General features: G+C 29.9%; 9 protein-coding genes and 2 non-coding genes across 16 annotated transcripts; 3 read left to right on the plus strand and 8 right to left on the minus strand.

Moving 5' to 3' along the window:
- Nucleotides 1–925: 925 nt before the first annotated feature.
- MIR172E (microRNA MIR172e) lies at nt 926–1017 on the minus strand. Its single transcript, NR_120743.1, has one exon. It is a non-coding gene; the product is annotated as a microRNA MIR172e (primary transcript).
- An 11774-nt stretch (nt 1018–12791) lies between these two features.
- LOC103498140 (protein FIZZY-RELATED 3) lies at nt 12792–15468 on the plus strand. The gene is made up of 10 exons (XM_008460641.3): nt 12792–13482; nt 13565–13687; nt 13778–13882; nt 13979–14158; nt 14244–14306; nt 14389–14583; nt 14671–14772; nt 14866–14928; nt 15021–15089; nt 15208–15468. Exons 1-10 carry the CDS (start codon nt 13009–13011, stop codon nt 15259–15261), a joined length of 1428 nt encoding a protein of 475 aa, XP_008458863.1. The 5' UTR covers nt 12792–13008; the 3' UTR covers nt 15262–15468.
- On the minus strand, nt 15386–17479 carry LOC103498139 (uncharacterized). Of its 5 annotated transcripts, none has more exons than XM_051089478.1 (6): nt 17252–17470; nt 17095–17181; nt 16960–17022; nt 16761–16862; nt 16025–16286; nt 15386–15948 (listed from the first exon to the last, which is right to left on the minus strand). In XM_051089478.1, the coding sequence occupies exons 1-6, from the start codon at nt 17327–17329 to the stop codon at nt 15938–15940; spliced, it is 603 nt and encodes a 200-aa protein (XP_050945435.1). In that variant the 5' UTR covers nt 17330–17470; the 3' UTR covers nt 15386–15937. The 5 variants fall into 5 exon arrangements, with proteins under 5 accessions (XP_050945435.1, XP_050945434.1, XP_008458862.1 ...); XM_051089477.1 differs by having other exon boundaries at nt 15386–15955; nt 17095–17172; nt 17252–17469; XM_008460640.3 differs by having other exon boundaries at nt 15386–15955; nt 17252–17465.
- A 7828-nt stretch (nt 17480–25307) lies between these two features.
- LOC103498141 (expansin-A4) lies at nt 25308–26557 on the plus strand. The gene is made up of 3 exons (XM_008460643.3): nt 25308–25537; nt 25651–25969; nt 26061–26557. The coding sequence occupies exons 1-3, from the start codon at nt 25369–25371 to the stop codon at nt 26362–26364; spliced, it is 792 nt and encodes a 263-aa protein (XP_008458865.1). The 5' UTR covers nt 25308–25368; the 3' UTR covers nt 26365–26557.
- A 1637-nt stretch (nt 26558–28194) lies between these two features.
- Nucleotides 28195–31879, plus strand: LOC103498146 (transcription initiation factor TFIID subunit 7). Of its 2 annotated transcripts, none has more exons than XM_008460649.3 (7): nt 28195–28406; nt 28535–28626; nt 29380–29519; nt 29990–30123; nt 30215–30334; nt 31096–31165; nt 31515–31879. In XM_008460649.3, exons 3-7 carry the CDS (start codon nt 29405–29407, stop codon nt 31679–31681), a joined length of 606 nt encoding a protein of 201 aa, XP_008458871.1. In that variant the 5' UTR covers nt 28195–28406; nt 28535–28626; nt 29380–29404; the 3' UTR covers nt 31682–31879. The 2 variants fall into 2 exon arrangements, with proteins under 2 accessions (XP_008458871.1, XP_008458872.1); XM_008460650.3 differs by having other exon boundaries at nt 28197–28406; nt 28483–28626.
- A 56-nt stretch (nt 31880–31935) lies between these two features.
- Nucleotides 31936–35277, minus strand: LOC103498145 (uncharacterized). The gene is made up of 9 exons (XM_008460648.3): nt 34649–35277; nt 34434–34550; nt 33588–33903; nt 33093–33504; nt 32912–33011; nt 32770–32829; nt 32602–32691; nt 32398–32502; nt 31936–32307 (listed from the first exon to the last, which is right to left on the minus strand). Exons 1-9 carry the CDS (start codon nt 34721–34723, stop codon nt 31999–32001), a joined length of 1584 nt encoding a protein of 527 aa, XP_008458870.1. The 5' UTR covers nt 34724–35277; the 3' UTR covers nt 31936–31998.
- A 1758-nt stretch (nt 35278–37035) lies between these two features.
- Nucleotides 37036–37107, minus strand: TRNAK-UUU (transfer RNA lysine (anticodon UUU)). Its single transcript has one exon. It is a non-coding gene; the product is annotated as a tRNA-Lys (tRNA).
- A 1181-nt stretch (nt 37108–38288) lies between these two features.
- LOC103498144 (16 kDa phloem protein 1-like) lies at nt 38289–40499 on the minus strand. Its single transcript, XM_008460647.3, has 5 exons — nt 40210–40499; nt 39697–39762; nt 39079–39217; nt 38602–38737; nt 38289–38497 (listed from the first exon to the last, which is right to left on the minus strand). Exons 1-5 carry the CDS (start codon nt 40274–40276, stop codon nt 38444–38446), a joined length of 462 nt encoding a protein of 153 aa, XP_008458869.1. The 5' UTR covers nt 40277–40499; the 3' UTR covers nt 38289–38443.
- A 1906-nt stretch (nt 40500–42405) lies between these two features.
- Nucleotides 42406–44246, minus strand: LOC103498143 (16 kDa phloem protein 1-like). Its single transcript, XM_008460645.3, has 5 exons — nt 44090–44246; nt 43861–43926; nt 43277–43415; nt 42819–42954; nt 42406–42724 (listed from the first exon to the last, which is right to left on the minus strand). Exons 1-5 carry the CDS (start codon nt 44154–44156, stop codon nt 42671–42673), a joined length of 462 nt encoding a protein of 153 aa, XP_008458867.1. The 5' UTR covers nt 44157–44246; the 3' UTR covers nt 42406–42670.
- Nucleotides 44247–49670: 5424 nt separating this feature from the next.
- On the minus strand, nt 49671–52798 carry LOC103498142 (receptor-like cytoplasmic kinase 176). The gene is made up of 6 exons (XM_008460644.3): nt 52184–52798; nt 51379–51698; nt 51056–51191; nt 50785–50927; nt 50575–50698; nt 49671–50392 (listed from the first exon to the last, which is right to left on the minus strand). The coding sequence occupies exons 1-6, from the start codon at nt 52233–52235 to the stop codon at nt 49962–49964; spliced, it is 1206 nt and encodes a 401-aa protein (XP_008458866.1). The 5' UTR covers nt 52236–52798; the 3' UTR covers nt 49671–49961.
- A 7902-nt stretch (nt 52799–60700) lies between these two features.
- LOC103498147 (receptor-like cytoplasmic kinase 176) lies at nt 60701–62801 on the minus strand. The gene is made up of 6 exons (XM_008460652.3): nt 62509–62801; nt 62104–62390; nt 61867–62002; nt 61512–61648; nt 61253–61376; nt 60701–61097 (listed from the first exon to the last, which is right to left on the minus strand). The coding sequence occupies exons 1-6, from the start codon at nt 62561–62563 to the stop codon at nt 60793–60795; spliced, it is 1044 nt and encodes a 347-aa protein (XP_008458874.1). The 5' UTR covers nt 62564–62801; the 3' UTR covers nt 60701–60792.
- Nucleotides 62802–69793: the final 6992 nt, after the last annotated feature.

The following is a 69793-nucleotide window of genomic DNA, read 5'->3' on the forward strand; positions in this document are numbered from 1 at the left end:
AAGATATAAGATGAGAAAAAGAAGGTTAGGTTTTAACCCATTATAAAATACAGGCAAATGCTAAAAAGCTTGTTTATAACCAAATCGAACACACCAACTTAAAACAAATCTAAAGGTCTATGCTTGATTATTACGACGATCGCAAGAAGAGAAGGATAATTTACGTCAAGGTTTTCACGCCAGTTTGGTGGGATGATTTTCTCGCTATTCCATCAAATGTTTGAGATAGGTTATTGTGAATTCTGACAAAATATATCATAACCATCTAAATATCATATAAAAGATTAAACTAGGTAAGTAAAACAAATGAGCAAGAAATGTAGATAAAGAAATTGAAAAGGCATTTACATTCGAGACCTATCAATGATAAGTAAGATGGAAGAGGAAAAAAAGAAAAATAGTTAAAATTTCTTGAGATGGGTCTATATCTTCATCTCTTTACACATCTCTCTTACTTCCCTTCAGCAAAAACCTAGTCAAACCCTAAAATGCCCACAAAAAAAAATATACAATACAACATGGGAAGAAATAAGAAACATAATTAATTAATTTTATATATATATATATACATATATTCTCCATGAAATAAAGGGGAAAAAAAGCATAATCTCCACTCAACTGAAAAGCTAAGACATAAGTAATAATTATTTATACCTTTTTCTTTCAATGGGTACCAATTTGTTAAGACAAGTACAGACATTTCTGAGAGAAAGGGGCCTCTTCCCATCAAATAAAATGTAATAAACAAAAGTCACTGAAAATAGAATCATAGACATTACATAGTTTTACCCACTTGCATTAAGGATTTATATATACACATATAAATAAATAATAATTCAACATAAAATATATAAGAGATGATCTTAAGAAGGGCAGATGAATAAATAGTGAAGAATTGAAGGGTTGGAGGTGGAAAAAGAGCCATTAATTGCCACTGCAGCATCATCAAGATTCTCAAGGGGGTTTAGGGCAAACAAGAAAAAAAAAACTTGTGAATCTTGAAGATGCAGCAATAGCAAACAATGGCTGACCATTACATCGAAGACTTTGTTCTTCATATTCTTAACCAATAAAACAGGAGCATAAAAATTAATATTAAAAGAGATTAAAGGGAGAAATGAATTGGGAAGAAGAGGAGAAGATAAATGGGGTTAGGTTTAGAAAATATGTGTATATATAGAGTTTCCATGGAGGAGGAAATAGGGTTTTTGTTTTTATTTTTTCAAAAATCAATAATTAATAAAAGAAAAAAGAGAGAAATAATTAAAAGAAAAGAAAAAAAAGGAGAAATTGGTGTACCTACAACTACAACAGTTGGCCATCGTAATCCTAGGTACCAGATTTACCAAAACCTTTAATCCTTTTCTGACCTTTTCTTTATCTGTCACACATGTCAACATAATATAAAAGGTAATCTTTTGAGATTTCAAGAAATATATAATCATTATTTTTAGAAAAACAGATTAGGCAGTTTTAATATTTGATGATATGTTGTTAATTTCTGCATTTTAAATTGAATGGGTTGTGTTTGGGATGTTATTTGGTGATATATTTTATTATAATGTGGTTGACAATTTTTCGTTTGTTGGATGTAAAGATAACTCCTAATCGGGTGTGTGTCTTACGCTAGTTTAGAGACCATATGGAACGTTTGTTTATCAATGGGAGATTCTCTTCTTCCGTTTCCGATCTACTTAATGATGCTGCTACTAAAAACTTCCTACGTCTTATTAAGCAAGTTCTCGTGAGGGATTATTGATAGCGCTGAAAACGTGCTATTCAATCCCACTTAATTTGGTATCGTTCTATAATTTTACATTTCAAACGGTTGTTAAATAGTTTTTCTTGACAAAAGCTTCAATAACACAAAAAATGTGTCGTTGAAACTCTTAATGATGCATATTTTATGTCGTTAAAACTCAAATTTTTAATAGACGTAGAATGTGTGTTCATGATAAGTTGGAGCTAAAATGTGTTAAAACAAGGTCAAAATGCATTAGCTCGATGTCAAGGAATGCAAAAGAGGCCAAATAGGCCTCTGCCTTGTGTAAGGCACTTAGCTACCTTTGTCACGCACAGCTCACAGTGTCGCAACGCTTCAAAGTCCAAACGCGCTCATATATTCGTCAACGTTGCAACGTCGTCACGATTTTATAAATAATCTTTTCATAGTCTAGGTCAGATCATCTTAGATTCCAAGCTTTTGGGCGTTTTCCTCTCTATTTTCTGAGTTCCTCATTGCCCAGCATGTCAAGAATGGGCTTACTCTATTTTTAGTTTGGGATACAATGGTTTTCATTATATTTAATTGCATTTGGGAAGATTTGAACTAAATTATTGTATCATATCGGATATCAATCCTGTTTTGAATAGATTTTTTATTCATATTGTGGCACTTAAGGACATGTAATGTTTGCTTGCTATTTGTGTGCAAATTACTTGTGAATTGTGCACAAATTACATGTGAATTGTGCATGATGTTCATGAAACAATAAGTTAGATTACGTTAACCAAGGTCACGTTGCTCTAATCGACTTAGGATGATGAACCACCTGAATAGCTAGCTAAATACATGGAAGTTAATTATTCACTATATAACGTTCTTAATGCAATTGGTTTGATTTGAACTTGTATGCTTTTCATCTTGTTTAATTAGACTAATTTGATATTTAGGACGATTTAGTTAGCTTTTACAATTGAATTGGTTAAGTGTAGGCAATGAATTCTATTCAATAATAAGAATCTCATGAACAAATGCTATGATAGAGTTAACACGATCGACCTAGGCTAGGATCTTTTAATTAATTAATTTACTTTTTGTGCAATTTAAATTCTATTCATGCAAACAATTACAAACATCCCTCATCGGTTTCTCTCGGGTTGGAAATTATTTATTCGGGAAATTTGCGTACTCCCTATGTTTAACCCGGACTTTACCACTAAAATTGGCTTTCTTGATGTACACAAATCCATGTAGAATTATTTGATCTAAATTTAGGCGTCAGAATATACACAAGAGGTAGCATTTTTTCATGGTGAGCGAATTTAGCTGGAAAGAAATAGAATAATGTTTCAAGGCAGAAATTATATTATTGGTAGCATTAATTGTGGAGCACCAAAAATCCAACCTTTTTGGCAATCATGATGTATCTACCATAGTTCTTTTTTTAATTGGATGACTTTTCTTAATCTTTAATTATCATTATTTGTTTGTTTCGACTGTTTTCTTGCTCTCGGTATGTCTTTATTGAATCTGGATATACGATGATGATATTAAAGTTGTGTTAACCTAATTGAGATACCTTAGTGCACCTCTTTTTTTCAATTTAATTTAATAATCTTTTAAAAATAAATAACATAGATTCAATCTATACTCGACGATTACAAAGAGAAATGCATATTATAATTTGTTGTATCACAAAATTTGAATAAGATGAAATGGTGAAAGATTAGGATATTTCAACTTCAAATTTCAATCGCCCCTAGATACAAAAACAAAAGAAATTACAAGTAAAATTGTTATGAAAATGTTTTTGAAATAATAATAATAAAAAAAAATGAAAAGCAAAGTGATTTTGGTATTAAATTAAGTGAAAACTTGAATGAAATGATGATTGGTTTAATTAGAATAATAATTAGGGTTGTGGGAGAAAGAGGAGAAAAAGAAAAAAGAGAAAGGAATTGGATAATTGTGTGGATGAAGAGATTTGGGAGTGTCCTTTGGGGGGGGGGGGGGGGGGGGGGGGGGGGGGGACGGCTCTGAATTGACATGACCCTGACCCTAAGCATGACCCTCTCACCCCCACCCCCCCACATGTACCAATTACCCCCTACACCTTCAAACTAATTAACCCTTTATCCCTCTCTTTAATTTTTCTTTTTCTTCTTAAACTTAATTCTCTTACACTCTATCCTCCAACCATACATACTCTGAATACTACAATTTTAAGTTCACTGTTGTTCTTTTCTTTTTTCTTTTTTTCTTTAAATTAGAAATTTGAAAATACTTCAATTACATCGATACATTCTTTTGATATAGTACAGCTCCATAGGGTTATGAACGCTTTTGCAGTTAAAAGCTCTTTAACTACACTGGTCGTAAAGAAATCTCCATTCATGAATATACCACGTTGAGCTAATTATGATATGTACATTAATATTATTATTATATTTAATTTGAGTATCATATTCCGTTGAAAAAAATTAATGAAGTTTAATTTAATAATCTTAATAAGATACGTGAATTACTTATCTTATTGTCAAAGTGATTTTGAGATAAGTTGCAACTGATAATTATTTTATGTTTTATTTGACTCAAACTAGTTTACATCTATATTTACGAATTTTACTGCACACTACTAACAGAAGTAAATTATGTATAGTGTTATTCAAAGAATCCATTATTTGGGTTTGTAATCTTTTTAAGTTTTAACAACATTTAGGTGAAGTCAATATATTTTACTACACATATACATTTGATTTAACCTCTTCTCATTTTCAAATGTTTTGATTTTTCATCCAAAATTCTAGGTTCATTTAATAAAAATAAAATTAAAGCATATCTTTATTTTGTTTTGGATGAATATATGCTCATTTAACATGTTTTTATGTTGTCGCATCCTATTAAAAAAAGAAAAAAAAAGAAAAAAAAAAACAAACCTCCTTTGGTTTATTGCATGATTCTAAGTATTTGTCATATTATCCTAATTTCCTGGCCTATTCTCCAAAGTTATATAATTTGTAATTTTGAGAATTTTTACATTATAGTTCTAGATGTTTAATTCTAAGTCCTTCATCTCTTTTATTTGATCCTCTCCGACTTTGACGTTTTCTTACGCTCTTGTACTTTATTTTCATTATCAATGTAACCTTTGAACTGGGACATGATGAGGACATTAAAAACGTGTTAACTCTAATTGAAATATTTGGGTGCGCTTACTTATCCCTCGACCCTTTAATACTCTTTTTAAAAATAATTTATACATAATAAGACCGTTAAGTTTACGTATTTAATTTATATTAACACAAAGTAGAAGCCTTCAATATAAAAGCATTTGGGTTTTCACATATGGGAAGTTTGTTTGTGTTTCATATATAGGATATATATATATGTGTGTGTGTGTGTTGAGGTGTAAGAATCTCACGATAAAAATATTCAAGAGAAGTTACATTTTTCATAAGATAGATGAATTACTTTTCTTATTGTCAATTGATTTTAAGATGAAATTTCACACACACATATAGTATATGTGTTGATGGTTTTTTTTCTTTGGTCAGAACAACCTATAGAAGGAAGTGTCATCCCTTCATTTGATAAAGCCTATTTAGTAAACCACTAGTATTAATTAGGTTTAAACTCAATATTTTCATTTTGTAACTCTAGAATATGTTTCATATTTTTAAATCAAATTTCTATAGAATATATAATTCAACAATGAAATCGTGATGTGACATTTTAAAATTGGTAGATAGTTTCAATTTTTTTTTCTATTCAGAACCAATTTTGTAATATATATTTTTTCATATGAAATAATATTTTGGTAATTTTTTATGTGACAAATTGCTAAAAATATCTTCAAATATCTATTAATATCTATTATTATATTGTAATATTTTACTAACATTTATAAATACTTTGATTGATTTTGAACAATTCTTATTATTTTAATTAAAGTGAGATTTTGGTGGTAGCTTTCCAATTCTTTTAGTATTTGTCCTTTTAAAATTTTAAATGTGAAAAATATTCTAGCAGAAAGACAATACTTCTATCAATTTCCACAAAAGTAAAAGGAAAAATGTAAAAAAAATATATATTATATATATATATATTTGGACATTTAAAAGTAATTAAATTTAAATATACCAAAATGAACCAAAAAATATATAAAATGCAATAAAATATTACCGTCTATCTACGATAGATAGATATATATCATGATAGACACATGTAGCGGTTTATCTTCATCTATCGTGGTCTATAACATACGGATTGTGCATTTTTTTCTGTTTTTGTAAATATTTTTCAGATATCTTGTCAGTTAAAATAATTTTCATGATTAAATTTAAACATTTGATAGTACTTAGACCGTAATATCTTTTAATATATATTTTAGGCAAATATCAATTTACACCTGAACTATGGGTTGTATCAATTTAGACCCTAAACTAACAATTGTATATCTATAAAATTTTGAAGTTGTATCAATTTAAACCTCGAACTTACGTAAATATATCAATTTAAACCCTCAACTTTCACAAGTATATCAAAATAAAACATAATGAAGTCTTTAAATTGATACAATCATGTAAGTCCATAGTTTAAATTGACACACTTATAAAAGTTCAAGGTTTAACACAATCAATACAATTATTAGTTTAAAGTTTAAATTGATACAACTCCTAAATTTCATTGTTTAAATTGTTACAATTATTAGTTTATGGTCTAAATTGATACGGTTTCTATGGTTCAAGTGGGTACTAAATATCTATAACAATGGCTTAAATTAAAGATCTTATTTGACCACTATTGATTATATTTATTGTTTACCAAAAAAAATATATTATGACATAATCTTATTTCGAGAGGCATCGTATATGACATTTCAAGGAACATGATAACATACATTTCATGAGACAATTACAACCATAGATCAAACCTTAAAAGATATAACAATGAAAGTTGGAATCTTATAAAGAAGATTTTGATCTCATTTTAATATAATTTAATTAGAAAACCAAAGACGTTTGGTATAAATGAAAACATTCAATTGGACAGATTAAAGCTACGTTTAACTGTTAACCAAAATTGTAGATCAAGACACTGAGTCCTTCCACCCAAACACTCATCAATCTTAAAATAGCAAACCATAAACATTATATAATTACTTCAATTTAAGGTTATGTGTCAGCCATACATATATACATATATCTTTTCTATCTCACAAAGCTAAGGTTGTCAACTACACTTCAAATCAAACTGACAATAACACCAATACAACTTAAGTAATATTTTAAAAAGAAAAGAATCATGAAGGAATCTGAGTGAGATTGTGAACGTAATTAGGAGATGGAATCACCAAAAAAACCAACAATCAAAAGGGTGTGTGTAAGATGAAAAAGCATATATATATGTGTGTGTGTATGTAATTATTTAATAAAAGGAGAAAATACAAAATAAAAATTTAAGATGTCAACAAATTTATACATTATTCTTTTAACACCCAAATTTTAAAAGATTGAAAAGTGAAAATAAAAAAATAAATTTCATTAAAAAAAAAGTGATTATCTATACACTAATTCGTGGTCATTCGAATAACCATCTCTTCCTTAAGTTAGTTTATAATATTGTAAAGGAAACGAAGAAAAGCATACCACTTATTCCAACGATATGATCTGTGAGCAAAATAAATGTACGGGAGGAGTAGTTGTGTTTGGTTTGGAAAGAAATCGAGAAATCATGTCTCATCAAGGGAGAAAAAAGAGGGAAAAAGAAAGGGAAAAGGGTTTTGCTTTACTTAGAAGGAATGATGGGAAATGGTGAGATTTGAATCACACACACCAACTCCTCTATATGTGCAAATGTGGGACTCTCTAATTTGTTCCAATTCACTTAGCCATTTTTTGTCCTTTCTTTCTTCCTTTTTTCATCACTTTTTTTCATCAATTAGCTGGAGCAGTTGTTTTGGCTTTACCAAATTACCAATTTTGAGCCTTTTTATTATAATATATATTCTTTTCATATATCTCTCACTTTTTTTCATGACTCGATCGATGATAATATGGGGTTTGAGTGTGGAGAAGAAGTGATGCAACCATTGAGTAATAATATACATAAAGCAGCCATGCATCTATGATGCCATCTCAAAGTGATGATGTTATATATCCCCAAACATCCAACTCAATTTGAAGCTTTCTAGTTTCACTTTGGGTCTCATAACTTTTCATATGCTTTTTCATTTGATTTCTTTTTTCTAAATCAACATATAGTTCTTTCTCTTTCTTTTTCATTAATGTCACAATCTATGTTACATGATTTCGCTACATATTTTGTTACTTTTCTTCGATTAAAAAAAAAAAAAAAAGATTTCCATGTAAAATGACTTAAAGTGACTAAAATGAGTAATTAGGTATCCATGAATCGTAAGCTCTAGTCTTTTTTTCTTTTTATTGCTAGCTTTTATAAGCTCCAACTAGTGTTTTAATTGTTTTGTAGAAAATGAATGACAGAGGTGCACCTACATCGAAAGGTCGGTGTGCCTATATCCTACTATAACCACCTAATTTTATCTTGCAAGTTTTTTTATTATTCTTTAAAAAAATATATAGTAATTGGAATAATAACTAAGATTTTTATTTATTATTTTTTTAAAAAAGTAAAACTCTTGTAATAATATAAAATCTTATAATAATTAATAATTTTTTAAATTTTTTATTAAAAAAATAAAAATCATTAATGAAAATATCTAAAACGATCAAATCAATTTACAATTTGACTTATTTTTATTATTATAGGAAAAAAATAATTTATTTTATACAAAATCTTTTAATATATCATATTTGATTTATCATATTAGGAAAAATAAATAAATTTATTTTAGACAAAATCTTTCAATATCATATTTTTATTATTTTGGAAATAAAAATTAATAAAATCACCTAATATGTAATTTGATTTTATACTTATTATATTTTCCTATTGTGGTACAATCTAGGTCAATAAATAGGGACCTTTGGTCATTTGAAAAATGGTGAAAAAATTGGCTTATAGAGAATCTCTAGAATATGAGAGGAGAAAAAAATTGGCTTAGTGAGAATTCCTACAAAAAAAAAGAAAATTTTTTTAGAGACAATCTCTACAAACAAATTCTTTGAAACATATTCCTCGCAAAAGGTGGATTCTTAATTTTTTTCGATTTATTGTTTTTATTTTTTATTTTTATTTTTTGTCTTTTTTCTTTACCCTAAACAATCTAATCCCATAATAAAACAAAAACTTAATTTGAGGTTATATTAAGGATTTACTTCATTTATCCGCACCTCGTACAACAATCTATTAGGAGGATTTACTTTTATAACATTATTTTGTATTATTTAATTAAATTGATATCTTTTTCTTTACATTATTATTCTCCTGACTTTTTATCCTTAAAAACTCTGACGAGAGAATTAGAAATATATGGGAGTTCAATATTTCTAAATTCTTGAAGCGAGGAGACCGCTTCTTTAGGAGCCTGAGATTGATTTCCAATATTTTTTAAAAATAAAATCTTATGTTATTTGTCTAATTTTTTGTGTGGTATATTTGATTCAATTTATGGTGTATTACTCTTATTTGACCTTCATTAAAAATTTTCTGGAAGTTTTTAAAATATTTAACCTATTACAAGTAATTTTGAAATCTTTCTTAAATTTTCCTTTTTAAGCTCTTAAAAAAAATTGCTTTAAAGTTATGTTTTTTCTATGTTTTTTAAAAGTCAAAATTAAATATATATTTTATAAGGTTTTCGAATCAAACTTTTTTTTGTTGTAATAACCCATATCGATTTCGCTAGAAAATTCCTATTATGAAATTTAGAAATTTCTGAGAGTCCGTTATTTCTAGATTCTTGAGATTAGAGATACATATGTTTGGAATCCCGATATTTGATCCCAAGAAAAAATGAATTTAATCAATGTTTTAAAAAAAATATTTCTTGAGAAATTGTGATAATTTCTCGTTCTTTTAAAGTGAGGATTTTTTTCTGAAATGTACCCCACTTATTTTATAGGATCATTGTTTTCACCCAATATTGGAGTGATGGGCAATGAAATAAGAAATAAAAAAATCTTTTTCTTAAATGAATTTTATTCAAAACATTAAATTTTGTCATCATTTTTTAAATGGGTGTTACATGTTGCTAACATATTCTCCGTACACAAACGTTATCTCGAGTACATAGCGACAGCTACATCAAAAACAAGTTTTAAAAACTCTCTTTTTTCATGGCCGTTTTTAGAACTTGGCTTGAATTTTAAAAACGAGCTTAAACAGTAGAGATCCTGGTCTAAGAAACTCATCCTAATTGGTGTATTATTGTTTATTAGCTCCCTTTATTAAAAATAAAACCACAATATAAAAGGAAAGACAATGGTAAAGAGTATTACTTGTTAGAATAATAATTAATTGTGTTATATTTTATTAGATTGCGTTATATCAACTAACAAAACTAACAAATCTAATTGCTATATATTTTCAAATGTATCGAAGAAAGAATTTGAAATTGAAAAAAAAATGGGAATGATAATATTTTCATCCACTGTTGTGCCCACTCATGATAGAAATATTTATAGACATGCATGGTAGAAAAGGGGCATCCCACAAAGTACACCAACTTGGTTGAAACCGAAGGTTTATAAGATGAAAATAAAAAGTGAATTTTGGTATTTCGAAGGTGTCGAATCAAATTAATAAGTGATGTGATATTATGACGGCTAATTAATTCATTATATATTATATATTATATATTATATATTATATTGTATAGTTATGATGACAGATCATAAAAATGTGGTATAAAATTACAATAAACAATAAATGTTGATGTGGGGAAAGCTTGGAAGTTCGTGCAATAAGGCAAAGTTAAGTTAGGACCCTCGAGGGCTCAAATTATGGGATGGCCCCCTCTCTTCTTCAATCCTTCAAATGCTTCTCCTTAAGATCTTCCCCACTCCCATTACCATCAATTTTCCACCAACCAAAACCTTAAGGGTGCGTTTGGGGGAGGGAAAGAGTTATGGGGGAAAAAGATTATAATAATCCTAGGATTATGATAATCCTAGTGTTATGATAATATGTGTTTGGGGGAAAGAATATAAAAGGTAGTATTATAATAGTATGTGTTTGGGGGAGAGATTATGATAGTAGTGTTATAGTAATATGTGTTTAGGGTAAGGATTATGATTGTAGTAATTTAAAAAATAATAATAGAATTTAGATTGGGTTATTTAGGTAGGGTAATGTAGGGTTGTAAGAAAGTAAAAATAGGATAAGATAGAGTTATTTAGGGATCAGGATTATTTATCATATTCCTTGGGCCAAACACGGTTTGGCCCAATTTCCTAATCCTTTTCCCTCTAAAACCCCACCCCAAACACGCCCTAAATATTACAGTTCCCTCCTTCACAATCCTATCCTTCTTTACTTTCCCACGCACACACACTTCTTTCTATGCATACAAATTGTTTCCCATAGTTTAAAACTTTAACAGAATTTTGAGAAAGAGATAGTTGGATTGAAAACTATCAAAACAAAATAAGTTTTGTATTTTAAATTCAGCCGAAAAACGCATAATCTAAACATGAGTTTTTAACTAACTTGTATTACAACCAATCCCATTACAAACTCTCAAACACTCCATGAATGAACATAGTCATGAGAGCAGTGAATGACTCCTTTTTATTTGTGGATCTAAAATAGGTTAAAGATTCAACAAGTAGAAATTAATATTGATTGAAGAGGAAATTGACCTCACATAGTTTTGAACACACAAAACTTCTTGAATCATTGTGCTCTAATAACTATGTGTTATATCATAAAATGCTTACATGTGAAAGTAAATTTTATATAATATCATATAAAAGGAGTTTATGCCCAAAATAGACAAATATTATAGAAATTTAACTTGGTATTTATTTGATTTAATAGTAATGTTATTGTTCACTTTATATATAAAATCTTCATAAATTTTCTTTTGGTTTCACTCAAAAGACCTAATCATGGTGAATATGGAACTTTGTTTGTATTCTCAATGATCATCGTCAAGTACCACCTCAAATAGTCCTCATATCTGAATTACACTCGAGCATGTTACTTTCTTAGAGTATGTCAACTCACCGGAGGATGTCTCATGTTGCAAGTCATACCACTTATATTCATTATATATGACTAACTATGACTAGTTCACTAACGCTGATTAATGTCTTTAATTACCGTTACAATAGATGAATATTATTCACTTTAAGCATAAGCTTTATGGATTTGTTCTTGGTATCACGATCACCTAACTGGTTTCATACCAATAGATAATTGTCCTTACTATATACCTAACCATCTCTCTTCACAAGTTCATGTAGGACTTTAGTTGCATTTTCAATAAAGATTATCGAGGAATAAATTGTAAACTATTATCTCTTATATACCCACAATTATCGCTTATCAAGGAATAATTTAAATTCTAACTCTTGGAGTCGATAGACTCTATATTTTGAAATTTTTTTATTCTTGAATTTTGGGTCTAGTTTCTATTTAGTTTTTAGGTTTCAAAATGTTACACATTTGGTCTTTTAAGTTTTGAGTTTGATTTCAATTTAGTCTTTAGGTTTTAAAATGTTAGAATTTTACCATTGACGCTTGAATTTTGTTTTAAATTGGTTCATAGATTTAAATATTTACATTTTTAGCCTCAATTTTTTACTAAAAACTTATATTTTATCTCTAGTGTTAGTGTATATTAATAAATTTAAAATAACTAAAGGAATTAGAGTCAAAACTCAATGATGTATAAGCTTTTAAAACCTAAAGATACCCAAAACCGTAAGTTTATGAACAAATGGGCTTTGGAGCAAAGTTGTTGGGCCGGCCCAAATTAAAGGTACCGAGAGTCATTAGAAAAGGCCGACCAAGCCAGCTAAGCGAGAGCTTCGTTTATACAATTGACCGTTACAAAACTTTCCAAATAGACCAAATCTCCTTAAATATATATATATATATATATATATTTTTATCGAATTTTCAAAAAAGCCCCCCTTTTCTTTTCCTATTTCATCCCGCTCCCTCTCAATATAAATCCTACCAAAAAAATTCGACCGTTATATTCAAAAGAAAAACCTCCTTCTGTGCTTGAGAAGAGAAAAAAAACTAAACAGAGGAAACTCTTCATTGGTTTTCTCTGTTGCATTCAAATTATCAAGCACATAACCCATTTCCCCCCCTTTCTTTCTTACATCAAAGAATCAAGAAAGAAACCAAGAATGGATTCACCTCAAGCAAGAAAATCTGGGCTTAATCTCCCAGCTGGAATGGCCGAACGGTCGCTTCGGCTCGAGACGTTTTCGGGTTCTTTTCGAGCTATATCAAACTTGTCGTCTCCTTCGAAAACCTCAACTTGCAGCGACAGATTCATTCCGTGCAGATCGTCGTCCAGGCTGCACACATTCGGGCTGATTGAAAAAGCCTCCCCTGTGAAAGAAGGGGGAAATGAAGCTTATTCAAGGTTGTTGAAAACAGAGCTTTTTGGATCTGATTTTGGTTCTTTTTCACCTGCAGGTTCTCAAGGTCAAGGCTCTCCTATGAGCCCCAGCAAGAACATGCTCAGGTTCAAAACAGATCACTCTACTCCAAATTCACCTTATTCCCCCTCAATTTTCAGCCAAGATGCTGGTTATTCTTCGGAAATCTCAACCCCGCCGAAGCCGCCTCGAAAAGTCCCCAAGACACCTCATAAGGTTTCGATACTATACCCTTCTTCTTTCTAAACAATCTGTTGTCTGTGAAACTATTTAGCTGAGTTCTTGATTTCTGATGTAGGTTTTGGATGCGCCATCGCTTCAAGATGATTTCTACTTGAATCTTGTGGATTGGTCATCACAGAATGTGTTGGCTGTAGGACTTGGAACGTGTGTTTATTTATGGAGTGCATCAAATTGCAAAGTAATTTTTCACTTAACAGATCAACTCCGGTCCTGTACTTGCTTTTGTTAACCCCTTCACAACAAATGGGTGGTTTTATTCAATTTTCAGGTCACTAAGTTGTGTGATTTGGGACCTAATGACGGTGTATGTTCCGTCCAATGGACAAGAGAGGGTTCCTACATATCAATTGGTACAAACCTGGGTCAAGTTCAGGTAACATAACAGAAGATAAAGATTGAAGTTTTGAGATCAAGTTTCATTACCATAATTCATCTTTTTTTTTTTCTGTTATTTCAATGTTGTAACTAGATATGGGATGGGAGTCAATGCAAGAAAGTTAGAACCATGGGAGGGCATCAAACAAGAACTGGTGTTTTGGCATGGAATTCTAGGATATTAGCATCAGGAAGCCGGGACCGTAATATTCTTCAACACGATCTCCGGGTTGCTAGTGAGTTTGTGAACAAACTCGTAGGCCATAAATCTGAGGTGAGAACGTTCGAACTACTCTGTTGAGAAAGATATATCACAACATCATCAAAGGCTTATCAATTCTTTTAATGGACACCTGCAGGTTTGTGGGCTTAAATGGTCAAACGATGACAGAGAGCTCGCTTCTGGTGGAAATGACAATCAGGTAGATATATAGATAATCCATCCTATGCAAAAGGTTTCCTTCTTTGATCTGATCATTTAATATTATGGCTTCTTTTGAACAGCTTTTAGTATGGAACCAGCATTCACAGCAGCCAGTATTGAGACTAACTGAGCACACAGCAGCAGTTAAGGCCATTGCTTGGTCGCCGCACCAGAGCGGCCTTCTTGCATCTGGAGGTGGAACTGCTGATCGATGCATTCGCTTCTGGAATACTGCAAACGGCCACCAGTTGGAGAGTGTTGACACCGGAAGCCAGGTTTTATTCCCTTGTAAAGATGATGAGAATTTTGATTCCAACTTCTTATTATCAACCTTTTGATTAATTCTGTCAAATTTTGTTCAGGTTTGCAATCTTTCATGGAGTAAAAATGTAAATGAACTTGTGAGTACACATGGGTATTCACAGAATCAGATTATGGTGTGGAAGTATCCATCAATGGGGAAGGTTTGTTTTCCAAGACAATTCAAAATGTAACATATTTCACTTCACAGATACAAATTCTCAGGTTTAGAACTGTTGTTTTTTCTTTCTCAATAGGTTGCTACTCTAACTGGACACACAATGAGAGTGTTGTACTTGGCAATGTCTCCTGATGGTCAGGTATTTGAAAATGCTATATGCTACTTTTTTAAGGTTAACTGCTCCACAAGCAACTTCCTTTTTGAAAATCCTATGAATATGGCTTCTTGCAGACCATTGTAACAGGTGCGGGAGATGAAACTCTTAGGTTCTGGAACATCTTCCCATCAATGAAAACTCAGGTAAAATCAAGGACATGTGATTCTTTATATTAGATGAAAACAGACATTAACTTTCAAGAAAATTCAGATGATTACTTAATTGTCTAAAAGATTTTAATGTTGTTTCTGTTTTTTCCAGACACCAGTCAGAGATACCGGCCTGTGGTCATTAGGACGAACGCAAATTAGGTGACGAAGAGATCCTTTCAATAGCAAGCCTGTTTTTCATTCATTCATTCATTTTGTAAATGAGTAGCACTCTTTGGAATTCTCCCAAAGCAAGCATTTTAATATGTGTCGTGAGAAGTGTTCTTAACTTGTAGAAAGTTTCATTTTGTTTCTGAAATTTCATATGCAAATGATATCAACAAAAGAGACTGTCCTTTTAGTTCTTGGTTCACACAATGAAAGCCATTTCTATTGGTTGACTAAATTATGAACAAACAAGTTTAATAATATTATTTTGCACTGCGACTAGCCTAGAAAACTCTCAATAACTTGTGCAATAACTCAATCATCTAACACAACTAATGCAAGTCGCCACGCAACAAATCCCTCAAGTATTTTGCATTGCGTCTAGCTCTAGAAAAAACCCTCTCTCTACGTCTCTAGTGCAACCAAGGTCCAAAACAGACGAAACATTGCTTGGGAACTCCGCTCCGATCTGACCACCTTGATTTGAAATTTGGTTCTTCAAAGTACTCTGATTTGGCACTTATCTCATTCTAGTTGTATGCTGCAGTCAGCTCAAAATTTGAATATTTATGTTCTTGCCTGCAACTGCAAGCTTTGACATATCAGATAAATCTCTCTTGACGACGATCTTGTAGCCTTGGGCCTCAACCACGATGACTTTCTGAAGAGTGGTTTCAACATCCGACTGAATTCTGAGATAAAGGAAGATTGTGAAGGCAGGCAAAACCAAGTATAAAACAGCTGTGGAAATAAAATTCTACCTTGTGTGTCTTCACTCTCCAATAGTTTTAAAACAAGGTGGCCTCCTTTTCGTAACACGCCATCACAATCCGAAGCTGAAGTTGAATCATCGATGCTATCCTTGTCCTTTCCATGTATAACTTCTCCAACACCTAACGCAGCTTCTCCGAGTGCCAAATTAACTGCTTGCATACCCAATTCAACTGATAATGCCGCATCTCTAGTGGTGATTCCAGATACTATGGGGCACATGTCTGAGAGTATTACAGAAAATCCCTTCTCCTAAAAAACCAAGCAAAAAACAGGACTTAGACAGTGTAACTCACAAATTTATCTTCCCCAGTCAACGCAACTTCTCTTCATACTCCTCATTGTCCATGTTTATGTTTTTTGTTTTTTGTTTAACAACTTCCATTTCTGAAGTAAAGAGCAAATACCGTGTCCCCTAAACTAAACTATTGCACGAATCTTGCCCTTCCATCATATGCTCGTATGTATAGACTGGTCTTTTTTTCTTTTCTAACGACTTTAATTTTCTAAGGTAAAGAGCAAATATTGTATACCCTTAACCAAACCATTGCACAAATCTTGCACTTCCACCGAATGCTAGTGATTGAGTTATTAACTGATACTAGTATTTTAACATCATTCAACGTGAAGAGACCAAAAGAAAGAACATTCTTGATCAGGAATATTACCAATTTACCAATTGAGCTCTATATTCAAGAATAATACAACATTCAATGTTAATACTACCTTAGGGGATAGTGACTTCAATTTGCTTTTGGGAAGGTTCATAACATCAGCACAAACAGTTTGTACCCTTGAATCACAATGCACATGAGGAACCTTTACCTTCTGTTCTGCAAGACCAATATTTTCTATAACAAATTAAAACTTTCTGATAAATAAGATTCAGCCTAATTAAGTAACCCAGAAGAAGGTAAAGATTCACCTTGATATCAATACCCAAAACCGAGCCTCCATTTCTGGGAGGCCCCAGACTCTGGCAAGCTACCTAGAAGCAACAGAAATTTATATGTGAAACGAAAAGTTAGGGGAATGGAGGTGAAGGGTGGAGAAATGAGACCTGCAGCCAGGCACCGGGAGCGCAACCGAGGTCCAAGACGGAGGAGCCTGAAGTAATCAATTTGAATTGGTTCTGAATCTGAAGCAACTGAAGAAAAACAGGATTGGCGAGGGCTTGAAGGAGGAGGAAAAACAGAGAGGGGGAAGTAGGGTTATACCTTGAAGGCGGATCTTGCAACATAGCCAAGGCGTTGAGCCTCTCTGTAGAAGAAATCGGGTGCTCCTGCTCCACTCATTTCGTTCTTCCCCCAATTCTTCTTCTTCTTCTTCTTCTTCTTCTTCTTCTTCTTCTTCTTCTTCTTCTTCTTCTTCTTCCCCGGAGAATTGATTATATCTAAAACCCTTCTCTAGGGTTTCAAATCCAATTTCAGATTTTTTTTATTGTTATTGTTATTCTTTCTTTTTCATTATTTTACATTTTGTTTCATATAAATTTTTTGAAACTAATAACAATTTAATTCATAAGGTAAAAAATGTCAAAATTATATGTCAATTTTTATTATTTTTTCAGACTGTATTTTTATTAAAAATAATTAATTATCATTTATTTAAATTTTATTAAATATTAAACACTAATTATTATGTATTAAATCATCGATAATTAATTATTACGTATTAAAATTAATGAGTTAAATTGTTTCAAATCAAAGATGTGAATACTAAATAATTGCCTTTTTTAAAGGTTAGGAGCTAAGAGTGATTTTTAATAATATATGTTTTAGAAGGGAAAAATTACACCATATAGGTTAAATGAAAAATTATTAGATAAACATGGTTTTTCTCAAAATTATTTTTAATAAGAATAGGGGATTTGAATTACGAACATCTTGATTGTTAACATTTTCTATAATTAATTGGCTAAAATAAGAGTTACTATATATCACTATATCTATAAAAGTTATGATATTTTTCTATATTTACAACGTATCATCTTTAACAAATATTGTAATATTCATTGATGCTTAGGATGAAAAAATATATATATATATAGAATATGGAGGAGAATAGGGAAATTATTTTTTTTATACTTTAAGTTCTTTTGTCCGGTTTTCATTTGGTTGTTACGTTTTAAAATGTTACACTTTTAGTTATTAAGTTTTATGTTTGATTTTAGTTTAGTATCCATGATATTTAAAAATGTGTCACATTTTTATATTTGATGTTTGAATTCTATTTCAACTTCCATCTTCCCTAAATTTCAAGAATTACACTTTAAAAATCTTAAATTTTCACAAAGTAGATTAGTTAACTTAAAAAGTGTTATAATTGATTTTAAAACCATTGTGATATTAAAAATTATTTTTAAATTATAACTTGATAATGATTTAAAATGAATTGATATAGTTTATTATAACACAATTGTTGTTATTATTAATTAGAGAATATAAAAACAGTAAGAAGTATTTAGATGTCAATTAATGAACAAAAGAGATGCTACATGTTCCTACATTTTGTATGGTATCATTACAATGGTAGCACAAGGAATTGAAGCTTTGATTTACCAAGAAATGGTAAATCATTGGTCAACCTCGGCCCTCCAACTGTAATGGGGCTTTTTTGGATGACGAGGTGGGGGTTAGTGCCATTGTTTGTAATTTGTGTGGCCATTTTAGTCACTCTTTCTTTTACTTTTATTGCTTTTGTGGTTCTGTTTGAGGTCATTTAATTTGTAATGGATTATTATTTATGGAATTGATATTGAGTCAATCACTTTGGTTACTACTTACTTGTTTCTGCGGCTTCTGGAGCACTTTCCATGTGTGGATTCTTTCATTCAGTGGTTTCTTAAGTTTTTTTCTTTCTATTGTTTCCTTGTACTAAATATATATATATATATATATATATATATATATATATATATATATAATCAACTTACGTTTAAACGTAATTCTAAAATAATATTGTTAGTGTTGGAGTTGATATCCTAAATTTCGTGGTCTTGTAATTTGTAATTGTATATATTATACAAATATTTTATTTATCTAATAAAATAAAATAAAGTTACATTAACCCATAAAACCAATAAACTAACATCTAAGGTTATCTTTTGTAACCTAAATATGTATGTGGAAACATACAAGTGGATTATGTTTGGTGATAACTTAAATGGTATGTAGTAGATGGATAGGGTTGGATGTCTTATCTTGGTGACAGTACAAATACGGTCTGCTTTGTAGTTATTACAATTGTTCTAAAGTGCTACAGATGATTAAATCCTAATCATTCATGTTGAGATATTAGAGCGATGGTATTCTATACAAAGAAGCTTGTATAAGACCGAACCATGAAATGATAGTCTCGCTTGTTAACATCATTACTAGTTGAGACTACATTTCATGAGGATAGGTAGCTTGACCTAAATCCTGGGTAAGTTGTGAACTCTTGCCTATGAAAATGGTTCTTTGATTTGCTTGGATGAGAGTAGCATAGGTCGTCGACTCTATATGTCTACCATTTTAGGGATTCGTCTGATTGAGGAGTTGGAAACACAACTACATAAGAAGAAATTCACTCCTTCTCTATGGATATAGTAAGTAGAGAAATTGCTTTCTTAAGGGCTAATTTCAAGACTTGAACTATATGGCAACACACCCTCTTTTGACTCGAGAGGAGTTCAATTATAGTGGGAATATAACTTATTGTTCATTAGAGAAATCAGTAATACTTAAGAAGTTAGATGTAACTACAAGGACAAAACGGGTAATTTTTGGCCTAGCTATACTTACAAGCAATTTGTAAATGGTCATTGTTCTGTTGATTGGTTATATTTAATGGACACAAAAGTATATCTACAGTAAGAAGAGTACAATAAATTGTATATGATATTTGATACATTATAATATAAAACTTTTATGAGAGAAGTTAATATTTGAATATGATTCAAATAATAATAATAATATGAATAAGATTCATAAATAAATACTATAGATTAAAATTAATGTGGATTCGATTCATATTAGAACTATACATCATATGAGAGATCTAAACCATTAGTTATATTATATATTATATAATATAAAATTTATATTATATGAGATATAATATGGATTAAATTTATATTAATTTTATTTTATTTAATTAATATATTTTTAATCAATAAAATAACTTTCAAGAGAGTTATTCTACATGCAGAGAGAGAGGTTGAGATATATAGTATACAAAGAACAATCTCTCGGTTCTCTGTTGTATTTTGAACGATCTCTCAAAAAGTTTTCCCTTACCAAATCATAAACTCATAAATCTCTCAAGGTGAGAATCAACAGAGAATTATGAGGAAGAATTCATGGTGTTCTTGGAAAAATCAAGAAGTATTTTAGAGGTTCTACGAAAGTTAATTTTTCCTCCATTTTCTTCTTTAGGAAGCATGTTTAGGCTTCAATGTTGTTTCCTCTAAATTCTTTTTTGTGTTTCAAATTGAATTTCATTTGCACGACATTTATACGCTTCTACTATTGGATTCCATTCTTGCAAGTTAAAATTTTACAAAATTATGCATATCATCAATTTAATGTAGGTCAAAAATATATTGATAACCTTTGTTTGAAAGTTGTTAGTTAAGTTGACAAAGTTAAAATCATTAATTGCGTATTACTTTAGATAAATACAAAACCTACTTTAAATAAATACAAAACTTATGATGGCAATGTGGTACATTAGTATATATATACTCATCTCATCTAAAGTGTATGTACGTATATATATACTCATCTCATCTAAAGTGTATGTACATATATATGTATGTGTGTATAATTCGAAGAAGAGAGGACCAAGGAAAAAAAACTTTAATGCTCAAATCAATAAGAAAACTTATGGTACATAAAAAGTCATGAGTTTTTAGATACCTCATATAAAGCCATAATGTTGTTTTTAAAAGAATTTGATTTAAAGTTTATATTAGTCCAATTAGAATTGAGATATGAATTTTTCAATCTTAGATACTAGGTTGTCTCTCAAGTTAAATAGGTTAGGACATGCATTTAGCATTTTGTTGGTTTAAGTTTGTCACTCAAACCATTTTCTTTTCAAGGCTCATATAAACCATAATACGCTCCGATTTTCAAATAGAGAAGGTCGACTTTGTGCAACGATGAAGTCAATTGGGTAAGCCCAATTAGCCATTTTTCTTAACCATTTGATCCTCTTGGCTCAAATTTTAGTAGGCAAAGTTAAGATGCTACCATTTAATTCTATGTTTTTAAATTTGTAACCATTTATATCTTTGATATCAAAATTATCACACAAATAAAGTTTCGACTTTTATCTTTATTTCTAAAAGTGATCTAATAGTTTGTAGTTAATAAATACATTTAGTTTTTATTAATTCATCAATGCACACATAAATCAAGTCTCCCATTATAAAACTTAATAAAGTTTTCCCAACACGATGGTTATAAATTCGAAAGTGTTATATAAAAGAGAAAAGTCCAACAATTGCTTAGTTAAAGTACAAAGACCCCATTAATTCGTTTTTTTATTTCTTTAAAAAAATGAACATCCAAAAGAAAATAAATTATTTAAATGAAATAGTATCAAATTAATTAATTAATTAATTAGAGTTATGTGATGTGAAAATATAGTGGTAATGAAACAAAGTTTGGTATAATAATGATACCATGAAACACCATGCATGCTTTGAATAATGTAAATGGTAGTTAGGTCATTAATAGGACGGTTAGCCTTTGTGTCCTTCAAGCTTGAAGAAGCCACAAGGAAAGCAAGAAGGGCAAATGATTTAAATTTTAATACATAGTAGCTAAGCAAACTCCAAATCATATCCAAAATATATATATATATATATATATATATATATATATATATATATATATATATATATATATATAATCATCCTCATATATACATTTCCCTTCCTTCTAACTCTTTCTTTTGGGCATGAGTAAATGGGTAAACGAGTGTTTGTATGTTATTAAGATTTGTAATTAATATAGATAATAAATATATACAACTTGTAGTTGTATTACCATATACTTGATGAAGAAATTCATAGCTTAGAGTTTAGCAATATTAATTTATTTCACGGAATTCTGAAATAGTAATGCGTGAGGGTAATAAAGCATAGAAATATAATATTGAGGCTGAGGTTGAGGTGGCAAATATAATTCAAGAAATCACATGTGGAAGTCAAAGTTGGTGAATTGTCGTTGGGAAGAGAAATATAAATAATAAAAACAAAAAGGAGGTTGTGGTGACGTGGGGGATCTGAAAGATGTGGTTGGTGGATTCGATTAAACATGGTGGCCACGTCAGTGGTATAATGGTTAATGTAAAAGCGCACCGTCTTGAGCCGTCCCAACCGTTTCCAATTCAACTCCCCGTTATTCTTCATCTTCTCCCTTCTCCCTTCTCCCTTCTTCTTCTTCTTTCTTCTTCTTCTTCTTCTTCTTCTTCTTCTTCTTCTTCTTCTTCTTACAATTTATTGTTATTTTCTTCTTCTTCTTTTTTCAACAAAAGTTTCTGTGAATATATTTATTATTAGGGACTGCAATGATTGAACTTTTTGTTCATAATTTCCCTTACCTCTAAAATTAAATTCAGTTACTAAATATGAATGACCTGGCTTTGTCTATTCATTTTTAAATTCTAAATATTCTTTTAGAATTAAAAGTCTGGATTCAATTGTTTTATTTTTAGTTAGAACACATTAGGACTGTTTTCAAACTTAAATTAATTTTAAAAATTGTTTTAAGAATAGTTGTTTATAAATATAACAAAATTACTAGACATGTTTATTAAATATAAATAAATTTTTACATTTTATTTGTGATAGATTGTGATAGAACTAGATAAACATTCTACCGATATCTATCACTAAATGATAGATAGTTATCTAGCCTTATGTTACTTATAAAAAGTATAATTTTATTATATGTATAGATATTTTTTAGTAATTTTGTCATTTAAACCCTTTTTTTTTGTTCTAAAAATTGTCCTTGCTTTTAAATTTAGGCTAAGGATTTGTACATTGACATGGAATAGGTAAACCGTGGTAAAAAAGAAATCGTGTAACAAGCACAATTTTTAAAAACCAAAATCAAAGAATAAAGTTTGTATCGTGTTTATTAACTATTTTATTTTTTAAAAATTAAAATTTAAATCTCTTCAATTTATTACATCGCATACTTTTTAACAAAAATATTTGGATTCTTTTTCAAAATTATGTATCTTAGTTTTTTATATTGATTTGCATATTTTTTAGTTAAAACATTCGAATTCGTTATCAAATTATAAAAATTAAGTTTCAATTTATTTTTCTAGTTTTCAAATCTTTGCTTGGCCTTTAAAAACATGGGTAAGAAGTACAAGTGGAAACAATAAATTTAAAAATGGAAGGAGTGTTTATAGGCTTAATTTTTGAAGTAATTTTCAAAAATCTAAAAACTAAATGGTTACTTGAAGATACCCAAAATTTTATATAGTTTTGTAATTGAGGAATTTGCAAAAATAGCAAAAAAATTTATGATAATAAGATTCATGTCACTACATTTTTTAAATTACAAAAGTAACAAATTTCAAAGTGGATAACTCTCTGATAGTCCTTCAATATCCATTTGATAACTATCTGATATCCGGTTGATATCATTAATTACTTGTCATATTTACCATATTCGCAATATGTAAAAAAGAGATGTTATGTGCTATTTTTTTTTAAATATTTTTATAATCTAATGCAATTTCTCTTTGTATATAATTTTGCTCCGCTCATTTTTTTTGTTTTATATCATTTATTCCCATCAAAATTTTTGCAAGACATTTATTTCACCAAAGTTTGTTAAAATGGAGCCAAAAAATATGCATAAAGTATCTAATTATGTATTAAAACACATATACATTTTAAAAGTATTTTAACATAATTAAACCACTAAACATGAAAAATTAAAACTTATATAAAAAAAAAATTAAAACTATACAAACTAAATTGAAAGTAATATAAACGTTACTACGACAAAAATAAACTCAACTAAAAAAATCTAAACATAATTTTTTTATATAGACATTTTGTAAGTGTATTAAAGTTTGATAAATATTGTAAATTTACTTCAACCAAGGTTACAATTTCTAACTTTTCGTGTACTTTCATTCTAAAACTTGAGGGTAAACGTATTTTAATTTCATTGAGTTATAAAACATGCAACCAACAAAATAATAATAATGATTTCAAAAAGAAAACAATATCGTAGTTAAATTTTTATTGAGATTTATTGAAATGATAGGTTGATGTTTAATTGTTATTTATTTTCTTAAAACAATAGTTATGTTTAGGATTTTTCATATCGCAAATGCGTTGATATATCCTTATTTGTTTCACACGTTTTCATATTCTAAAATTCAGGATATTATTATCCACGAAACGTTAAAATCTACTAACATAATTTTTTAACAACCTCCAAATTGATGGAACTTTTATACTTAGAAAAATGAATAAAGCTCAATTAATTAATAACTTAATATCAATTCATCATTATTGTTCATTTTAATTAATTATTGAATATAAATATATCATTTATACTTAATAAATTTTTAACTAATACATATCTCACTAATATTTTATATTTTATGTTATCTTCGCTATATAAAACTATTTATTATAAATTTGTTTATATTTTAATTAAACTATATTTACTTAATTATTTTCTATTATTAAATATAATTATTTAATTCATAATATTCATCTAATTTATGGTTATATTATTTGTTCTCTTCCCTTTCGATAAATAATTATTTAGTTTTAGTTTTATATACAAATTGAATATCTATACCATGAAAATGATCCCTAATTAGTTTTGATTTTACTTTTAAAAAGTGTGAGGTTGGCTTGTGTAACTTTTATAATAGAAATCGTTCTAAATGACAAATTAAAAATGTATCCAAATATATTTTAAAAAACCATAAATTTATGTCATTCCACTAGCTAAATTTTTTGTTATATTTGTAAATAAGTTGGTTATTTTTAAATTAATTGCGAGAATTATAGAAAATTGGTTTTATTTTTTTTGAAGAAAAATTCAAAAAATAAAAAGTTGTAGTAAATTTGTAAATTCCACAACAATGATAATTAATCGCAATATTGCTTTAGTTGGAAAAAAAAAATGCTTCCCCATGAAGTTAAAAAGTTATTATTTTTAAAGAAACCCATCATTTCTTTTTCCTCTCCCACTTTCCCACCATATAAATACCCCTTCCCCTTCTTCGTCTTCCTCAATCCCACAACTTTCTACTTCTAACTAAAACTTTCCGCTCCCTCCTTTCTCCCTCTACAATGGCACCGACTATTTCCACAATCTTTCTCATATTATTCTCTAATTTCTTGCTAACAATGTCATTACCAATCGAAAACAGAGCACTCATCGGAGGTCTTTACGGCGCCGGACCATGGCAGAATGCCCATGCTACTTTCTACGGCGGAAATGACGCTGCCGGCACAATGGGTATTCACAAAATTCCAATCTCTTTCCAGAAAAAAAAAAAAAAAGCACTACAATTTCATTACCATCACTTCAGAACATTACCTACATTTTGGTGCTCTGTTTTTGCTCTGCAGGTGGTGCGTGTGGCTACGGCAACTTGTACAGCCAAGGGTATGGCGTGAACACAGCGGCGCTCAGCACAGCCCTGTTCAACGATGGATACAGCTGCGGAGCTTGTTTCGAGATCAAGTGTGTTAATGACCCGCAATGGTGCCACGCCGGTAACCCTTCTATTTTTGTGACGGCCACCAATTTTTGTCCTCCCAATTATGCTCTGCCTAATGACAATGGTGGATGGTGCAACCCTCCTCGCCCTCACTTCGACCTCTCCATGCCCATGTTTCTTAAGATTGCCCAATATCGTGCCGGTATCGTTCCTGTCTCCTTTCGCAGGTAAACAACGAAAACATGATTCTTAAACTTAGTTTCGTATGTTTAAGTGTAACACTATGGGTGATGTTTTTTGGTTTATTGATTTGATCAGAGTGGCATGCCGGAGGGAGGGAGGAATGAGGTTTACGATCAACGGATTCAAATATTTCAATTTGGTATTGATAACCAACGTGGCAGGGGCAGGGGATATTGCGAGTGTGAGTATCAAAGGGTCGAAGACAGGGTGGATGAGTATGACACGTAATTGGGGTCAAAACTGGCAGTCAAACACCGTTTTGGTGGGTCAGACACTTTCGTTTAGGGTTAAGAGCAGCGATGGTCGGATTTCAACTTCTTCCAATATTGTTCCTTCTCATTGGCAGTTTGGTCAAACTTTCACCGGCAAAAACTTCTAATATTAGATTTGGTGTTGCAATGAATCCTCTTTTTTTCTTTTTCTTTTTCTTTTTTTTCTTCTATGCAGTGGAAAATTTTAATCTTTTAAGTTAGTGATATAATGATGATATAGTATATCTGCTATCACATCATAATATGCTTGTAAATTCATTACATCCTTTTCAATTATATAAACCAATTCCTAATATTATCCATTGCTTTTAAGATTTAAAATATCTACTTCATCATTGATATCAATTTGACATCCATAGTAATACATGATCAACTTCCAAAAAAAAAAAAAAAAAAATAGTCTAGTTTATAATATTTTAACTAATCAAAATACGTTACATATGTTATTAACCTAACTTTGATATAATATTTTGTAGATTAAGACAAAACTTGTTTTTATCAATGTTGGATCATGTAGAAGTTGTTTATGGATAACTATTTTCAACATCAATGTGCCATTATAACTGTGCATTATTTGAAGCATTGTTAAAAAGACTTAAAAAATTACAAGTTATGTGTACAATTAATTCTTAGTATTTTAAAAAAGTTTTAGAAGTCTTAAATATATTTTTGAAATTTCAGAATGTCAAACAAATTATTTTAAAATTTCATAATGTCAAACAAATTATTAAGGTAGATGAGAAAGATAACATAACAAACACAAATTGAGCTTTATTACTACTTTATACATCACAACCTAACTTTCAAAACTAGTAAAATGAATCACTTCCAACTTCTCCATGTATGCTAACTAACCACAAATTCTTATTTTATTTTTGGTAACTACAACACTTGTGAAAATTTATGGTGCGTTTGGAGAAAGGGAAAGGATCATGGAGGAAAATGATTATAATAATCCTAATGTTGTGATGTGTTTGAGAGAAATGTTATTATTTTGTAGTGTTATAGTAATACGTGTTTGGGGGAAGAAATATAAAAGGTAGTGTTATGATAGTATGTGTTTGGAAGAAAAATTATGATAGTAGTGTTATAATAATATGTGTTTAGGAGAAGAGTTATGATTGAACTAATTTAAAAAACAATAATAAAATTTGGATTGAGTTATTTGGGCAGGGTAACATATGATTGTAAGAAAGGAAAAAAAAAAAAAAAAGAGAAGATAGGGTTTTTTTTTGGCATTAGGATAACCCTGACCCCATTTATTATAATTCTTAGGCCAAACACGGTTTGACCCAATTTTCTAAACCTTTTCCTCATAAAACTCCACTGCAAACATACCTTAATATGTATTTTTTTTTTTTTTTAAAGAAGTCGATGTTTAAATTAAATTAAACTAAATTGTAAGGTTGAAATGGATTATTAAAAGATAAAATGAATATAATTAGTTAAATAATGTAGATGTCCGATTACTAGAGAAGTTTTCCCTTAATTTGACTTTTTAATTGTCCGATAATATGTAATAAAAGAATGTTGTGAATGAACTAATTAAAATGAAAAGTTTTGGGGAAAAAAAAATCAAAATTTACCCTCGTTATAAAGAAAAACAGATCAATTTAAACTTACTATGTGTGGTTCTTTTTACTTGATTTCATATAAAACCATCTAACAAAATTATTATTCTTTCAAATTGCTAACAAAATGACCAAAAAAGAATTTATTATGTACTTCGTAAAAAAATGATTCAACACTTTTTTTTTTTAATACTACGTGAATTTATGAATAGGTTTAATATGTGTGAAATTTATTGAAGATGGAAGTTTTTAAGATTTTAGTTAAAAAATCAATATTGTTCTTTTTTTTTTTTTTATTATTATTAGAAAAATTAGAAATTGATTTTCAATTAATTTTAAAAATTGGTTTAAAATAAGATGGAATTTTCTGGATTTTCTTCGTCTCTCGAGTCTCGACTCCCTACCCGGCTACCCCGCGCCATCGGTATCCATATCCTTCCATCTCTTGCTCTTGCTTGTCTCTAGCCGGCGTCAATCATCAAAAGAAGGAAACAGTTTTACTCTCTCTTGTACGAGGGCTGTTTCAAGCTCGATCCAAAGTATAGAAAACTTCACACAATAACTTTCGAGCTTTCAAGGTAATTGGCAACCCAAGATTATGTTTTCAAATTGAATGAAATGAACCAATTTTTGTTTAGACCCATTTGTGTGCAGATTTGATCATCCAAAAGACACTATTTTTAGAACCCCATTTCTACGTTTTCAGCTTTTTGAACTCTATATCCGAAAATTCAATCCCTGAATCCAAGGTGTAGGCTTTTTATGAGACCAGAAAGAAGCGTAGCTCGAGGGATAGAGGTATTCTTCTTCTCATTGCATTGTGTATGGAGTTATTTTGCTAGATAATAGATAATTGATTTTGTTAAATCCAAGTAATTGTTCGTTGGATAATGTTTCTTCCCGTAGAGTTTGGTTAGGGCCAGATTTTCTTTCATTATCCTCTTCTTGTTCAACTTTTTGATTGTGGAAGATTTTTGTACATGATTGATACCGGCCTTTATGAAATCTAATGTTCTACTTATGTTACCAAACCATGCACTATTTCCGTACTCATTGCGTTAAGTATGGTCATATTTATCGTAGTTGTAACGCGAACATGATGACCATTTTAGGGCTACATGATCATCCCTAACACAAAATAATACATTAGTGTGTCCTGGGGTAAGCATTAGGTTAGATTTCATATGCGATGGCCATCAATCCTAATGTGGCCGGTGAAAGGGTCATCCATACAAAAAAAGGAAAATTTTTTGAATGTGGGCTTTTGCTGATTGGATGTTTATCGGTTGGACCGTTTAACCTGTTATTTTCCCTTGGGAGTGATACTGGATTATTTGTGTTTGTTCCCCTCTTGTTAAGTTTACGTGTTGAAATTTTAGGGACCTTATAGTTAACGAAATTTGTTCCCTAAAGAAGTCTTTTAAAGGACAGCAATGTTTTCTTTCTTTGTCAAATGATAATTTTGTTTATCAATCTTGAAAAGAATGAAAATGCTTTTAATATTTGCGAGCCTGGTTCCATTTATGATGGTCGATCTTTTCTGTGCTGCAGTTTTGTTCATTTAGACTCTGAAGTTATGGAGGAGCAGTTTGTATTGAGGGTTCCACCGTCTGTTGCTGAACGAATTGAACGTCTACTAAATGAAAATGCTTCTTCATCTGAAGATGCTTCATTGGATTTGTCTTTCTCTGGTAGTAGAACTTATACAGTCATCTTTTGATTCATTCTGTACCTTCCGTGTTGTTTCCGTCACATTTGCGATGAACGGATAGATTTTCCGGATAGATTAGCTTTGTAGCCTCTTAAAAAGAAAAAGTAACTTCTGATACAAAGCTTTTTCTCTCTGTTCTTTTTTACCTTGAATGTTTCCTTTTATCGATGATTGCCAACGTGTGCTTCTTAGGCCAAGTTTTGCACGTAGTTGATCTCACTTTTGCCATGTGCTTGTCTGGCTAAGTTTAGTTATTGTGTACGGATTTCTATCCCAAACTTAAATTGGCCAAATATTTGTTTGCTATTGTAATTAATGGAAAAGTAATTTGGCAGTAATATCAGGAGATAGAGAGAGACTTGGAAATAGATCTAATTGTGCAGTATGGTTTTGTTATAATTTGAGGCTTGGTTTAATTGCCTATAATATGGCCTCTTACATTGCATCCAGAGGACGGGAGAAGTGGAACTTTTGCCATTGGTGATGATCATTTTCCAGCATCTCTTCTGGATCTCCCTTGTGTAGTGGAATCCTACAAAACATACGATGATACTGTGCTAATCAAAGCTGCAGACATTGGTCAGGTAAAATGATATTAGAATCATTCGCACATGGATTTCAAAAAACACGACCACTCCATTTCTTACGTTTTATGAGTTGACGTTTTTTCAATAGATGATTATGGTTAGAGAACCGGGTGATCCTGCTCCAGATTCTACTGAGTATAGGCATGGTCTGACCCCTCCTATGAGGGATGCTCGAAAGCGTAGGTTTCGAAGAGAGCCAGATTTAAATGTATGGTGTTCTATTTCCTCTTACTATTAGTTTCACGTAGAATTTTCTTATGAGTAAGTAAATTGCTGTATCGCATCATAATAAATTGAGATTTCTACTAATATAGTGAGCAGGTAGTCCGGGATAAATTATTGAATGATGCAAGTACAATGTAGTTACATAGTTTGTGCTTTACATGTTTGTCTCATATATAAACATTTGATCAACATTGATCTTTTAACTTTTTGGGTCAATAGTGACATGTTAAGCTCCCTTTTCTTTTCCCCATCTTTTCAATCATAGTCGGTCTATATTTGCATTTGTTCTTCATATCAAACTTTGTTGCATCTAGAAGGGTGTCATTTGATTCTAGCATACTGATTCTCAAGGTTGTTAAATCGTGAAATGGAATATGCATCAAAATGGAGTTTATTGTGTATTGAAATATAAATATAAATTACAAAGCCTAAGGCCTCATTGAGTAACCATTTCAATTTTTTGTTTTAAAATCTTTGTTTAATAAAAACAAAAACCATGTGTTTAGTAATTGAATTTGTGTTCTGTTTTTGAAAAACAAAATGTTTCATTTTGAAAGCTTTTTTTTTTCATTTTTAATTTTCCTTCGTAATTATAAAAACAAGTTTCTTGTGTAAAAAAGCCAAAAAGAGAATTAGTTACCAAACACACTTGTTTTTTAAAAATTAATTTGAAAAACAAAAGTCAGAAAACAAATGGATTACTAAACAGGCCCTAAAGATTCTGTTTTCTTTCTTTTTTGGCAGCCTGAGCTTGTACGACGTGTGGAGAAAGATTTATTAAATATCATGGCAGGAGGAACTACTGAAAATGCAGATATCCTTCATACGTTATGGTTATGCTTTTCAGTTTCATTTGTGTTTTAAACTCATTAGCATATTAGTTGATGAAACAAACGTGTCCATCTCCACCTCAAGCCGCATCGTTAAGATTGTTTAAAGCCTAATAAATATAATGGATTGAGAATTATTTTAATTGGCCCTCGCATGAAATTCTTTGATTGAAAAATTCAAGAAACGTACGGGGAACAGGAAATGACAATTATTTTGTTGAGGGCGATTGTTTTCTAACACAAAAGGCCTTTTTGCTTGTCATGTTCTGACGTAAGTTGTATGTTTTTATGCTGCAACTTAACATTAGAAGTTCCTTGACTGAGCATTCTCACATGTTGGAGTGGCTGAGCAACAGGATGATAGAGATGAGAATCCTCATCATACAAATGCAAAGCCTGCTTCCGCACCTGCACCCAAGCCTGATGTAATGGAAACTGAAACAAATGTTGGTGAGCCTGAAAGGAGCGATTCTGATGACTCTGATCACTCAATTGATTAAAAATTATCATCATCATCAACTTCTAAATGTTTGTCTCTCTGATGATGGAAGTTGTATCAGCCTGTTTGTTTGTATATGAAAGGAAATGGTAACTGTTGTCTGTATCATCGCATCTCTTGCATCTAGAAACAAAACACAGAATGATTTCTTTGGTGCATTCTAACATCTTTCATTTATATAACAAGATATCTTCTTGAATTTCTGAGGAAGAGATGACCATTTATTTGGCATAATACAAATGAAAATTACATGGCTAAGACTTTCCTAACCAGACAGGTTGAATAAAGAGAAAAATTGCATTTGCATACAAATTTAGGCTACATGGGCAGTAAGTATCGAAACTCGGAATCATAAGGTTGGATTTCCACCATTTTATGAACAGAAGATTTAGTTTCACCATTCAAACACTCCATTATAGACCTCTTCAAGGTTGCAGAACGAGGAAGTTGGCTATAAATCCATTCCAACAGTGATTCCATATCGTCTGCGAAGTCTTTCATGTGCCATTGAAGAAGCTTGGGCACCATTATCTTCTTCTTGCTTGTCATCCCTACCGATGCTTCCAAATACTCCACTTTTGCCAACCCCAACTCATTCACCACTTCCTCTGCAGTGTACACCCTTAACTTCACAAAGTTTCAACAATTCGTTTCTGTCAATTTTCTTTCAAGATTCATCCGGTCTCATAATATATGTAGCAGAAGAAAGACACTTACTGCAGGAGATGACCAACTGCCTCGACACAATGCAAATGTCACATTTGGTTCTGGATATCCTAAGCCGTAAGCATGTCGAAGCAGCATTTCTTTCTCATCCAAAGGCTTTAAAGAGAACTTGTTCGATTAATTATCTCCTTGTGTAATGAAAGTGATGGTACTTGTTTTGAAGTATACAGTTTACTATACAAGATAATCACTTACATATTTCGTTTCCGCTTCGCTTGGATGACGAAGAATGAAATGTTCAATAGCCAGAGCATTGAGAACTATTCCACCAACATTGAGAGCAGCCTGCAGGCCATTGGAATCGCATATGCCTCAGAGAAGCTCGATGATAATGGTATTACAGGTTAGGAGATTGGCATATACCTTATTCATCAAAGCCCCGAGTTTTTCTATTGTCGATGGCTGCCCATGTTCGAGAAATGCCTGAAATTTTTGTGATTAAAGTCAGTATATTGGAATAGGAGCATGTCTATTATTCATCAGTGTCTTACATGTCTTACAGTACATGCATTATAGAGGAGTTATATATGTTTATCCAAAATGCTAACTTCTGTTTGTATGTCAAAAAGGTCAAGTCCACACTCCTCAGCTTATGAATCAAAACCCTGCAGCGAACGGAAACACAACATTTTCACCTTTTCAGCTTAACTTGAGGCAATCATCAGGTTAAACAGACTTCTAGTTACCTTAATTTTCTGATTGACGCCGAGCACTCGGGCAATCGACGGATGTCGAAAGATGTTCGTGTTATATGAATGAAATTCTTGTAAGGGCCAATATCCTTGACAGTTCCTTCTGAGTCGAGCAATATGCTATAAGGATTGGGATTGGATGAGCTATAATCAAAAGACAAGGTGAGTTGAGGCGCTTTGCAACTAAAGCTTGTCTTTGCAATGCAGCGCTTTGAGTTGATACATGAAAGGCCATGTTTTGGTATATTTGGTGAAGTTTGGCTGTTGTTTGATGGTTGATTAAGATCCAGATAAATGCTTATGAGACACTTGATTAACTGTTCTGAAATCTCATTTGGTGTTTCAATACAAGTCCCTTTCTCGAATTGACTTTGGTTTCGACTTCTCGTCATGTTCTTCCTAGCACCTGCGTTGCAATTTGCATAGTCTTAAACATTGAAAATTGAAAACAAGAAGAAGCAAATGCAGCAAAATGGGAAGATGGATTACCAGTAGAAGACATGGTAATTTGGATATCAGAAGCAGCACTTGAAGAGAATCTCCTTTCACTAAGCATTATATCTTTTCTAAGTTCATCATAATGCTGAGATCTTGATCTTTGGCCATTAATCAGTGAGTTGCTATTAATTTCAGGCCCATTTAAGAGCAAGTTCTGTTGGCAAAGACTTCTGAGGCGCTGCTGAATTTCCCATTCCTTATTCTGTTCTTTCTCTTTGTATAAGTTGAATTTCAACTCTTCAACCTTTTTTTCTAATCTATCAATCTCTCTTTCCACTGCTCCCAATTCTTCCATAACTAACTGCACCTGCAGATAACAAGGAATCATACATGTCCTGTTGCTTTTGCTTGGGAAATTGGCACGAATTGCCTATTTCCCTGGAGACTAAAATGAGATCTCACCAAACTTCTGAAAACATACGTGGATATGAAATTATCAACATGAAAAAAAATGCAAGCATGATGGACCTTGCTTCTCCTCCCGATTCTCGCTTCTCGTTGTACCATCTTCTTTCTCTTTTCTTTCCTCTTTCTCGATGGAAAGATGGAGAGCAAGCATGAATTGGAATTTGATCAAAAAGAGCGAGAACCGAAGGAAAAAACAGAGAAAGAAGGAGAGCAACGTGTATTGAGGAGCCAGATACAGAAGCGAGATGGAGAATTAAGGAGCTAGCCCATCACACATGTATTTTAGTTACTTTGGTAATTTCACTAACAAAAGGCCAAAAGAAAAAAAAAAAAGGAGAAAACCATAGCTCGAATGGTGAAATTCATTTGAATCCTTGAAAAGAAGCCATCCATACAAAAAGATACCAATGCAGAAAAGACTAGGCTTACCTGAGGGGGTAAAGTAGAAGCAACATGAGGATGAGACAAGAGAGGACCATGAAGAGCCCAATGAAGAGCTTTGTTGAGGGCCTGTTCACCATGCAATTCTGCTTGCAACTTCATAACCTAAAGAGAAAAGGATAGATTATTAATTACAGCATTAGTTTATGTGTTTCTCTTTCAAAATACTTAAAAGAAAAAAGAAAAAGAAAATGATCTCTGACTTGACTCTCAAGATCAAGTTTATGCTGCTGATGCTCATCTGGTGTTGGCTCCATTAGAAAGTCTTCAAATTTCATTATTTTTGGGGGTTGACAAAAACATATAGAACCATATAAAGTGAAAACTGAAGAAAATCCTAAAAAGGGTTTTTATTTAAAATGAACGAGAAGAGAGAGAGAGAGAGAGAGAGAGAAGGAAAGTGGTGGGGTGCCATTAAAGATGACATGGGAAGGTCAAAAAATGAAAATTGGTAAAGAGTTGACCAAAAAGATTTGAGGTCTAGAAGGCAAGTTTGTGAAAAGGAAAGTGAGAAGATGTATATTAGGATTTGATTAGAGATGGGTCTGCTGCGGTGGAAGAATATGTTTTATTTCTTTTTCATTTTTTAATATCATTTTTAGATATTCATTTAAGATTTATTAAAAGTAAGAAAATTTGAATGGAAATGAAGGGTTACGTTGGTATTAAATGTATAGAGATTGGGAAGTTGATGATTTATTTTAGTTTTTGGGTGAGAAATAAGAATGTTGAATTCATAAATATGAGAGGTGGGCGGTGAGGAACGTGAAGTACATGAATACAAAACACATAACAGAGAAATTATATGTTGAAGATAAATTGATTGAGACAAAGAGAGAGAGGGAACTGAATTTGAGGATGATCCAGAGATAAATGCTTTTTATGTCAGAATTGAACAAATATTTTCAAGTTTTAAGGTAACAATTAATCTTTTTGTTTTGTATTTCTTTTTTCTCTTTCAGATAGTAACGATTGTAAACATACATTCTATTCTTTTGGGTGAAAAATATTTCTCAACTTAAAGAAAAATGCTATTCAACTTTTTAAAATACTACTTTTACTATTAATGTTTTGTTTTAAAAATGCTATTCTAACTTTTTAAAATTTTAAACAATATGTTTATACTAAATAGAATAACATACATAAAACTAGAAAATTTATATGTTTCATGTAACAAAATAAGAAAAGCTCGTGACACACAATCATTTTTCATAAATTTTATATATTTCCTTCGATTTATATTTCTTTTGCAATTTATTAATCTTGGATCATCTCAATTAATTGCCCAAAATCAAATAACTAAAGGTATAAATCTTTCATTCTGAGACATCTCGGAACAATGTATACTCGAGATTGATTAAAATAAAGACAAAATTCTTTCATCCTGAGCTATCTCAATGTCACAAAGACTCGAGATTCAATAACGAAAAGAAGAATAATACTTGCATCTCGAGGCATGGTATGTTCCAAATCGTGTATCAAAATCTACACAATCGTGAAAATCGTGTATCGCACGTGTGTGAACGCATGTTGACTAAGGTAATCTTAGTATTTTATATTGTGGGTCTATGAGTTTTTTTCATTTTTAAAATTGTTTTAGATAGTATAAATATTTTACCATTTGTTATATCTTTGAAAAAATCCTCGAAAAAAGAAATTACTCTTATTGTTAGTATACGAACACAAACGGTTAATACTAGTTTAAAAATATCATTGAAGTTTAAAAAATTGCAACAATACCACTGGGCTTAAAATTTTTTAAAAATCATATATAGTCTCAACTTTCTCTTATTTGTCTAATTCTTATATCAATTTATTAATAGTTGAATATAAACCAAAATTTTAAAATAAAGCATAAAATTCCACAAAAATTAGAATGAAAATCGCCATTTAGAACTTACCATAAATATCCAAATACAAAAAAAAAAAAAAAAAGTGGATGATTAGCACTAACAAATCCTCTTGGTTAATTTGAAAAAAAAAGAAAAAAAAAAGCATACAACTATGTTGAAATATATAAATTCTAAAATCCTCGACGCTTTCATTATTGTCTTTAATTTCTTTTGGTCATAATATATATATACCTAAACCTAAATGTGTAATTTCCTGTAATGAGATAGACAAAGAGATCAAACAATTAACAAGAATGAAATGTAAAATCCTAAATTAATGTAACCTAATGTTTAGTTTGAGAAAGTGTAGTGATACATATTTTATGTATATAAAAAAAAAATGCTAATTAAGAAAAGATTGAAAATACTTGTGTATTCAAAAACTAATTAGGTAAACCAAAATATTTCACAAATCTCAAAATTGGATTAATTCCAAAGTATATGAATAATACTTCGATGAGATTTGATTTGTAGCCAACGGGGAGTTCATTGAAAGAAAAATAATTTGAAAAAAGAAATACATTTTAGCATTTAATGTATAACAAATTTGCAAACAAAACATCATATTCAAACATTTTTGATTTTTAATTTCTTCTTCCAAAAATCTACCAAATAAAAAAAAAGAACGAAAGGGAGTATGCAATGTAATGAAAAACAAATATATATATATTCATTAATAACCAAAGTGAAGTTGGTAGCGCCGTCTGTGGGGATCGAACCCACGACCACGTGGTTAAAAGCCACGCGCTCTACCACTGAGCTAAGACGGCTTTGGGGATTGAATGCATTACGTTCCATATAATAATAATTACTAAAATACAGCTCTTCAAAATACATTTAACACATCGGCCTTCCTTTCTTGTTTTGCAGTAATAATAATAATAATAACACATTTACTTTTTCATTTTTTCCATTCCAGAAGCTTCTTTATTCACCAAACATTCAAATGGTGTCTATCTTACTAAGCCAAAGAAAAACTTATTACTTAATCACAAACTTCTAAATAATTAAATTTGAGATTAATTGGAAGTTCGCATGTCTTCTATATTCAAATTTTACATATTTTATTTGACATTTCTTCTTCAAAAGTTTTTTTTTTTTTTTTTTTAAAAATTACATTCTTCCAATTTTGTAGATTTGACAATTTAATTTCCTAATGGATTTGGCTATAATTGATGTTTTCATTGTTTTTCTTTACACATTTTGGAGGCTAATTAATTGATGTTTTCATTGTTTCTCTTTATACATTTTGGATGCCGTGTTTTGTTCTTTTGTGTAGTTAATAAATAAATGTATGTTTCCTATATTTAGGATATCTATTTTACTTGATTTTGACTCTTTCAAGATATACTATGTTGTATTCGTCATATTACAAAATATAAGTATATATGTTACTCTATTATATTCAATCAATAGAACCCTTCACGTAATATATATTTTGTCTATTGTTTCATTATATACCTTATTTTATTCCTCATATTTTATATAGATAATAAAATAGGCTTAATTTGGCTTATATGTTAAATATAAAGCCTAAATTCATATGATTAAGTCATGAGAGACTTGATTCATAAGCCAAACAAGTCCAAGCTCACAGAATCCATTTTGGAAGTTCAGAAAGAATTGTTAGCAAAACACGTTGCTTCTAAATTACGATTTTATTTGATCTGAATTTAAAATCAAAACTTGAAATTATGAAATAGTAGGCGGACAATCTTCTCTTTCTTTTTCTTTTATAACAATATTTGGGAGTGGGTGAACCCAACGCTGTATGCTTGTTTTGGTGCATGCAGATGGGCTTTTCCCACTTACCCAAAATATCATTCATTGGACGAACCAATTATCACACAACTAAAATACTCAACAATTCTTCAACCGGAACAAGTCAATGTTAGATTATTTAACATAGAATCAAAAAGAGAGAAAAAAATAAATAAATAAATAAACATCCTTCCCAAGAAAATCAGCTTTATAAAAGAACATTCGTTGTGTAGGTTCAATCTTTTCTATACGCAAAATTATACAATAGATAAATGAAGATAACAGAATAACATGCTACAGAGAAAAACTTTCCATACATTCATCTTTGAGGCTAAAGACGCCACCTTAGTATTCACTTTGCTTCCATCCTCCCACTTCTTCTCTGTCATATTCTGTTTCCTATTTCATTTCATCAAACCAAACAAGCAACTTTATAAACAAATGTTCACCTCATTTTCATCCCTTTAACAGTTCACATTCAAGGACTAAAGATGTTCAATTACCTTCTGCGTGAAGGTCACTCCAACTAGAATTTCTCCAGTGTAGTTAAGATTGTCTCCCACGATGCTATATTTTTGAGGCCGTAACTCGGACGTGCCATTCTCAGCTCCAAGAGCTAATAAGTCTTTCACATATATCCTGTAATAGTCGTTTGACACTTCTTTCCAATAAGCAACAAATGAAGATACAGAACTTTCTATCATATAGAACTTTGGTAAACCAGATCAATCTATTTGAAAGTGGTGGTGGTAAAGTAATCTAACATTCTTATTAATTATTATACTCTAGATCCATCGATGCATTTTTTTAGTTCAACAATTACAAGGTGGAGGACAGATCAGTTCAACAATTACAAGGTGGAGGACAGATCTTGCCCATTACCGTTGAGCTTAGATTACTCTAACAGATTCATCAATGCATTTAACTTCCCATCTTTTTCATGAGCTTACAATTTCGTAAAAGAAGATCAAGGGTCTTACGTGGTTTGGCCTAAAAAGTCATCAGCAGAAAAGGTGTCATGGTCCATGATCTTGAGGATGATCTTGAAGTCGTCACCGCTTCCGGGGTACTCAGCTCTGAATGTAAATTTCTCATTCCATACTGGACTTCCTCCTTCATCTGTATCATTAAAGTAATACAAATAAGAAGGCCACTTCGCTTTGAATTTGATTACCCTTTGTTTCACAATCACTAATAACCTCTAGTGCACATCTCACTTTCCCAAATCCAAATTCAATCTTATGACTAAAGTTCAAACCCAGAATGAAAAACTGACCCATTTAATTCAACAAACCGAACCCCATAACTGAAAATTTGTGTATTCAACTCCAGTTCCCAGGAAAATACTCCATGAGGAGCTTTAGTAGATCATACATAAAGTATTTAAGAGAAACAAATGAACTAATACCATAATATATACCAATCCAGTAGATGTTTTGGCTAAGAATTAAGGATAAGTCTCCCCAAGAAGTCTATCAAAGAGAGTCGATAAATACATAAGAGAGATTCTTAAAAAGAAACTATTAAAAATTGATCACCTCATATATAATAGTTCATCATTTATGAGGATTGGAAACAAAAAACAGGGAAATACTCACTTCTGGCGACACTGCTCTTGCGTTCTTGGCCTTTATATTGAATCAGAACATAAGGGTCAATTCCACCTGCCATATGAAAAGAACATCAATTGCTGAACGAGAAAGCTAACAGCATTGTCATTATCCACATTAAATTAGCTTAATCACAAACTTAATTCATACTAGTTTATCCAGATCAAACAGCTTGATTCAACAATATAAAGAAACTTAATTCATACTAATTTATCCAGATCAAACAGCTTGATTCAACAATATAAAGAAACTTAATTCATACTAATTTATCCAGATCAAACAGCTTGATTCAACAATATAAAGAAACCAGAGATTGTATTGTAATCTAACAACAGTCTACAAGAAGAAAAATTGAATTCTTCTTTTTAGATGTAAATTAGTGATAAAAAACCCCAAAAAATGGGGAAATAGAAATAATCTGAAGAAGACCCAGGTACCAAAAGAAAGGGTAGGTACAATTTGTGCAAAGAAGAGGGTATGAAAATGAAGAAAAAGCAATACCCAGAAAATCTGTGCCTCCAAGTCCTTTGGCGTTTACCAATTTGACCTCCAAAGTTCCAATCGCCATGGCTGTGTGTTGTGATTGTTGAGATGTTGAAGGAATAAGAAATGGGGAGTGGCAAGGGGTTTATATAATTGTCAAGATCGATGACCAACCAAGCAAGCAGACGGGGCCCGCGACCAAGAATCTTGATAGCCATGTCTTTTGAAAAGTTCCCAAATATCTTTTTCTTTACTTCATTCTTCAAGTGGGGAAGGATGTGACTCGGTTTGGGAAAAGCACAAAGTTTTGAACTTTTGGATTTTGATGGCTTTGCCATTCCCTTTTTATTTTTTCCGAAACATTATTTTCTACCCATATGGCACTAGAAGTGTGATTAGAGAATTATAACATGGAACATGTTGGGAACCAAAGGCAGGGTTTTGGAATAATTATATAAGACTAGACCCTTCCTAATACTACTATTTAAAAATCATCCGATAAACAATATTTAAAAACTTCATATTTCTTACAATATTTATTACTTTCTACAATTTTTACTATTTCACATTCATCATTTTTCTATTTTTTTTTGTTGTGTTTATTATTTCCTTCTCAAACTAAAATAATCTATACCCTAACTGATTTTTATCACTTTAACAACAAAATGAAATCATAACATGCTAACTTCAAAATGAGAGGCTATTAGTAAAAAACTAAAGAATTTTTAATTATCTCTTTAATTAGAGTATTAGAAAGTAATAATGGTGTTGTTAGGAAGATATTAAAAGTAAAGGATAAGGCTAACTAATGTTGAATATTTTTTTTTAATTAGCTTCACATGTAATATAAGTCTAAACATAAGAGGTATTTAAAATATTTGGGTGCATTGTCCATGTTGTGCACAGCCACATACCCAAAGGAGAAAAGAGAAATTAAAACAACAAGAGCTCTTCTTGTGTCCCTCTTGATATCCTTCTCAACATCTTTTTCTTCCTTTTAAGTTTTTTAGAAGTTTGGTATTTACTTCCGTTTTGTTTAACATATATTTGTCCTCTTCCTCAATGATGATTCAAAAGGTTACTTAATATTGAGTTTAATATTTTTGAAATATTTCTCATTAAAACAATTGTGCTTAAAAAAAGATTTTCTAAAAGGGTGTTTTATTTTTTTAAATATAACAAACTATTAAAATATTTATACTGTATAAAATAATTCTAAAAACAGAAAAAAGTCATAGGCCCTCAATAGAAAATACAAAAAATGCCCAAGTTAACATGCGATTAAATCAATCATATGCTCGTACAAGTAATTTTCTTCTAAACGATCGGTACTACAATCTAAACAAATGATCTATTGTTGTTTACGTCATCATACACGATCGTGTAATTATTTTTTAACAATTGAAAAAATGTTTCAAATTTGATCGTGTAGTCCATTAAAAACTTCAAATCTAATGATCGTGTTGACCATGCTAAATAATTGTGTTAACTATGGTAAGCGATCGTCAAATCATGTTAACATGATCGTTTGGATCATTTTAAACGATGGAAAAAATATTTCAAATTTAAACGATTATGTTGACAATGGTAAATGATTATTTAAATCATGTCAAAATAATATTTAGACAATCTTGATATTCTTGAATATGAGGAAAATGAAATAACTTCAAGAATCTGGCCGAAAACAATGAAAATGAAACAAGAGGTTTAAATAGAAGAATGAATCGACTAAAAATAGAAGAAAGAAAATTTGGAAGAAGAAATTAAAAAATTTAGAAGAGAAAATAAATAAATCACGTAATATTCAAGAACAAATATAAAAAAATGAAAATATTATAATAAGTTTCATGGAGTTTTGCTTTTTGTCAGACGAGTTTTAAAATATTTTTTGTATTTTATTACATTTATGAAAAATCTAACATTTTTTTTTAAGTTTATTCAAAACACATTTATTTCAGTGAATCTCAAAGGCAATGATTTTGAGGGGATTTTACTTTTCTTGCCATTGCTTCCTTATTTTCCCATATTATGAATAGATTCCTTTGTTCATATTTTTCATTTTAGGAGTTTTTTAATTCTTCAAACGTCGAATTAAAGTATCAATTTTATTAAAAGAAAAAAAGAAGAAGAAGAATTATGTTATTATACAAAATAGATACATTTTATTTTTCTATTGATGTATAGAGCGAGTGAATCAAATTTATGACTTGGAAGTTGATAAGTATAATTTCTATGTTATTTTAGTTATGCTTATTTAGCACATCCAAATGTGCTTTTACCACGGAGTCTATATAGGATGAAGTAATTATTAACACACCATTAAATACCCAACAAATTAACCACAGCCTTTCCTAAGAAAAACAGCTCCACAAAAGAACATTAAATTGTGAAGCAGAATTGTACAATAGTAATATGAATGATAAAGAATAACATGCTACAAATGGGGACATTCATCATTGAATCTAAAGAAGCAGCCACCTTAGTATCCACTTTGCTTCCATCCTCCCACTTCTTCTCCGTCGTATTCTGTTACCTATTTCATTTCATCAAACCAAATAAGCAACTTTATAGACTAATTTTCATCTCATTTTCATCCCTTTAACAGTGACTAAAAGATGCTCAATTACCTTTTGAGTGAACGTCACTCCTACTTGAATTTCTCCATTGTAGTTAAGATTGTCTCCCACAACACGATACTTTTGAGGCCCTAACTCCGACACACCATTCTCAACTCCAAGAGCTAATAAATCTTTGACATATATCCTGTAATAGTCATTTGGGATTTTGTTTCAATAAGCAATAAATGAAGAAACATTCTTACTTTCTATGTCATTGTGTTTCAATCTATAACTATACACCCAATTTTAGTAAACCAGATCAGTCTATTTGAAAGTGGTTGTGGTAGGGTTATATTGTGATTACTTCTCGTTATACTTCATATTCAATGGAGTGGGACTGAACCTCCAACCTCTAGGGAAGAAGGTTATGTCTTGAACTAAGCTCATTTTACAAGATTTACCCATGCATTTAACTTCCAATCTTTTTCATGACCTTACAATTTGTAAAGGAAGATCAAGGGTCTTACGAGGCTTGGCCAATGAAATCATCAGCAGAGAAGGTGTCATGGTCCATGATCTTGAGGATGATCTTGAAGTTGTCGCCGGTTCCGGGGTACTCGGCTTTGAATATAAATTTCTCATTCCACACTGGACTTCCTCCTTCATCTGCACCGTTAGAAATGACACAAATAAGAATGCAACTTTGCTTTGAAAATGTTTATCCTTTGTTTCTCAATCACTAATGACAACCTCTAGTGCACACTCACTTTCCCAAAATCAAATTCAATCTTATGACTAAAATTCCAAATCCAGAATGACAAATTGATCCCTTTAATTCACAAACCAAACTGAAAATTTGTGTATTCAACTCCAATTCCCAGGAAAATACCCCTCGAAGAGCCTTTATTAGATCATATATAAAGTATTCGAGAGGAAAAAAAATGTAATAATAACATATTATATACCAATATAGTAGATAGAATTCTATCTAAGAATCTTGATTAAGGTACAAATGTTAATGAATACGTAAGAGAGATTCTAAAAAAGAAACACCATAAATATAATAGTTTATCATTTATGAGATTGGAAACATAAAAGAGGGAAAACTAACTTCTGGCAACACTGCTCTTGTGTTCTTGGCCTTTATACTGAATCAAAACATAAGGGTCAATTCTACCTGCCATTTGAGAAGAAAATCATTTGTTTTCAACAAGAAAGAACAGCATAGTCATTAAAAACTGGGAAAATAGAAAAAATGCGAAGAAGCCCCAGGTATCAAAAGAACGAGTAGGTACAATTTGTGGAAAGAAGAGGGTATGAGAATGAAGAAAAAGCAATACCCAGAAAATCTGTGCCTCGAAGTCCTTTGGCGTTTGCCAATTTGACCTCCAAAGTTCCAATGGCCATGGCTGTGTTTTGTGATTGTTGAGAGTTGAGAGTTGGAATGAATAAGAAATGGGGAGTGGGAATGGGTTTATATAGTTGTCAAGTTGGATGACCGGTTAAGCAAGCAGACGGGCGGCGATGACCAAGAATGTTGATGGCCATTGTCTTTTTAAAAATTTCCAAATTGCGTTTACTTTTCTTCAAGTCTTCAAATGGGAAGGATGCGATGCGACTCGGTTTCGCAAAAGAACAGAGTTATGAACTTTTGAATTTTGATGGCTTTGCCATTCCATTACACTAATGACTTTTCTTCTCTTTTCTCAACATTTTTTCCTTAGATGGCATTAGAAATTGTGATAAAAAAAATTATAACCTTGTGATAGGGAAATAAGAAAGAATGTTTTTATGTTGTTCTAATGTTCCATAAGAATATGAATGTCTTCAGATAGTTATTAGTCAAAGATTCATTTATACTTTAGTTATCCAATTAGTTACACAATCCAAGAGAGAGAATGGGGTTTGTGAGATGTATGTTAAAAGTAGAGAATAACACTCATTATTTTAAAATCTCCTTAACCTATCTAAATAGCTTATGGGTAAATATAAATACTTCTTTTAAGTTTATCTAGAAGATGGCAGATACCTGTCTTATCTTAAAAGAAATTATGAAGAAAAAAAAAAAAATTCTTTGCATTTCATAAGAACCGAAGGAAACGTTTTGGAAGGAATGAGTTATTATAATTCTGGATTGGACTATAATCGAGTGTAAGTTATTTTAGTTTGGATTATAAAAACATGTGTTTGGTATGCAAACTATTTTAGTTTGATAAATAAACAGTAAACACTATAAGTGAGACAATAAAAAATATAACAAATGTAAAATAATAAAAGTGGTAGCAAATAATAAATACTATAGTAAATAATAACATTTACTATAGTTAATTGAAATATTTTTAAATAATATTTACGGCAACAAATTATAGTTTTTGTTTAAAGGGATCCATAAAGAATTTGTTTTGAAATTTTGTTAGGATAAACCATAGAAATTTTCTACGTTAAATTATAAAATAACATAGAAATATCATCTAAGGATATCACGTTTATTGTGCCCTAATTTGCAGAAGAAGCAAAGCAAAGATAGAAACAAAAAGAAAAACCTAATATTGTGTAATATCACTTTCCAATTTTAAACACATCAAAGTCAGCATCTAAATGGATATAATATAACTAATCAAATTTGATATTGTGTAATATCACTTTCCAATTGTGATTCTTCATTCTATATTTTCTTAAATACCATTTCACTTTAAAGATAAAGATTTATAGATATTTACCTTAATATCCTAATGTCTTTTTTCGATTTAACTCCATATTTTTGTAGATGTTTCTATTTTATTTTCAGAGTAATACTTACGTAAATGATTGCATTTAAGTCTATACTCTCTCTTCTTCTACACAAACCTAATAAACAACAAAAAAAAAAAAAATAATAATAATAAATAAATAAACTTTTACTATTTTTATTACAGAAAAACCAATTGATGTATAAAAAGGGGTATTTTAAAAAATATAACGATAAAATATTTATACTCTATAGAATAATTTTGAAAACGGAAAAAGCCCACGAGCCTATAATAAAAATACAAAAAATGTCTCATTGACCACACCGTCAACAATACGCGTGTTACTCGATCATTTAGATTTGGTAGCTACCAAAATCTAAACGACATTTTTTTCGAGATCATTTATATTTAGTACACGATTTTGAACAACCAAATAACAGTTTGAAAAAAAAAAAAGACAATGGAAAGGAAAAAAAAATCACATAGAAAGAGGAGAAGAAGACGATAAAAGGAAGGACAAACCTGAAATATTTAAAAAGATAGCCAACTTCATAGGCTTCATTTTGTCACGGAGCCATAAATATATTATTTCTGGTATGAAAAGGTATAAAAATTGGTACACAGAGTTTTACTATATTTATTTTTTCAGTACTCAAATAAAAAGGTAATAAAAATTCAACCTGAAGTAAAACATCATTTGACACAATAATTTTATTTGGGTCAAAGTTACTTAAAATGTTAACAATATCATAACATTTTTTCATTTTGAACATTAAAATTTGCATAGGGATGAAATTGAAAATTGATTCCAACTATATATATTTTGCCCTTGTGTTCAACATGTGAAATGAGATTTCAAATACTTAATTTCTTGGTGTATATGTGAAATGAGAATTCAAACATTGATCTCTTGGTCTAAGTATATATTTCTTTTATTCTACCAGTTTGACCCCAATAATTCAAAGGAATATATTCATGCAAAATATAATATAATATAATTATATATATATATATGGGTATTTTGTAGAAATATGGTATTTTTTGAAATTATTGACAAAAATAGGGTGAGGTGAAAAGAAATTGCAAAAATAGGGTGATGGGGCAAACTATTGTCAAAAATAGAGTGAATCTGGAATTTTTGGAAGGAAATCGTGTATGAGGTACACGATTTACCATGAAATCGTGTACCTCATACACGATTTCCATGGAAGTCGTGTACGGGGTACACGACTTCCACATCAGCTTGGACTTGTTGACCGTCCAAGTGCCGTCCAACGTGGCAAGAAGTCGTGTACCCGGTACACGACTTCTGTGCTTTAATAGTATGTTGTTATTTAATTTTTATTATTATTATTATTATTACTACTATTATGTTTAGTGTTGTTATTATTATTATTATTATTATCATTATTAGTATATATTATTATTATTATTGTAATTATTATTATTGTTATTATTATTATTAGTATTATTATGTTATTATTATTTTTATCAATATTATTATTATTATTATTATTATTAGAATTATTATTGGATGACAACTCAAATTATGTTTAGCAAATACTTGTGTTAGTTTCCTTTATGAAGATTTTAATATAATTTCGGTGTAAACGATATGTTATAAATTTCAATTGAATCCAGATATGGATGTCACTGAATGTGCAGAAGCCCGTGTTTCCCATTTTTTTAGCTTTTTCATCGCATATTCTGTATAAACTTCGCCACGGTCAACTGCTTCACTTATCTCAGCTCTTCGGCGTTCAAAATACAGAATTGTGCGATAAAATGTTAATCTAACCAAAGATGTCATGGGTAACATACGAGCTCCTTTAAATACCCCATTCATACATTCAGCTGCGTTGCTTGTCATCCACCCATATCGATACCCATTATCGTGAGACTGTGTCCATTTTTGTAAATCAATATCTTCAAAGAATTCAAGACACTCTGGGTTCAGTTGTTTTATTTCTTTCATGTTTCTTATAAATTTGCGCCTTTGGTGTTGATTACCTGCCCTAAACACCAAATCTTTTAGTTGCTTCGATTTGTATTTATTATTGAAGTTGCTAGCAACATGACGAAGACAATATCGATGGAATGCTCGTGGTTCACTCCAACCTATCTCCTCATTATTAATGGCAGAAAGAATGCCCCTATGCCTGTCGGAGATCAAGCAAATGCACCTATGCCTGTCGGAGATCAAGCTCATTGTACGATTTGTCCCAATCACCAAAAACAGCAACCAAAGCTTTCCTCTTCGCTTGCCACACCCGTCTGTATTTAACCGTGTAACCATACTGTTGTTTTATCATTTCCATGAGCACAGACACAGTAACCATACTGTTATTATTATTATTATTATTATTATTATTATTATTATTATTATTATTATTATTATTATTATTATTATTATTATTATTATGATGATGATTATTATTATTACCGTAATAATAATAATTATTATTATTATAATTATATATTATTATTATTATTATTATACATTATTATTATTATTATTATTATTATTATTATTATTATTATTATTATTATTATTATTATTATTATTATTATTATTATTATTATATTTCAATAATAATAATATCATTATTATTATTATTATTATTATTATTATTATTATTATTATTATTATAATATTTCAATAATAATAATATTATTATTTATTATTATACATTATTATTATTATTAATATCATTATTATTATTATTATTATTATTATTATTATTATTATTATTATTATTATTATATTTCAATAATATATAACAAACTAAAAACAATACATAACTATTTCAATAATATTCCTAAAATATATAACAACCTAAAACTAATATACAACTAATAAAGAAAAATATATATCTAACAACCTAATAACAATACATAATTAATAATAATTATTCCAATAATATTCTAAAAATATACAACAACCTAAAATCAATATATAACTAATAAATACAAATATATAAATATCAAAAAATAATATACAACTAATAAATAAATATATACAACATAATAAAACTTACCTCAATGGAGTTGGATGGAGAAGAAATGTAGAGAAAATAGTTGAGGAGTAAAGGAGAAGAGGAAGTTTGGGAAGATAGTGAAGAAAAGGAAGAGAGGAAAGGGAAATTTGTTGAGATGAAGGAAGAGAGGAAAGGGAAATTTGTTGAGAGAGGAAATGGATTGAAGGATGCATAAATGAAATCGGGTGGGGGGGTTTTATAGGCAGGGAAGTCGTGTAAATGGGACACGACTTCCTGCATGCCCGACACGTGGAAGTTCACGTGATTGAAGTCGTGTACGGTGTACACGACTTCCGCGCTAACAGACAAATTGGCAGTCAACGTTACTGTTGACTGCCATCTGTCAGTACGGAAATCGTGTACGTCGTACACGATTTCCTCGCTACCCGACAAACTGGCAGTCAACCTGACTGTTGACTGCCACGTCTCAGGAAAACGTGTACGTGGTACACGACGCCAGTCAGAAGTCGTGTACCACGTACACGACTCCAGTCATTTGTCGTGGCCGCCGTTCACGATGCCGACTCAAATCGTGTAGGTGTCCCACGATTTTGGTGAAGTCGTGTACCCGGTACACGACTTCACTACCCTATTTTTGACATTTCTTTTCGATCGGCCCTATTTTTGATAATACTTTCATAAACTACATTATTTAAAAAAAAAATTCTATATATATATATATATATATATATATATATATATATATATATATATATATATATATATATATATATATATATTGGGTATGTTCAAATTAGGCACCACATGGGATTTGATTTCCTTTTGAGAAAGCTTAAAAGACACTCAAGTTCTTTACAGCGATGGCTTTAAAACTCGAGCAGCTGCTGCTTTTCAAGATGTGGACAACCCCAAAAGCGAAAACTTTCCATCTTTTATTCTTTTTAGAGGGTTTTATTGTTAGATCCATATAAAAATAAAATATTTTCATTTGCCAATAAAGCACTGCAAACCTTTCTATTATGACATTATATATGAACTACCTTTTCACAAACGCTTTTGTGATTAAGTACTCGTCCCACGAACATATGAAATCTAACATTTTCATTTTTCTCATAGAAGATATCATGTTAGGTCTATCAACATAACCCATCCCTAATACAATATGTTATAAAATCCAGTAGTAGATTATGATGTAAACAAAATGTTAAAATTTTATATGTTTGTGAGGGTGGATCAACATAAATATGTGATATTGATACCTCTGTCTTAGTGGAATCAAATCTTATTCTTATCAAAGCCAGAAACAGGAAAACACGAGTGGGGGAGGGACTGATTCTGGGGGAAAATTAACAAAAACTGCAAAGAAGAAACTGTACAATGTTTCAGTACAAACATGAGGGGGGTCATCCAAATACAATCTTTACCTCCTCGGTTCGGCTGAAATGTTAGCCTGTTCGCCAGATGTTCTTCTTCCGTCCCATTTTCTATAGATTTAGTACTGAAGCTGATGGCCTAGGATAAGAAACAGGTTTGTTATTTGTGGAGCCACTGCCTTGGCTGGATGTGTTTAAGGGTTCGCTTATAGTTGCCCTTGATCCACTCGTTTCACTCGAATCCTGAAGTTGTTCCAATGCTTTCACGACTGCGTTCATGTTTGGTCTTAACTTAGGTTCTGTTGATATACATTGAATGGCAAGTTTAGCCGCTTTTAGTGCTCCTCCGGTCGAATATTGGCTTTCAATTCGTGCGTCCAACATTTGAAGTACTCTTCGTTTGCTAGTGAGGTAAGGTTTTGCCCATTCCACAAGGTTGTGTTCTCCAGATGGTCGGTTTTTGTCTATAGCTCGTCTCCCAGATAGGATCTCGAGAAGAACAACTCCAAAACTATACACATCACTCTTGGCTGTGAGATGACCTTCAAAAGAAGAGGAAATGGCCAGGTTTAACTAGAGTAAGGCAAATCATAATCTAGGAGGAAAATCCAGGGAAAAACTCCAAAAGTAGAAGATAGGCAGAATTTGTAGTAAAAGTTGACCTATAAATTTTCATTAACTCAAAAGTCTGATCTTGGACGTATATGACCAAAATGAAAGATACCTGTGATCATATATTCAGGAGCTGCATAGCCAAATGTTCCCATTACCCTTGTAGAAACATAGCTTCTGTCACCTGTAGGCCCATCTTTGGCTAATCCAAAATCAGAGAGTTTTGCATTATAGTCCTGTCATTTCAAAGTTGCAAACAACTGAGATCAACTACAAATATTTTAGAATCATAGGTTTGAAGAGGTTGAATTGTCTTGCATACCGAATCCAGCAAGATATTAGAGCTTTTAAAGTCCCGATATATTACTTTCGCTTCATCGCTATGTAGAAAAGCTAGACCTTTAGCAGCACCAAGAGCAACTTTCATTCGGAGGCTCCATGATAGAGGTTGAAAGTGAGAACTCCCTGATCCCCCAAAGAAATAAAAAGAGAATCTAAATCATTCTTGCAATTCCCATTGAAGGTTTAACTTTGTTATTCAAGTTGTGAGAGTTTTGATGTAATTGAACAAGTGAAATAAGTGAATAGCTTACTCCTAAATAGATGATTTTCCAAGCTTCCACGAGGCATAAATTCATATACGAGAAGCCGATGCTCATCCTCTAAGCAAAAGCCAATCAATCTCACAAGATTAGGATGGTGCAGCTGGCCTAGATAGTCAATTTCTGTCTGTACATTGAGACATCCACAAATTAATCCTACTTCTTCATAGTTGGACTTGAAATACAAAAGATCATATACCATTTCAAAAGCAGGACAACATGGAGATTTAACTATAAACTCAAAGCTACAATTTGCGTCAGTACAACACCTCAAAGTATAAACCATAGACAATAGTAGATAAAGTGATACTAACCAGCCATTCTCTATGACCCTGAAAACCTTCCTGGTTGAGTTTTTTTACTGCAATGACTAAGCCAGTCCCGGGCTTGGTAACGGCGAAGGACTGTTCATCAATCCACCCCTTAAATACAGAACCAAATCCACCCTCACCCAATACACTATCAGGACGGAAGTTTCGGGTGGCAGCTTTAAGCTCATTGTAGGCAAAGTTTTTCAAGTTGGAGGACTGCAAGATCTCGCCCTCTGTTCGAGGGGTCCGAGGGGTCGAGACAGATGACTTGCTGGTTGAATTCCCTTTATCATTCCCATCTCTTGCATACTTGGAGCTCAACCCTGTGCAGGAGGTATTATTTAAAACTCCTATTGCAAAATGCATATGCAAGACCTAGATACTAAGGGCATAAGTAGAAGATACAATAAAACCACAACATTAACATGAAAATTGATGCTTAATAAGGCTGTTTAATCTAGTTTTTAAGTTGATTCAAAATCTAAAAAGAAACCCCTCAACCAGCAATACCCATTAGAATCAACCCAATACCTGCTTTAGTTTTCCCATAAGAAACATCAAAAACAAAATCCTAAAACTAGAACCTCCAAATACCTTTTGTCAAACCCGCATCTTCTTAAATGAATCATACAAAAATATTCCTAAAATTAGTCACTCCAATCAAACCATTTCAGCTATTAAAGACAACCCAAATCTCAATCCACAAAACCAAAATCAAAGAGAACCCAGAAACAGCAAACACAAGAGATCATAAATTAGAAAACCCAAGTAAATATAAAGTGAAAAATAGAAAGTAAAGGGTTCAAACCGTTGTGAAGAGGGCTCTCAGCTTTAATCCTAGCACTAAGGCAGGACCCCATGAATAATAAGCTCGAAAGAAAGCTATGGAGAGAACAAGTCCAGACGAGGGAAAGTAGGAATAGCGAAAAAGGGTAGAAACAAGGGGTGGAAATGGGGAAAAGGGTGGGAGCTAGAGCAAGGCTAGCCCGTGAATAGGAAGTGGATTTGGGTTGCAAGTGTGAAAAGGGAGAAGGATTTCCATGACCAAGCTGTCAAAGAAGAATCCCAAAATTGGATGAGTTGGAAGGAAAAAGGAAAAAGAAAATCAAATTCAGATGGGTAAGGAAGAAAGAAAGTTTTGGGGGTCCTTGAATTGAACTATAATTTGGGAGTATACGCGTGGTTTTGTTTCTGGTTATGGGGAAATAGTTTTTATTCGTTCCTATCAAGAAAAAGAAGAGGAAATGAAGGGTTTTTATTTCATTTTTAAAGAAGCCGAGGACAAAAGTGTAAAGGGGTTGACTTGGCATTTGGCCTACACTAAGAACTGTCAATGAACAAGTGGGAAAGAGAGAGTTGCAAATGGGAAGAAGTAGATTCAAAATAGCATTAACTTCAGCTGTTGGATGAGTTAACCCTACCCCTAAACCTATGACTATGAGTACCGTTTAACATTAGATGCACATGAATGGAACAAGCTTAGTTGAATGACAAACTTCACAATTTCCCTATTTAAGTATAATTATTTTATTACAAAATATTATATATGACAAAATTATGAATTAGATATATTTTTGGGGATTTTTCAATAAATAATAAAAAGCAAATTACTTACGTTTTATAGAAAAAAAACTGCTGCAAGACAAAAATTCATTACATCTATTTTTCTATAAAGTGTAAATATTTGGTCAAAATTGTTATTTTTGAAAATTTTCCAACTTTTTTATTTTACCTACCTTCATTATTTGTCACAAAAATAGAATCCAAGAATAATGTAAGTCCAAAATAAAAGAATCATTTATTAATATGTCAACTAATGATTGAAATTTGTTCCATTTTAGTTCTTCTATTTTAGTTTTTATATTGTCAATAGATCTTATATTTAAGAGAAATGGTCAAAAATAGCAAATTGAACAAAATATTTACACGAAAAAATAAGTGTAATATATTTTTGTTTTTGAGTGATTTTTTTCTATAAACTGTAAATAGTTCTTTTTTTTTTTTTTAATTTTTGAAAAAGAAGATTAAATTTAGTCTCTCAAAATTAATTTTTACCAAATTTGGTTAAATATAATTCGTGAATATATTTTTAAAATTCACAGTAAAAATACTAATGGATAACAAAATGGTTTTTTTTTTTAAATCAACAATATAAAGTATAAATTATCCTCTATTATTAAATCTAAATTGTTACAAATATAGAAGATTATGTCAATTACTACAAAATTGAACTTGCTTTGTAATTAATTATATCCTACTCTTGAATCAATTTTAGAACTTCTAGAATTGCAAACTTCTTGGCACTCATACCCACCAGAATAAAGTTGATAAATTCGTACTTTAGAATTTCTTTTAGTACCATGAGAGTGCATAATTATTCTTCAAACCAACGATGCATACTACCTATAAGTACAATAGAACAATTTGCATATCATAATAAGATAAAATTCCAACTAAAATTTTTTGAAAGAAATAAACAGAAACTACGACGTAATTAACCAAACCGTGTATTTTCACTAGATATGATGAAAGGACACCTCGTGGAAATGAGGTATAGAACTATAGTAATGTCAAGTATCCATGTAGAAACCTCAACAATATACTTGACCTTTTTCTTCAACATTTGAATAAAAAGTAGAAAACTCAACTAGTTTTTAATGTGAACTATATATGATCCAAACGATCAACTAGACATATTCCCTCCAACAATATGCAACAGCCTCCAAACACGTAGAGCAATGATGTCCACACCAAAAGGCAATAACCTCCCATAGCCAACAATGTCCACACCAAAAGTACATGAAGCATCATCCTGAGAAACCAAACTAGATTTCATTATATAGTCGATCGTGTCCTTTATGATATGAGATACCTTAGCTTACTTTAAAGAAGCAAATACTGATGAGATACCATCCCAAAATTTTTAAGATAAGAAATAATTAATTCAGATCAAAATTGAATCGAGGGATCTTGCATATGATGACAATTTTTGTTACGATGGACAATAACTCAAGCCACGACACAACCTATGTTGAAATCCTCAAGTACGAAGGCAACCTCATTGATAGCCAAACATCTTCAATTGCAAGAAAGAATCCAAACATCGATCTTCAATCGGGTAATGGTAGGAGCGGGAGACTTCGAATCGCATAACACTTTCTTATTTTGGCAACAACTTTAATTTTAAACCTTTTTCTTTTGTTAGGATTTTGCTACATTTATATTCTCAAAGTAAAATAAAATCCTAATAAATCATCGTACATAATTAAACCATCGAAAGTTAAGATAAAAAATATCAGAAAGGGTACCATTTTTGGTATGCTATTTTAAATTTAGTTTTTATTTGGTCTATAAATTTTAAATTATTATATGTTTAGCATAAATTTGGGTTTAGTTTGTATTTGATTACTATATTTTAAATACTATATTCTTTTTATTCAATTTAAGTTTAGTTATAGTAAACTTTAATGTTTTATACCATTAAGCAAGAATTTTCTCACTAATACTCACTTTAGTTAGTTAATTGAAAACAATAAATTAAGATGTGATTTTTAATTCATTTGAAAAAGAATTAGAATTGGTGGAACTAATTTTTTTTTAAAAATAAATAATAATAGAAAACACAAAAGTTAGAGATAAAAATGGAATTATAGTTAAAAAAAAATGTAGTGTGAAATCCCCAAAAAGTTAGGTATTATTATTATTATTATTATTATTATGTTAGTGATGAGTAATGAGTATAAAACACATATTAATTAGTTGCGTAAATCAACCCTTACCTTACCCATCACATAAATCACATCTTGCGGCCCCCAATTAATGACGTCTATTATTATTATTATCATCATTTTGCATCTTAAATAATATAACTAAATCTTCACCAATTGCCCATTTCTTTTTCTCTTTTTTTTTTTCTTTTTTTTTAATTTCATTTTTTAAATAATAATAATAATTATGAAAAATAAATAAATCCGCCGGCAAGATTGACCTCTTGACCTCTTCCCTCTCATGTGGTACTTCAATTTTTGTCTCACTCAACCTACATTATATCAAATTTAACTAATCAATTTTTTTTTAATTGTTTTCCCTTTTTTAAAATTAAGAAAAATAAGCTTAACTATTTACAAATTTTATCCAATATTTTTTTAGAGTCTATTATTGTCCTAAATGGAAACTAATGATAGAAGTTCATTATTAATACTATCACTCATACAAGTCTATCATTGATGCTATCGATTTTATAAGTTGTAATAAGTTTATTTGTGTCTTATCAATATTCTTTGTTTATTACTTTTGTAAATAATTTGATATTTTCTTATCTAAAGTTTTAAGCATATGAGAAAAATGTCAAACTATAATGTGGATCATGTCGAGAATCTTGAACATAGCATCCTAAATTTTTAAGGCCGATGGGTCTTAAATGTATATTTTAGTGTAATATGACAAAAGATTAATATGTATTTTAGTATAATATGACAAAAGATTTAGTGTGCAAATTGGCTTAAAAAACAATTTAAATTGTTCAAGTTGGAATAGAGTTATTAGTAAAACAGATAAAATTTTCGCCATAGACGAGGTTTATTCCTTTAAGTCAACCAATAGCTAAATTTTAAAACATTGAAATACACACAAAGTCAATTGAAGTATATTATTAAATTTGTTTATGCTTCTATGCATAAATCAATTAGGCTTGAAATAATGAAGGGTTTCTTTTCTTCCTTTAACATTTTATTTCCAAATTATACATTTAGTTACTCAACCTAAAATATAATCCATCCCTAAATTTTTAAAACTATTTAGACATGTGCTTCTTACAAATTTGACAAAATTAAAAACTTTAATTTTATAGTACGATACACGATTATTATTTAAGTGTTACAAAATTAAGGATATTTAAGTAAATAAAAACTTGTGGAAATTTTTGTAATTCGATGTATATTTGTTTATTTAAGGTTTCTTTATATATCCCCTTCAAGTTAAAAAGAGGGAGCGAACTGAGAAATTTACGAAAAAATAGAGTTACCGATATCAACAATATGTGATTGATGGAGAGGGGGGGGGGGGAGTGAAATTAAAATGTATGATGCTTGCAAAATCTTAAAAGATATAAGATATATGGTTGCAAAACGTAATTTTTAAATTATCACCCATACTACAATTTTTCTATAGATGTATAATAGATTTAACTTTTAATCTTGTATTTAATAAATATAAATGAGTTGAATTTGAATCAACACCGTTTAATTTGAATTTAAATCAATATCGTTAAAGAAAAATGAATTGAATGATAAATAATATTTCAAATCAAATTTTAACGATATATGTTTAATGAAAACTATGGTATAATAGTTACTTATATAATTATGCAGTGAGATTTGTGTGTATTCGATAATGTTAATATTTTATAGTTTTTGTTTTTATATTCTAATAAATTCTATTTTTTTTATTTTTCACATAATTAAATTATATTTAAACAAAAAAATAAGAAAAAATATAAATGTTAGAAAAAATAACACAAGAAATGATTATTAAACAAATTTATGTTTTTGTTTCTTTTTTTATTTTTCAAGAAACAACAAATGAAAATAATTATCAAAAGTAGTCTCATTTATTGCTTTTCAAATAAATAAGGAATAAGAAACCACAAACAGAAAACAGAAAATAAAAACATTATCAAAGGGACCCTTAGAAACTTAAGCTCTAAACTTAGAAACTTAAACTTCTATCTATTCATCCGACAAAAAGTTGAAATTTTAATTATTAATTATTAAAAAAAATTGGGGATTTATTTGACAAATAATTTATAAGCTTTTACACTGAATTTGTAATTTAAACATGTTTGGTGATTCAATTAAAACGATAAACTATTAATTACCTAAACTAAAATCTTAAGTTTTTCATAAACATAAGAATTCAATAAGTTTACCGTGGATCTTTATGGTATCAATGGGGTGGTTTATGATTATGTTGGATCACTTATTCTTGTGGATTGTAAAAAGCTAAGCTCTAACTGTAGTATCAAAAACTTGGAAGCTTTAGCTTTGATCAAGAGTCTTTTCTGACGTTTTGTTTCAAATTTGTTGTTGTTCTCCCTTCCCCTTTCTCATTGAGTCTTTTCTGACGTTTTGTTTCAGGTTTGTTGATGTTCCCCCTTCCCCTAGCTTTCTTATTAAGTTTGGTTGCTTTGATCTTAATTATTAATGTAATTGAGGGAGTAGGGATTGATTTGTTTGAGCTATATATGGTTTATGGTCTTGGACATCAAGGTCCTTATTGTCTCTTCTCAAATTATTTTCTTTGGATGGTGCCTCGTACTGTTCGACGAACAGTATTACTCACCGTGATCTTCCGCGTGCTGTGGTTTCTTTTAATAGTCATAAGACTACTTTTGTTGCTCCTCATCTTCTCTCTCTGGATGTGAGTGTAGAGATGTTTTGTTGTGCTTGTTTGGTTTTCCTCCACCTATGAAGAGCCTATTTTGTGGGACTCTATTTAGTTACTTCAATGCATTAATTGTTTAAAAAAGGTTTTCATAAGCCAATTGCTGAATCTTTTATTGGTTTTTTTGTTTAAAATTCATAGATAACTTTTCCACGTGTTTACTAATAGTTGTGTCTATATTGAACGTTTTGGATTTTATTGGAAAATTTATTTAAATCGTACCTATAATTTAAAGAGTGAAGATTAAAGATAGAATACAAAGAAAATCACATTAAAAAAAAAAAAGAAAGAAAGAAAGAAAGAAAAATTAGTTCATGCAATAATGTCCTATAATAGGTACTAATATAATACAAATCCATCTAATTCTAAATCATAATTCTAATAAGAAATAATTTTAATTCAAACAACTAATTAAATAAAACATCATCTAAACATTTACATTAATTAGTTCCCAATAATTGTTGAGTCCGTGATGGTCTGACATTTTCCAAATAAAGGCACCTATTGTGACTTTTACAAAACAATATTATCTATCTTACCATTGGTTGACTTTGACCTTATCTAATATAATTATTATTCTTTTCTTTTTTTTTTTTTTCTTTTTCAATTTTTCTATAAGTCAACTGTGGCAAAATTCAACTCCCAACCATATTTTTAGTTTGGTTATATTTATGATCTTTGACTTTTATCTCGGCATAATATTCGATAAATCATATGATATCTATTATCTTTTTCAAAATAAAAAATGTAATATCACATTTTCTTTAAAAAAAAATTGAAATTAGATCATAATATAAATATTTGAAGAGTTGGTCTTCAATCTTCATTATTATTTATTAAGTTTTTTTCTTCCCTTTTTTTTTTGTTTTTTGCATGCATGCATTATTTGTTTACAATTATTTGAAGCTGAAACAATCCTTGTGAACTTGGACCTTTTTTCTTCCTTTCTTTTTGACTCTTGTACAATGAATCCAAATTTTCTAATGGCAGTTTAATCATATAAATTAGTATTAGTTAATTGAAATTTCTTTATAATCAATGTCATTGTAATTTCAGCTCAATGTTTGTTGAAAAGTATAGCATTAATGCCAAACTGGTATAGGTCTGAAAACAAATGTTCTAATAGAAAAAATTCAACCACCAAATGAAATATATTAATGGAACAAATAATCTAGTCAAACTTAGTCTAGCACTCCCCAACCTCAGAGGGTCGTAATCTTCTTGATGACGTTGGCATTACACACATGTAACTACATAGATCATGAATGTTAGAAGAAGATCGAATATTATAAGCAATGTTTGGTGATAAGTAAACTAATATCATCATTTTATTTATTGTTCAGTTGAGCTATACAATATTATTACACACTTCATGTACGTTTAAGCAATAAAGTGTATGTGGTGGACATGATCATATTGCATATGAGTACTCTAGACATTTGTCAAAAAGCTTAATAAATCGATATTTCTTTATAATTCAAGTTATTTGAAAACAATCTATTAATTAAAATTCATATATTTTACATATGTTGGGACGAGATAGTGTTTAAACTAAATTATGTACTTAAATTTATTTGAAATTTCTTTGTAGTTTAATTTAACTTGTTTGAAACGACTTTTAAGTATCATTAATTTGTCAAACTTCTTTTCGCCAAAAAAGAAAAGAAAATGTACAAATTATTCTAAAAAGTATTTATTTTTTAACTGCTAATTGATCCATACTTAATTTAAAAAGATATTAGATAATAGATAAAAAAAAGTCAATGGGCCAAAAGAAAATGATAATTCATACTAAGGGCCACACACAATTGGTAGGAATTATGTGTAATAGAATATCTAGGTTCATCCGACCTGCATATTCTATTGGGTGCTAGTTAGACAATACAAAAAGAGTTATACTTTATTAAATATGTAATGACTAAAACAAAATATATTTTTTAAAATTTAAGAATCAAATATACACATTTTTCAAAATTTGGAGATTAAATAAATGACTTTTGTATTTGTTTTTAACATTTGCCATAAAAGAGAATTGACCATTATGTATGTTGGACATGCTACAATTTATCTTTTAATTCATTTTTCTTCCTAATATTTTAGTATTATATTTTTTTTTACTTAATTATCTAGTATATTTGTATTTTGATTTGTGCAATTTCTTTTAGGTAGTATCGAGAATTATCCCACAATTAGAAAAGTTCAAGATTTTCTCGATAAAAAAAGCTTTGAAAAATTTAATACATGGTTGACAAAGGCTCTCCAATGAAATAGTGGCTCAAAAGGTTTATCATGACTCAGAGGAGACCGTTTGCTAACACATGATATGCCGGTCGTTCCTTTTAACTTGACCCTTTTCGGTCACTATTTTGGATGACGTTGCAAAAAATGGTTTCCCATGCTACAAAACATGCATAAAAAAGAGGAAACATTTTTCCAATAGCCACTTTGGGACACTATTAGTATGACATTGAAAATGAATGTTTTTCTTGATGCCTTTAAGAGAGGAACCAAAATTTTTGTAGTAAATGGATTATAAAGCTTAAATCTCTATGCTCCATGAAATTGTATACCTGTCTAAATACTTTTTTGCAATTTTTATATATATGGTTAATTAACTCAAAACACAAAATATTTCTTTAAAATACAACATTTTCTAAAAGGAAAATAAAAACACTTGAGAAAAATATTTTTAAAAATACAAGTACAAAATAAAAGGTTATGAAAATAGAAAAAATAAAAGTGAAAGATCAGTGGAACTCCAAATACAAGTATGTGTAGTAATTAAGTATATATCCATAAATTGATTCAATTTTGCATGCTCTAAACACACATGCATAATTTCACATTAAACAAAACAAAAAATCAAAATAAAACAAAATCAAAATGCAAAGAATTAAAAATGATCACATTTTTCCTGCATTTTAATATTCATCTCAGGCATGGACAACTAATTAATCAAAAAATAAAATGAGCTAATCAAAATTCTTGAAGTTGCTCCAAATCAGTAACAACTTGATACATTGAAGGTCTATGTTTTGGGTCATCAGAGAGGCATTTAAAAGCAAGTTTAGCTGCTGTAATTGCCTTCTTTACACCACATTCTCCCTCAATTCTATTGTCCATAATTCTCATTATTCTTCTGTTGCTAATATTTGGCTTTGCCCATTCTACTAAGTTTTGTTCTCTTCCTGTCTTTGTCGCATCCAACGCTCGTCTTCCGCATAGTATCTCCAGTAGAACTGCCCCAAAACTGTATACGTCGCTCTTCGGTGTCAAATGACCTAATTCCAAAACCCAAACTTAACTTTAGAAAAAAAAAACTAAGATTTAAAGTTTTTACACATCTCATTCAATTTTCTAGTGTTACCAAGAGAGACGTCAATAAATTGAAAATGAACGAAAGATATGGCATATATATATATATATATACACACACCTGTAGCCATATATTCAGGAGCTGCATAACCATAAGTACCCATACATCTTGTAGAAACATGGCTTTGATTTCCCACCGGCCCGTCTTTAGCTAATCCAAAGTCTGATATTTTTGCATCGTAGTTCTGTTTTATATTAAATTCGAAACAAAAGACTAATTATATATTGAGATATATTAGGTAATTAAATAATTAAACAAACTTGATTGTTGTAATTAATTAAAGTACTATAGAGGATTAGAATTTCAATAATTGACATACCGCACCAAGCAAGATGTTGGATGATTTGAAATCACGATGGATAACTATTTTGCCATGTAAATACGCCAATCCCTTAGCCGCATCCAGTGCAATTTTCATACGCAATTTCCATGAAAGTGGTTGAGACCCAGATCCTCCTGAAATTACCAATTACTTACTCTATTAATTAATTAATTAATTAATTATTACCCTACTCTTACTATTACAGTATTACTATTAATTAAGCTTAAGTCATTTGGAATCTTAACTAATTTACGGATTTTGAGTTTGTGGTTCTTTCCTATTTACTTTTTCTATTTTCTCATATATAGATTTATTGGTGAAAGGGAAGATGAATTTAGGAGGGTGAACTCACTTCCAAAAAGATGATTATCCAAGCTTCCTTTCGACATAAATTCATAAGCAAGAAGCTGATCCTCATTCTCCAAGCAATAACCAATCAATTTCACCAAATTTGGATGATGCAACTGCCCCAAATAATTGATTTCCGCCTACAACAAACAAAATTCCAAACATTAATAAAAAGAATAAAAAGACAAATCTAGCCAAACCAATGGTCGAGGAGGAAATTAAGAAGTAATTGGATACTAACCAGCCATTCATTGTGGCCTTGGAAGCCATCTTGATTATGTCTTTTGACAGCAATCGCGATGCCGGAACCAGGCTTGGTAGCTGCAAGGGAGTGGGGATCGATCCAACCCTTGAACACACTCCCAAACCCACCTTCCCCCACCATACTCCGTTGTCGGAAATTACCCGTCGCCTTTTTCAGTTCGTTAAAGCAAAATCTCTTTAGATTTGGAGACTGCAGAATCTCATCCTCTGTTCTTGGACTTGGATGAACTGAAGCAGAGGAGCTGGAACCATTCGAATCGATTCCTATGAGAAGAAGAAGAAGAAGAAAAAAAGAAAGAATTAAGAAGAGAGACCAAAAACTAAAAGAAGTATAATGTGATGATTTTTTGAGAAAGTTAAAAAGATGACTAATGAAATGTACCATGAAAAGGGGTTCGACGATTCTCGATTGCAGGAACACTAACGCAAGATCCCATGTTGTGTGGAGAAAATTAAAAAGGATAGGAGGTTTGTGGATTGAACACAAAACCCAATGGCTAAATAATTAGGGAGAATTGGGTGGTGTGTGTGTATATATATAATCTGAAAATGGGGGATTTTAAAACGAAGCTTTAAAAGTGAAAGCAAAAATGTGTTAAAACTAAAAGGGTTGAAACGAGTTGACTTGAGGAGTCGGCCAGATACGCTATATCTTTTATTATTATTATTATTATTATTCTTGTGATGGAAAAGGAAACGACAAGGAAACTCATCAATTTACTAACCAAAACTCACTAAATCTTTTAATATTTCTCAACTCTCCTTCACATCATCATTAAGACTAAATAATTAATTTTGAGAGATCTTTTTCAAAATATAAAAACAACTGTATAAAACAATTTCGAAAATGAAAAATTTCTCAAGCACAAAAATGTCCCATCAACTATGCCATATTTGATACACGTTTAAATTTGGCTAAACGAACTTTTACAACATTTCTTTTGCTACATGATCGTTTATTTTTTCAAGATTCTTTAGTATCTGATCGTTTATATTTTGCTAAACGATTTTTTTAATTCTTTTGTTACATGATCGTTTAGATTTGTTTATTCTTTACACGATCATCTAGATTTGGCTACTTTAGTATAATTTTTTTCAAGATTCTTTGTACACAATCAAATTTGGCTATTTTTTATTAGAGGTTTGGTTACTCAAATTTAAACGACTTAAAGAAAAAGAAAGATAATGAAAGAAATCGCAGGAAAAAAAAAAGAAAAGAAGAAAGACCATAGAAAGAAATTGGAGAAGAGGAGAAAAGAAGATGAAATGACAAATCTAAAATATTTTAAAAATAGCTAACTTAATGGTTTTTGCTATACGACCCGTAAATATTTAAGTTGTATGTTATATTTATGAAATTTTTTCTAATTCTAATAAAATAAAAGATTATACATTTTTTAAGAAATTTTATCTTCGACAGATTACTTCCATCTTCCAATTCTCCGCTCCTTAATCCCAATTTTCAGTTCTAGATATTCAGTGTCACAAATGCCCTTTTAAGTTCATAGACATTCTTTTTACATATTAACCGTTTTTAAGTCAAAGTCAAAATTTGGAAGATTAAGAAAAGTGATTTTTGAAAACTAGTTTTTTTTTTTTTTTTTTTTTTTGAGGAATTTGTTAAAAGTTTAAGTTTTAATAAAAAATATTAACAATTTCTGGTTAATACAACAATTTTAAAAAAGTAGCTTTTTGATACATTTATATATATATATATATGTTTGTATTATTACACTTTTTCAATTATATAGGTTTTACATTTGTTCTAAAAATAACGAACTTTCTTCTAGTTAAATTTAGAAAAAAGTTTTGGAAAGCTATATATGTGTATATATATATATTTTTGTTAGTTTTTGAAATTTGATTTGATTTTTTTTTTGGAAGATATGATTTAACTTAATAATTGTTATAAGGAAAAATGGTTAGTAATGTTAAATATTGGGTAAGGTTTTTTGTTTTGTAGGAAAAAACGTAGAGGAGAAGAATGTTTGTAAGTTTAATTTTGAAAAAAAAAGAAGAAAAAAGAAAAGAAAAATGGAAAATGTTAGAGGGTGTCATAGAAGTGTCCCCACAAAAAGCAATAAAATCCAAATCCAAATCCAAAGTGAAGAAAACAGGAAAAAGGGGGAGAATTACACGGCCAAATCACGAGTTACATGTACTTTCCCAAATTGCCACGTGGGTCGGTCACACTCTTAATCCCCTCCAGCTAAGCTTATAATCATAATCATAATCAAATTTATGGATTATTTATTATTATTATTATTATTATTTCGAAAAAGCCAATAATAAAAAACCAATAGCTACTTCTTCTTCTTCTTCTTCTTCTTTCTCTTTTCAAAAAAGAAAAAAAAAAAAATTATATATTTTCTATTTGGAAACAGAAAAACTAAGAAATAAAAAATGAAAAGGTGGGATGGAGGAAATTAAAAGGAAGAAGGAGGGGGTTGAGAAAAAGTAGTATGAAAAGGTTATTAATTCCACTATTATTTTATTTTGGCTTTCGGTGAAATTTAATACACCCGATATCATTCATCATTTCATAATCTTATATAATTTCTTCTTCTTCTTCTTCTTCTTATTATTATTATTGATATTATACCTAATTATCCCTACACTTGTGTGTATATATATATATAATACCACACCATTCTACTCCTCTACGAATATCCAAATTCATTTAAATTTTTATTAAATCTTATTTTATTTTGTTATTAAAATTTATGTTCACTTACCTTTTATAAAAATGATTAGATTCTAAATTTATCATATTAATTAAATTAATAGATAATAAAAATTCTTGTTAATTTATTTTATAAATCTTTTATGCTAACACATTAAACATAATCAACACACTTAAATCACACAAACACAAATTCAAAACTAATTCTTTTCAAAACTCAAATCTCTCGCATCCCCTTTCGATTCCTCATTTTTTATCTTTTTCTTTTTCAAATTGAAATCATGAAACAAATCAAAATGTTGGGTAGAATAAAAAAAATAAAATAGAACTTTCACATTGTCATATTGGTGCTAACGACAAAATAAAATAATCTAAAAAAATAAAATAAGTATAACACATGTAAAAATAAATTATATGAAATTGCAATAAATATTTTCATAACAAATCACAAAACCAAAAAAGAAAGAATTGGGAGGAAAAAAACACCTTAATAAATCACATAATATTCCAAATTTAAGACAATAAAAAGTTTATATGTAGATGAAATTGCATCAGGAAAGTAAAGTAGAATGTCAATGCATTAAGAATTGCATCTAGGATCGATTATCGATTAAATTTTAAGATCAATAGATATTTCTAAAAAAAATTATAAAACAAAAACTTAAAATTTTAAATTTAAATCAGTAAATAAATATTTGTAATTTTTAAATAATATTTACATTTACATTATTTATTATAGTAATCTTTTTTATGTGATACAGTAGAAATATCAATTCTCACTTCATGTTGATATCGAATCTATCAAAACGTAAAAATATCTATAAAATAGCAGTATATATGTCGACAGAAGTTCAATATTATGATTATAATAATTTATAGATTATAATAATTTGTGTTTGAGATATGTAGATATTATCTTAATTCGAGTTAATAGAGTCATAATGGTCAATGTTTAGAGTGTGTACGTACTATTTTAGTTTCGATAATATAAAATTGTAAATTACATTGTAATAATATGAAATTTCGAATATTATTGGTAAACATAGAGGTGGATTGAAGAACTAATTGTCCACTATTATTCTATATAATTTGAAGAATGGAAGAGAGATTGATTGAAGATTATAATAAAAAAGGGAAAAGGGATGATCATGATCCATATGATCTAATCTTCAAGTTTTTTTTTCCTCTCTTTTTTTGTGAAAGTGGAACTTATAATGGATGATGACTAAAATAGTCAAATGTAATCCCATTCTAGGATAATGCTTTAACTTTATTGATTTGCCAATCACCATCATTTATTTTCCTAAGTTATTATATATATATATATATTGTTTTGGCTAAAATTCCAAAATAATAATAATAAAGAAAAAGTTCACCATTCTAATCTTGAATTATCTGTTACAACCAAATATTTTAGATCTATTTGGTGGAAAAAATGTTGCTTGAAAAGAGAGATTGGAAGTAAAGTTTCAAGAAAATTAGTTTGAAACATCCTTAGATATCCAAAGACTATACATTTAGGAAATAAATTTGTAATTTCTAGACTCAATATTGATGTAGACTTACTACCAATTTATTGACTGAACTATTTATTGTTGGCTTTTTAATGTTGTATTTTATAAATTCATATTATTAGATAAAATAATGTAGTAAAAAATTGCATGTGTTACATTAAATTTACCATAATCTTTTTCTTATTATTTAACCTAATTTAATTAGGTCAAAGAGCACCTACAACCTAAGTTGCATTTTTGATATAATTAATTAATTGAAACAATTAAACATATAATTCTCACTATCGTTGTAATATTCAATAATGCAAAACTATATTAAGAAAGAACAATCACTTAATTAAAGAAATTGTTTTTTTTTTATATAAGAAGATTATTGACCGATTAGATATTTTATTTATTTATAATATCTCATTCTTTTAATGTTAACTATAGTTCGACCAACCACCGATAACTCTTTTTATGTTTTCAAAATATTCTCATTGGTGGACCCAATAAAAAATATTAAGTAAAATTATGAGTCGAATATTGACTTTGGTAAAATTCTTTAATACTATGATTAGGTTAGATTATATTTGAACTAAATGATCTTAATTTGATTTCTCAAAAGATGTTTGGGATGTTAAGTTTAGTTTTTGTAATCAGTGACTATTATACTAGGTGGATAATAATGGTTTGTACATAACGTTTAAAGTACATTCTATTTTAATTTATGCATAAAAATTATTAAACATTATGAATAACGAGGGGAAGAAGCAATGAAAACTACCATAAAAATTTTAAATAATAATACCATAATTAATTGAATGTTATAATTTTTAATATTTGGAGTTTAATAGTTGAATTTACCAACTTTCTCCACAAAGAGAATTTGGGGATCGAGGTGGTATAATCCATAAACATAATAATAGTTTGATTAGATTTTACAAATTTGAAAGTGTTAGAAAGTAATTACTATGAAACTATTAGAAATTAAACATTAGAAAATAAGAAAATTAAATTTAGAAACAAATAACAACATTTTAAAACTAATTAACACACATGGGGCAAAGGTTGGCTGAGTTAGCTAAAATTAATTAATATTAATATATAATATTAAACCTAATTTCCAACAAAATTTTATAAATTATGGGAGTGGGAGTGGGAGTGGGAGTATATATTATAATTTGTCCCTTAATTTAGATTATTTTTAATGATGTTAGCCTTAATTTCTTTTCTTTAATAAGGGTTGGTCTTAACCTTAAACTACACTTTGTGGGAGACATTATAATTACCATCAAATTTTTTAATTATTTTTATTGTACTTCACCAATTATCTTTGAGGTTTGTGCAGACCAGCCCACAAAATTTCAAAAATCAATTTTTTATTTTTATTTTTTGTTTGGATATATAGAAGAGATTAGAATTTCTTGAAATTTATGCAGGGAAATATAATTGGTTGATTAAGTAATATAGGCATTTGAATATGCAAAAATAATATGTTTAATTATTTATGCATGGGAATAGGCTTTAGGTACAAGTATTTGAGTATGAAAAATTATTATGCATTGAGAAAACTATATGGCTATGGCAAGTTTTAAATAAAATAATTAAAGGAAATCTTAGCAAAAATTCTATGAGAATGGCCCCACATTGCTCTTTTTCTTTTTCTTTTTCTTTTTCTTTTTTGAGTATAACAAGAGGAAGATTAAAGTTTTTCTGATTTGAAATTTGGTGATTATCCCTTTTAAGCCTTAAAATAAAACTATGTTTGTTTTTCTTTTCTTTTGTTCAACATTTTTTTTTGGCAGTTATCAAAATGAGCGACACAATTTTCAATCGATCCATAGAAAGTGTATATGACGACAAATTCAACAAAACATAACTAATGTGAATGGAGTTACTATTTAAGAGAAATATATGAACATACAACTATTGATAAATGATATAACAAACGTTACCATAATTTCTTAACTAATTCGTATTTCATAAATATTATGAAAAGAAGATATATTTTATATTACAATTTTGATTACATGAAATTAAATATTCATATACTTCAACTTAACTCTTAAGTTTGTCAATATATTTGAATGAATTTTGTGTAACATGAATTTTTGTACCAAGAAAAATGTTTATTTATAGTTTGTGATTGAAATTTTGGATTCTTTGGTCATGAGAGCATTAGGATTTACATTCGCATTCTATAAACAATATTAAAGAGAAGTCAAAGACATGGAAAATAATGGAGCAATGGGATGAGAGGAACATGCCTAACAAACAAACCTAAAATATATCTTGATATTGTGTGTACATATGTGAATAGCTTTTTGAAAAATCATATTTAATTTGTATCTATTTCGTCCTTGACTCAATTTTTTAATTGTAGTTTAATTTATTGTACTATAAATTAATCTTTTATGTTTTCTTTTAAAAAGATATACGTTTTTTTGTTGTTTCTTGGAATTGAGTGATTTTTGTGTGACTGTAGAATCATGTGACAATTCTAGAGATGAATAGGGGGAAGGAATGGAATTCCTAAAGTGGAAGCATATGAAAGCTGTGAAAATAGAATTCGATTTGTAAAGAAAAAAAAAAACTCAGAGAAAACAAAAAGCTAAAGCCTAAGCATGCTTCTATGGAGGAAAAAGGAAAAAGAAACTAACTTTTATAGGATCTCAAAAAACTCTTCTTCCAATCTTTCAAGGACACCACGAAGTGTTCCTCGTTATTCTCAAGGAAAGAATCAACAGAGAGTTGTGGGCTTTCTGTAATTTGGTAAGGGAAAATTTTTATCAGATTTCTTTTTCTTTTCGAAATGCAAAGAGATCATCCAAAAAGATGAGAAAGAGAGAGCACATAGATATCACCATGAATCTTCTGAATATCTCAACCATTAAGAGAGATGGAGGGAAGTTATCAAATAACTTCCTCCATCTGTGCACGTAGAATAACTCACTTGGGAGTTATTTTATTAATTAAATAAAAAAAATTAATATAAATTTAATTCATATCATATCTCATATAATATAAACTTTATATTATATCATATATAATATAAGCAATGGTTTAAATCAAATCCATATTAATTTAACCTATAGTTTATTTATGCATCTTATTCATATTATTATTATTAATTGAATCATATTCAAATATTAATTTCTCTTAAAAAAAACTTTATATTATAATGTATCAAATATATTATACTAATTGTATATATACAATCTATTTCCTTTAATCAATTTGAACCAATTAATTTAATTCTCATTTATCCTTATTGAGCTAACAAGGGGACCTTATAGATCTATAGATTGAAGCTTTAATGATATGAGATTAATTAATTAAACTCTTTAATTAATTATTAAAGAGTTTAATTAATTAATATTTATTCATTAACTATTAGTCATTCCATTAAAGACTAATAGTTGCACTCTTCTTAGTGTAGATATATTTTTATGTGCATTAGATATAACCAATCAACAGTGCAATGACCC

Source organism: Cucumis melo, chromosome 9 (assembly GCF_025177605.1).
Source record: "Cucumis melo cultivar AY chromosome 9, USDA_Cmelo_AY_1.0, whole genome shotgun sequence".
Lineage (NCBI taxonomy): Eukaryota > Viridiplantae > Streptophyta > Magnoliopsida > Cucurbitales > Cucurbitaceae > Cucumis > Cucumis melo.

What these genes read in the sequence shown, in the direction of transcription:
- LOC103498139 (XM_008460639.3), bottom strand. Translation starts at nt 17,329, where the DNA reads ATGAGTGGAGCAGGAGCACCCGATTTCTTCTACAGAGAGGCTCAACGC. An exon ending in TTGCAAGATCCGCCTTCAAG is followed by an intron (nt 17,182 to 17,251) that starts GTATAACCCTAC and finishes GTTTTTCTTCAG; the next exon opens with TTGCTTCAGATTCAGAACCA. An exon ending in TTTTGGGTATTGATATCAAG is followed by an intron (nt 16,863 to 16,959) that starts GTGAATCTTTAC and finishes CTTGCAGAACAG; the next exon opens with AAGGTAAAGGTTCCTCATGT.
- LOC103498142 (XM_008460644.3), bottom strand. Translation starts at nt 52,235, where the DNA reads ATGGGGTCCTGCCTTAGTGCTAGGATTAAAGCTGAGAGCCCTCTTCAC. An exon ending in GGAAAATCATCTATTTAGGA is followed by an intron (nt 50,928 to 51,055) that starts GTAAGCTATTCA and finishes TTGGGGGATCAG; the next exon opens with GGAGTTCTCACTTTCAACCT. An exon ending in TCCTGAATATATGATCACAG is followed by an intron (nt 50,393 to 50,574) that starts GTATCTTTCATT and finishes CTTCTTTTGAAG; the next exon opens with GTCATCTCACAGCCAAGAGT.
- LOC103498144 (XM_008460647.3), bottom strand. Translation starts at nt 40,276, where the DNA reads ATGGCGATTGGAACTTTGGAGGTCAAATTGGTAAACGCCAAAGGACTT. An exon ending in TGGAGGCACAGATTTTCTGG is followed by an intron (nt 39,763 to 40,209) that starts GTATTGCTTTTT and finishes TTCATATGGCAG; the next exon opens with GTGGAATTGACCCTTATGTT. An exon ending in CAAGAGCAGTGTCGCCAGAA is followed by an intron (nt 39,218 to 39,696) that starts GTGAGTATTTCC and finishes TTAATGATACAG; the next exon opens with ATGAAGGAGGAAGTCCAGTA.
- LOC103498140 (XM_008460641.3), top strand. Translation starts at nt 13,009, where the DNA reads ATGGATTCACCTCAAGCAAGAAAATCTGGGCTTAATCTCCCAGCTGGA. An exon ending in TCCCCAAGACACCTCATAAG is followed by an intron (nt 13,483 to 13,564) that starts GTTTCGATACTA and finishes TTTCTGATGTAG; the next exon opens with GTTTTGGATGCGCCATCGCT. An exon ending in AGTATCCATCAATGGGGAAG is followed by an intron (nt 14,773 to 14,865) that starts GTTTGTTTTCCA and finishes CTTTCTCAATAG; the next exon opens with GTTGCTACTCTAACTGGACA.
- LOC103498145 (XM_008460648.3), bottom strand. Translation starts at nt 34,723, where the DNA reads ATGAAATTTGAAGACTTTCTAATGGAGCCAACACCAGATGAGCATCAG. An exon ending in GCGTCAATCAGAAAATTAAG is followed by an intron (nt 33,012 to 33,092) that starts GTAACTAGAAGT and finishes CGTTCGCTGCAG; the next exon opens with GGTTTTGATTCATAAGCTGA. An exon ending in TCGGGGCTTTGATGAATAAG is followed by an intron (nt 32,692 to 32,769) that starts GTATATGCCAAT and finishes AATGGCCTGCAG; the next exon opens with GCTGCTCTCAATGTTGGTGG.
- LOC103498141 (XM_008460643.3), top strand. Translation starts at nt 25,369, where the DNA reads ATGGCACCGACTATTTCCACAATCTTTCTCATATTATTCTCTAATTTC. An exon ending in TGACGCTGCCGGCACAATGG is followed by an intron (nt 25,538 to 25,650) that starts GTATTCACAAAA and finishes TTTGCTCTGCAG; the next exon opens with GTGGTGCGTGTGGCTACGGC. An exon ending in GTTCCTGTCTCCTTTCGCAG is followed by an intron (nt 25,970 to 26,060) that starts GTAAACAACGAA and finishes TGATTTGATCAG; the next exon opens with AGTGGCATGCCGGAGGGAGG.
- LOC103498146 (XM_008460649.3), top strand. Translation starts at nt 29,405, where the DNA reads ATGGAGGAGCAGTTTGTATTGAGGGTTCCACCGTCTGTTGCTGAACGA. An exon ending in GAAGAGAGCCAGATTTAAAT is followed by an intron (nt 30,335 to 31,095) that starts GTATGGTGTTCT and finishes CTTTTTTGGCAG; the next exon opens with CCTGAGCTTGTACGACGTGT. An exon ending in AGGAACTACTGAAAATGCAG is followed by an intron (nt 31,166 to 31,514) that starts ATATCCTTCATA and finishes GAGCATTCTCAC; the next exon opens with ATGTTGGAGTGGCTGAGCAA.
- LOC103498143 (XM_008460645.3), bottom strand. Translation starts at nt 44,156, where the DNA reads ATGGCCATTGGAACTTTGGAGGTCAAATTGGCAAACGCCAAAGGACTT. An exon ending in GATTTCATTGGCCAAGCCTC is followed by an intron (nt 42,955 to 43,276) that starts GTAAGACCCTTG and finishes TGACTATTACAG; the next exon opens with GATATATGTCAAAGATTTAT. An exon ending in GAGTGACGTTCACTCAAAAG is followed by an intron (nt 42,725 to 42,818) that starts GTAATTGAGCAT and finishes GAAATGAAATAG; the next exon opens with GTAACAGAATACGACGGAGA.
- LOC103498147 (XM_008460652.3), bottom strand. Translation starts at nt 62,563, where the DNA reads ATGGGATCTTGCGTTAGTGTTCCTGCAATCGAGAATCGTCGAACCCCT. An exon ending in CCAACATCTTGCTTGGTGCG is followed by an intron (nt 61,377 to 61,511) that starts GTATGTCAATTA and finishes AATATAAAACAG; the next exon opens with AACTACGATGCAAAAATATC. An exon ending in TCCTGAATATATGGCTACAG is followed by an intron (nt 61,098 to 61,252) that starts GTGTGTGTATAT and finishes TTTTGGAATTAG; the next exon opens with GTCATTTGACACCGAAGAGC.